Source organism: Dryas octopetala, chromosome 3 (genome assembly GCF_963921425.1).
Source record: "Dryas octopetala chromosome 3, drDryOcto1.1, whole genome shotgun sequence".
Taxonomy (NCBI): domain Eukaryota; kingdom Viridiplantae; phylum Streptophyta; class Magnoliopsida; order Rosales; family Rosaceae; genus Dryas; species Dryas octopetala.
The window spans coordinates 25,579,482-25,650,334 of NC_141368.1; the positions used below are offsets into that span (position 1 = coordinate 25,579,482).

At 39.4% G+C, this 70,853-nt stretch overlaps 7 protein-coding genes and 1 long non-coding RNA gene across 11 annotated transcripts in view; 5 read left to right on the forward strand and 3 right to left on the reverse strand.

The window, feature by feature from the left end:
- The window catches only part of LOC147292038 (uncharacterized), a 759-nt gene extending 497 nt beyond the window's left edge, over positions 1–262 (reverse strand). The window contains exon 1 of the mRNA XM_086236114.1: positions 1–262. This exon is cut by the window's left edge and continues 497 nt beyond it. Coding sequence (XP_086092240.1) covers positions 1–262 — 262 coding nt within the window.
- Positions 263–385: 123 nt separating this feature from the next.
- Positions 386–1,006, reverse strand: LOC147292039 (uncharacterized). The gene has a single exon (XM_086236115.1). The coding sequence runs from the start codon at positions 1,004–1,006 to the stop codon at positions 386–388; it is 621 nt and encodes a 206-aa protein (XP_086092241.1).
- An 11,676-nt stretch (positions 1,007–12,682) lies between these two features.
- Positions 12,683–15,573, forward strand: LOC147292040 (uncharacterized). The gene is made up of 3 exons (XM_086236116.1): positions 12,683–15,135; positions 15,237–15,342; positions 15,448–15,573. The coding sequence occupies exons 1-3, from the start codon at positions 12,683–12,685 to the stop codon at positions 15,571–15,573; spliced, it is 2,685 nt and encodes an 894-aa protein (XP_086092242.1).
- A 16,619-nt stretch (positions 15,574–32,192) lies between these two features.
- On the forward strand, positions 32,193–39,466 carry LOC147292041 (glycosyltransferase-like KOBITO 1). The gene is made up of 11 exons (XM_086237876.1): positions 32,193–32,596; positions 34,124–34,273; positions 34,434–34,486; positions 34,740–34,848; positions 34,974–35,108; positions 35,276–35,320; positions 36,148–36,335; positions 36,419–36,560; positions 37,005–37,051; positions 37,216–37,303; positions 38,726–39,466. The coding sequence occupies exons 1-11, from the start codon at positions 32,243–32,245 to the stop codon at positions 39,008–39,010; spliced, it is 1,596 nt and encodes a 531-aa protein (XP_086094002.1). The 5' UTR covers positions 32,193–32,242; the 3' UTR covers positions 39,011–39,466.
- Positions 39,467–40,436: 970 nt separating this feature from the next.
- On the reverse strand, positions 40,437–50,732 carry LOC147292042 (uncharacterized). The gene is made up of 3 exons (XR_015121362.1): positions 50,690–50,732; positions 46,113–46,639; positions 40,437–40,900 (listed from the first exon to the last, which is right to left on the reverse strand). It is a non-coding gene; the product is annotated as an uncharacterized LOC147292042 (long non-coding RNA).
- A 3,149-nt stretch (positions 50,733–53,881) lies between these two features.
- On the forward strand, positions 53,882–54,340 carry LOC147292043 (uncharacterized). The gene has a single exon (XM_086236117.1). It carries the CDS (start codon positions 53,882–53,884, stop codon positions 54,338–54,340), a length of 459 nt encoding a protein of 152 aa, XP_086092243.1.
- A 155-nt stretch (positions 54,341–54,495) lies between these two features.
- Positions 54,496–55,113, forward strand: LOC147292044 (uncharacterized). Its single transcript, XM_086236118.1, has one exon. It carries the CDS (start codon positions 54,496–54,498, stop codon positions 55,111–55,113), a length of 618 nt encoding a protein of 205 aa, XP_086092244.1.
- Positions 55,114–56,760: 1,647 nt separating this feature from the next.
- LOC147292045 (SWR1-complex protein 4-like) lies at positions 56,761–64,370 on the forward strand. 4 transcript variants are annotated; one of them, XM_086235700.1, is made up of 18 exons: positions 56,761–57,002; positions 57,101–57,187; positions 57,397–57,462; positions 57,565–57,624; positions 57,739–57,795; positions 57,924–58,053; positions 58,222–58,289; positions 58,565–58,657; positions 58,780–58,839; positions 59,298–59,474; positions 59,736–59,846; positions 60,418–60,513; positions 61,468–61,536; positions 61,645–61,681; positions 61,824–61,858; positions 61,950–62,042; positions 64,004–64,038; positions 64,112–64,370. In XM_086235700.1, exons 1-16 carry the CDS (start codon positions 56,889–56,891, stop codon positions 62,028–62,030), a joined length of 1,341 nt encoding a protein of 446 aa, XP_086091826.1. In that variant the 5' UTR covers positions 56,761–56,888; the 3' UTR covers positions 62,031–62,042; positions 64,004–64,038; positions 64,112–64,370. The 4 variants fall into 4 exon arrangements, with proteins under 4 accessions (XP_086091826.1, XP_086091827.1, XP_086091828.1 ...); XM_086235701.1 differs by having other exon boundaries at positions 64,004–64,030; XM_086235702.1 differs by having other exon boundaries at positions 58,780–58,827.
- The last annotated feature ends 6,483 nt before the right edge of the window (positions 64,371–70,853 follow it).

The following is a 70,853-nucleotide window of genomic DNA, read 5'->3' on the forward strand; positions in this document are numbered from 1 at the left end:
TCTTGTTGACAGCCTCGACCTGCCCGTTGGCCTGAGGATGACCAGACGAGGCAAAGAAAACCTTGATGTTGAATGCGGAGCAAAATGACTTGAACTCTTTGTTGTCAAACTGTTTGTCATTGTCAGTGATAATGGCGTAGGGGAGACCAAAGCGGCAAATGATATTCTTCCATACAAAGCTCTTGATGGTCTGGGTGGTTGCCTTTGCCAAGGATTCGGCTTTTGCCCACTTAGTAAAGTAATCCACTGCGACTACTGCCATTTTGACTTTTCATTTTCCCTCTGTCATTGGTCCGATTAAGTCGATTCCCCATTGAGCAAAGGGCCAAGGACTGTTCATGGTAGTCAGGGGCTCGGGAGGTTGGCGCAGAAAAGTTGCAAATCTTTAGCACTTCACGCATTTCTGGGTGAGCTTCTTTGCATCTGCACGGAGGGTCGGCCAATAATAGCCTTGGCGAATGGCCTTGTGGGCTAAAGATTGGGCCCCTACATGATTGCCGCAAACCCCTTCATGGATCTTCCGGAGGATATAGTCGCCTTGCTCGGGGGTAAGGCATCGTAAGTATGGCATGGAGAAACCCCGCTTGTATAACTTGTCGTTGATAATGGTATACCGGGAGGCTCTATGGCGAAGGCGCCAAGCCTCGGTCTTGTCCGCAGGTGGGTTCCCATGCTTAAGAAATGCGAGGAAAGGGTCCATCCAACTAGCTTGTTGCTCAGACTGGTAGACTTCCATAACATCAGTGCTGCGCTGAGGTAAGAACTCAACTGGGATAGACCTCCTGGCTTCATGGTCAACAGCCGAGGCAAGGCGAGCTAGGGCATCCGCCCTCTCATTGTCTGCCCGAGGGATTTGTATGAACTGGTATGCGGAGAACTGACTGAGTAGGCTTTGGACTTTGGTGAAGTAGGCGGCCATGCGCTCACCCTTGGTCTGGTATTCCTGTGTGACCTGGTTCACCACAAGTTGAGAATCGCTGTAGATTCTGAGTTGCTCAACGTCCATATGTAGTGCCAAAGATAATCCGGCAATGAGGGCCTCATATTCAGCCTCATTGTTGGATGCCTAGAATCCGAATCGAAGAGCATACTCGATGATGGTCTGGTCAGGGGCGATCAAAACAAGTCCGGCTCCACTGCCCTGCTGGTTAGAAGATCCATCAACATATAAAGACCAGATTGGGCGATCTAACCTGATTGATGGGGTTGAAGAAGTTGGTGGGTCGGTGGTTGACACAGTGGCGGATGAGGGCTCAGCCTGGGGCAGGAATGTAGACTCTGAAATGAAGTCTGCAATGGCTTGTCCCTTGATTGCGGGCCGTGGGCGGTAGGAAATGTCAAATTCGCTCAGCTCAATGGACCATTTGATAAGTCGGCCAGAGACCTCAGGTCGCTGCAAGACTTGCCTGAGCGGTTGATTGGTGAGAACCACAATAGGGTGAGCCTGGAAGTATGAGCGGAGGCGCCGGGCTGATGTGACCAAGGCAAGAGCTAATTTTTCTATCTCTGGATATCTGGTCTCAGCATCTTGCAGGGTCTTGCTAGTATAGTACACCGAGTGCTCAACCCTATCCTCAAGTCGAATTAAGACTGAGGTGGTGGCTGTCAGGGAAACGGACAAGTAGAGGAGTAGCTCTTCCCCTAGCTCGGGTTTAGAGAGTAGAGGTGATTTGCTCATATACTCTTTAAGGTCTTGGAAGGCCTTCTCACACTCCGGAGTCTAGTCGATGTATTTTGTCCGAGCCTTAAGGGTTTTGAAGAATGGGGCGCAACGGTCGGTGACCTTAGATATGAATCGTGTCAAGGCGGCGACTCGGCCTGTTAGGCTCTGGACTTCCTTCTGAGTCCTGGGAGATTGCATATCGATCAAGGCTTTGATTTTTTCAGAGTTGGCCTCGATCCCCCTTTGGCTCACCATGAAGCCAAGGAACTTTTCCGAAAATACGCCGAACGTGCACTTAGCAGGGTTCAGGCGCATTTGGTACTTCTTGAGCACTGAAAACATCTCGGAAAGCCGGTGGACGTGGTCCTCCGCCCAGACACTCTTGACAAGCATGTCGTCCACATAGACTTCCATGGATTTACCAATATACTCTGAGAAGATGGAGTTGACCAAACGCTGGTAGGTGGCTCCGGCATTTTTGAGTCCGAAAGGCATTACTTTGTAACAATATAGGCCTCTGTCAGTGATGAAGGCCGTATTGTCCTGGTCGGAGCTGTGCATTAGGATTTGGTTATAGCCGGAGTAAGCGTCCATGAAACTAAGGAGTGCATGGCCTGCTGTGGCATCAACCAGTTGGTTAATTCGTGGAAGAGGAAAACTGTCCTTGGGGCAGGCCTTGTTGAGGTTGGTGAAGTCCACCCACATCCGCCACTTGCCATTTGACTTTTTGACCATCACAACATTGGCCAACCAATCCGGGTAGGAAACCTCGCGGATGAAACCAATTTTTTGTAATTTGTCGACTTCGTCCTTCATAGCAGCATAGATTTCGGGCTTGTACTGCCTACGCTTTTGTCGGACGGGGCGGTGTTGCGGATTAAGACTCAGGCGATGAGAGATTACCTCCAGAGAGATCCCGGGCATGTCATCATAGAACCATCCAAAGACTTCGCATTGGTACGAAGAAAGTGGATGAGTTCTTCTTGGAGACCAACACTGAGCTGGGTGCCGACCCGAACCTTGCGATCCGGATAGGCAGGTGAGATGAGAACTTCTTCCACACAACTGTCATCCGGCTGGGCAATAGCTCTGAAAGACGAATCACGGGGATCTTCAGGAGGATCCGGGGTAGGGCAGGTGGGGGAAACAGAAACAGCCATAGAGGGCTTGGCCTCTTTCTTCTTCTTAACGGAAGTCGTGTAGCAGGACCTGGCTGATACTTGGTTGCCTTTAACTACCCCCGTGCCACATGGGGTCGAGAACTTGATCAAAAGCAAGTGAGTGGAGATCATAACCTTCAGCTGGTTAAGGGCAGGTCGTCCCAGAATGACATTGTAAGCTGTGGGGCAGTCGACCACCAAAAACTGAGTAGTTGTGGTAGCGGTCGAAGGATATCTCCCGAGAGTGAGTGGAAGGTAGATCCCACTAAGAGGGGTGACCATATCGCCCGAAAAGCTAAGTAAAGGAGCGACCGACCGGTCAAGCCTCTCATGCTCAATTCCAAGAGCAGTGAAGGCTGAGGCGAAGAGGATGTTGATGGAGCTACCATAATCGACAATGATTCGAGCCACGTCGAAGTTAGCTATAGTGGCCTTAATGACCAAAGGGTCATCGTGTGGAAAGATTAAATCACGTTCCTCCTCCTCAGCAAAAGAAATGGGTGACCACCCGAGCTTAGGAGTCTTTCTGCTACGGTGGAAGTCTACAGCCATAACGTCGGAGCATTGCTGGGCACTGCGGGCGTATTCCTTCCTAGCCATGTTGGAGTTGCCAGCGAGGGTCGGGCCCCCACAGATGGTATTGACTCGCCCCCGTCGTTGTCCTTCGGTCTTGGCCTTTTCAGTGGCTTTCTTGTCTACAAAACCATCCAACTTTCCTGCCTGTACTAAAGTTTTTATGGCCTCCTTAAAAGCTCTACATACTTCAGTATCATGACCATGGTCGTCATGGTAAAGGCAAAAAAAGTTCTTATTAGCTCGGTACCATGTTTGTGGTGGGCGGGGTGGGAGCTTGGGAAGTATGTATTTGATCTGGGGATACAATTCTGTATAGGTAACAGTGAGAATTGTATAGGCTTTGAACCTGAAGGCATAGGATGTCTGACAAGTTTCCTCCCTTCGTTGTCCTCCACCTCTACCATCACCAAATTGTTTCTTGGTGAATTTAGTGAACTTTTTCCCGGACCCCCCATACTGGTTACCCGAATAGGGCTTGGGCTGGGGTGGCACTATGATGGCCTGGTCGGTACTTGGACGATCTATGGTAGGTGGCTTCTTCCCATATGTTTTGAATTCAGCCGTAGCATAGCCAATGGCCTCTTGCATGAGTTCCTTGTAGGTGCGCGGATTGCGGCGGTTGATTTCAAACAAGAAATCTCCCTCTAGGAGACCACCCTTGAAAGCAGCGAAGGCTACCTTCTCATCACAGTCGCGACACCGAGATCGCTCTAGCTGAAATCGGGTAATATATTCCCGAAGAGATTCCCTGCTGCCTTGGCGGACCCGCGTCAGGTCATCCTTGGTGTAAATCCTATCGGTCTGGATGATATACTGGCCTAGGAAGAGCTCTCGGAGCTCGTTGAAACAATCAACCGAGCCGGGAGGAAGTTGATATAACCAATTCCTTGCACTGCCAGAGAGGGTAGAAGGGAAGATCCGACACTTTGTAATTTCATCGGCACCTTTAGACTCCAAAGCGGACCGGAAACTCATGAGGTGGTCATATGGGTCTTCCTTCCCTGTGTACGGAGTGATTTTGGGAGGTCGGACGTTGCCAACCGGGGGAATGGACAGGATGCGAGCTGTGAAAGGGCCAGGTAGCTCCCTTGTTTCCAAAGATGGGTGTCCACCACGACTGCCCCCCTCCACTCTCCTCAGGCGCTCACTGATGTCCATGAGGAATTGTTGGAGCTGGTCTGGTGGAAGAGATCTGCTGTTACCGGAGTCAGCGACTTGCTCACCTGTGAAAACATCATCTCCTGCGCGGCGCCCAGCCGAGAAAACCTGCTCTTCTCCCCGTCGTCGCTTGGGACGAGTAGTTTCATCCTCCTCAAAGTCTTGGGGACATGGGTTGGATTCACCCCAGTTCGCCCGCTGCTCTTCTCGTCGAGAACGGTTGTCGTCGAGCAGATGGTGGCAGTCCCCATAAATATGGAATTCTTCAGAGCGGGTAGGATGCTCGCCAGATCGGGCCCGGCTGACCGGGTGGACAAGTCTCTTTTGGAAACCTGGGGGTGGGCGACTACCTTGCCCTGTGTCTAGTTGACGCGAAAAATCTCGGTCCCTTCGGGGGGGGTTCTTCCTCTCACCACTCCGGAGAGTGGTGCGTTCGTCCCTGTCGTAGGGGTTCCCCCTCTCACCACTCCGGAGAGTGGTATGTTCTTCCATGTAGTGGAGAAGTCGCTCATATAGCTGTGATGTATCCTTTTGAAGGTCAAGCTGTTCCTGGGTTCGTTGGAGTTGAGCCTCCAATCGTTGGATGTATGCCTCCTGATCAGATTCGGCAGTCTTCTTGCCTCGCTTGTCACCCAACGGGGTGTTGTCGACTTGGTCGAGAATAGGACCTCCGTCAGACATTACAGGGGTCGGAAGGTTTTTGCACCTCAACTGAGGGTAGAGAATCAAATGGGAAAAGTTGTCGAATTCCCACAGACGGCGCCAAACTGTTGATGCTGAAAAATGGTAAAGCAGTCAACGTCGAGTCAAACCGCGTGGACCCGTTGACCCACCACTGAGTGGATGACACGTCGAAGTGGGGTAGAAACAGGTAGCTGGGTTCGACCAGTGAATAATGGAGAGAAAATGATATCCAATGCACCATGCGCAAGTACACAAAAGTGAGCATGAAGGGCACCGGTGTGGTACCGGCCGAAGCTCCTCCGACGCTCAAGTCAGTGTTCAGAGAATCTGTGAGCAGAGTGAGTGGGTAGTATGATAATGATTGAGTTGTCCATTTCTGACAAGAAAGTACCTCTTTTATAGTACTTTTGAAAGAGTGTCAACCAATCCGGTGATGACACGTGTCCCTTGTAAAGATTCGCACTGTAGGAGCGCCACGTGTCACCTGTCTCGTGGGTCTAAATGAGTCGACACGGGTCGGGGCCTAGGAGGCTGGAGCTTAGGAGGCCGGAGCCTATGGGGCCGGAGCCTAGGAGGCCGGAGCCTAGGGGGCCGAAGCCCAGGAGCCCAGGAACTTAGGAGGGGCTTATCTTTTGGGCCCAGGCTCAAACGACATGATGTTAAGCCGTATGTGACTTATCGTTATGCCCAGATGATTAGTCATACGAACAATAGTAGATCCTAAAAAGCATAATTCTTTTGTAGTAGATCTGAATCCTCCTTTTGAACCCTCTAATATGCTCACATTATCTCTCAAGAATTTATTTTGCTAATAAAACATAATTTTATAAACTTACCTATCAAAAACTAAAAAATATAAATATAAATGGGCCTGACCAATATCCATGGTTGCAGATCAAGGTACTCGATCATGATCCTCTGCATCCATATATGGCGCGTACTGAAAGAGAGACCAATTTCCTCAGCTTTACTATTCAAGGATTTTTATGATGGATAATCAAAGTCACCAAGTGTAGTGTACGTAGGTTATCTTGAATGTAAATGCCTATGTTAGATAAAGCAAATTTTGCAATCACCACGCTGAAATTGAAAACTTTCCACACCAAATGACGAACACCATCCACCTCGAGACTTGAGCATGATCTATTTATGAAAAAATTATAGGATATAACCGATATACCGCCACGTGGTATAACCAATCCAATATGTAAAGGTATTATTGGACGATGTGTTTATATTAGTAATGTATAGTATTAATAACATTCACTCATATTTTAACACATAGACTGGTTATACCACATGTTAATATATCAGTTATACAGAATAATTTATCCTATTTATGCTTCTAATTGCATCTTCCGTACCCATTTCAAAGAAAAAAAATAAAGGACTATGATTTGCCTACATGGCTACATGTACATGTACTGATTTACCCACTTCTTAAAATGTGAAGTTTTAGGTACACCAAAAAGAGTGTTGAATACTAGCCTCACATATTGGATGAGATAATATTTAAGCTTTCTAATAATTAAAGTAATAAACACTTGTTGGATCTCTTTACCTAAGTAATTTAAACTTTTAGAATGTATATTAAAAAATATTATTGCACTTAAGCTTTTTTAAGCTTTGAACTATTTTCTTAAAAAATAAAACTTAGTTTATATAATTTTGAAAAAAAAAATTAACAAAAATTTGATACATCTTAGTAAACTGAAATAGATACCACAAATCAACCTGCAATACGGATGTCAGGGACGGATCATAGTAGGGGGCTGGACGTGCTCCAGCACCCGCTAAAATTTTTTTTTTAAAAAAAAAACCTATGTATCTATTACAGCCCAGCCCACCCCAATTAAAAAAATACAAAACATCACCCACTCACCCATCACTCCCAGAGTCCCAGCAACAAGCACGTTTTTCATCTCAGCAAGAGCAAACACATTTTCTTTTCTCTTGCATTTGCATTGGCATTGTTTCTTTTATTGTTTTGTTGTTGGTTTTTAGTCTATATTTTTGTATAGATATGATGTTATTCGCACATTGCTTATCAATGTACATTAGAGACTCGTTATATACAATGGGTGTGTAAGTTTGTTTTTCGTTGATATCACATAACACAACCTCTTGATCTAATTGATACGTGTCACCCCACAACACACGTGTAAAGTTGTAAGTAAGCCATATTTGACTTGAAGCTGGCTCTTTATGTGCAAAAGACCAAAACTAGCTCCTTTTTTTTTTTTTTTTTTTTTATTGGGTTAGATGATTTTGATATCTCTGACTAACATTATTGTATTTCTGGAGATAAGAAGGGGTCCAGTTACTTGTGTTGACTGTTGAAGTAGATCTGATGGCATTTGTGGTAGTTCCATAGCAAGGTTATGGGCAGTGTTGTAACCCTACCTTCTATAAAAGGAAACCACGTACACCATTCAACCACAATTCAGAGCAAAGAAGAAGAAGAAGAAGATGATGAAGAATATAGCTGTTGTAGTGTTGGTTCTGTTTGTGATGTCGTCGAGTATCAGTACGGACAGCGTTGTCCACGCCGCTGGTGTTGACTGCTATGATGCTTGCAACACTGGTTGTGTTAACAGGAACAGTAAGTCCCCCCCCCCCCCCCCCCTTCCCCACTAATTCTAATTAATTAGTTTATATTTCTTGGTCAGGTAATTAATTACTTTATTGATTAATCATCATCGTATTAATTTATTCGTAGCTAGCAATAGCATGCTCGATCATAATTAAATCTCTATATATGATCGATAAAATAAATAATTTCATTGATGTATGCCCGTCATTTCTGTTCCTTTTTTTATCAAAACAAGTAAACAACTTGGATAATGGATTCTACAGAAATTTCTAGAGGATGCAAATTTAGTCAAAACTAGGGATGATAGATCTTGGCATCTTGCATTCACTCTTTTAAATCCAATATAATATTTCCAAATTACACCTTTTTGGGTGGGTGGAGGTGCATTATCGATCTTACCAAACTATTTTTGAAAACTCGGTTTATTGTTTAATTGTGGAAAAATTCAGCTGATGTTTAATTTGATGAATTAGTATAATATATTGTTAAAATATTTCGGAACCTTCGACAGAAAAATGAGTATCTTGGATTTTCAATTTAAATTAATTCGGATCGAATTATAGAATATAAAAATCCACTCCAATGGAGTTGAATTATATATGTAAATTTTATTTATTTATTTATTTTAGTCTGAGAAATGAAATTGAACTTGAACATTTTTTCCCCACTGGTTTGTATGCAGCGAGGCTTTATCAACGCTGTGATCGCAAGTGCCAGATTAAGTGCGGTCCAGGTAATTAATCATTCAATCTCTCACTTCCTTTTTTTTAGGCCTTATCACCTTGGAAGTTTAGCACTTACAGTTTGAGTGTGTTTTAAACAAAACGAATAAACGCACTGAAACTTAAGTGCCAAGTGTCAATAGATGATAGATCTACTTATATTCCTCGCTCTTCTTATTATTTTATTCTGAAATTCTAAATTAAATAATTATTTGGCTATTGGGAGTACATTTAAGTTTGGTGGTTTAAGCCCATTAGGTTGGTTCTTGCAGTTAACAAATTTCTATAGGCTGGTTCTTGACTCCAATTTAACCAAAGCCTGCCTAATTATGTTCTACATATATGTATATTGCAGATTCTCAAACTCAGGAGAATTTTCATTGAAAGACGAAGGACATTGGCCATCACATCATAAATCAATAAAAAAAAGTATATGTAATAGATAACTTTTGGCCTGTGGAAGAGGTGGAGAAAACAGATTACATGCATGTCCTTTGCACACTAAAGAAGTATGTAACTTTTTGTTCAAACCTTTGTGCTAATGGAGAAGTAAATGAAAGTAGTAGTATGAAACTATATGATCAGTAATGAGTTATTTTGTATTATACAAAGTTATTTAGATAAGGGCAAATTTTGAGCAGCCGTACGTGATAATGTATGATTCTTGTTGGTATGAGATTATAACGGCTAAAATTAATAATAAGATTAGTTTCAGTTCAGTGTTTTAAGTTTGTTTTAATTTTTGAATTAATACTTGTCTTTAAAATCTTATAACGTCATATTCAACATTTTCTTTTTTGGAATTGTGTAACGTCATAGAAACCGGTATGTCATAGTGGTACCTATTTGAGGATCTCGAGTCGAGTATTATAGTCTTGAAACTCTTATAATATGTTAAGTAATTTTGTTTTGAAATAGCGACGGATCAGAGATAAAAGATAAAATTAGTAGTGAATAAATAAAATGTTATTTAGTTTAAGATGTTTGCAACAAAGCCAACTCCTAAAGGCCATCAGTAATTGGTGTAAAATCTTAAAAAAAAAGAAATTAATATTTTAAATAATAAATATTAAATTCACAAAGAGGATTTATAATTCAAACAGAAAACAAAATGTCTTACTCATCGCCCATTGCCATTTCGTTCTTCTCCACATGTTTACCTGCACTAAAATTTGTGTAAGGATGAGCATCACCTTGTTCAACCGACCCAAAACGTTTTTCACAGGATAAGCTAGAAAAAGCCAAAATTACATCACCAAAATAGATTAACCATCACTCCAATTATACCTATCATGTTAGTTCTCAAACAACATAAATATAACATGAGAAATTGTAGGAAAATCATGCAAAATTAAACTATGCCGCAAAACAAAAACAAAATTTTCATAATATGCACATATATCAATTACCAAAGTTGGTTCTTATACCAATATTAAAAATTGATCATATAAATACAATGAAGAATAAAAGTTTACATGATCGTCTTCGGATTGATATATGATACAGAACAAAATAACCATAAGAGGATTCATACCTTACTCGCGTGCTTGAAATCCAATCATAGAATGAATCCAAGTGTCATCTGCTAGCTCCTTTGTTCTTTCAGCCACTCAAATGAATGACCTTTAATTAATTCACGCTAGAAGAGTGTAGAGAGATGGACTTACTGGAGGATGGGATGCTAGCTCTCTTCTCTTTAGTTTTGGCTCAAAAAAATAAACAACGTAGAATCAACTTACTGGGAAGTGTACTCTTTTGTCAAATATTAGTATATTCTATATAGGCCGTTATATAAATGTGTCCAGCCATTCCTAGTCAAATTGATAAGTCTATTTTTATCAATTTTATTTGGTAATTAACATTTAATTATTAATTAATTAACCAATGACCCATTATTGTGCTTATTTTTATTTATTCTCTCGGTCCAATTAATTAATTCATTAATTAATTATGTCCCTACTCATGTCTAATATCATCCCATACATGTTTGTGTGTGAACTCTTAGGTTGTAATATATTAAATCCGGCAGTGAACCTCATTTGGGAAAAATTACCATTTTTTCCTCAAGTCTCCCAAGCCAAGCTTGACGCCTAGTAATATGTCATGCTTACCCAGATTAACTAGAAGTTGAAAGCATCTTTCAGCCTTAATTATAATACAATACAGTCTCTTCGTAATCTTATATTCCGAATCACAGTCGAGTATAAAATTTGTCAACCTTTAATATGATTCTTGAGGCCTATTCCTTAATTATGTATAGATTATAATAGATCACAAGAGCCTACTCCTTGATCATGTACTCTAGTAAGAGATTTCTGAATCTAAGAATCTAAACATTGGTAGTCTTATGAAACATCTCCTCTATTTCCAAGAGTGACAAATCCTTTGGTAAACATGCACCTGTCCCTAAAAGCAAGTGATCGACTATATATACCCAATCTGTACCTATAGCTAGACTCTGGGAGCCTAGGCTAATAATACAATCAAAGTATAGTGATTGAACGCACAAGATAACTATGGTGTCTTAAATCTAGGGACTAGTTGTATTACCAATACTTAATGAATTCATGTTGATGGGTGTGTAATACTCCATTACAAGTATTCATTTTACGGTCATGTTCAGTGAACCATGTGATGGCACCCATGAATTTCTCCTAGTGTCTCTAAAATGATAATCTTCCAAGGTCATAGAAGATTCTTACCACATCATCATCTATATTGCAGCCATTACAAATGGATGCCTTTATTAATAAGCAGAAATTTGATGTGGCTCTTTTACCTCTAAGGGGAAAGGATGTGTTAACACAAGTTGTAAGTATCAATTGTAACTTTGAGAAGAAAGAGACAAAGCGCAGCTTAATTAGTCAAACTCCTACTTCATCACTACTACAAAAAAGCTCATACATATCACTAGATTAATATCAGTTTTAAGGGTATTCGATATAATATGGTTTTTAATATCGTTTAAAAGTTTTTTTTTTCAAAAAATGATATTTAAACTAGTTTATATATCATCAGGATTTTGAATGTGATATATTATGTTGGACAAATTTATTAACCCTGATTTAAAAGTGATATCTATACAAATAAATGATGCTTAAATTTTAGAATGGGAAAATAGGGGTACTGTTCGTGACTGAAAAAAATTTTTGCAGCCCGCGTTTATACACTTAGACTCACACACCCACACTCAGTCACTCACATCCAAACTGAACCAGACTCAAACCCACACCCTAACTCATCATCTTCTTCATCAATCTCTAACGAAGATATATGTATTGAGCTCGAAGGTTAAGCTAGCTAGCTGGTTTTCCAATCCACCCAGCCTTAAGACGTTGAGAGCGAACGCTTGCAGATCGAGATCGATGGGTTGAGCGCGCGCGAAGGCTTGCAGAGAGCGAAGGCGACAGAGAGACAGAGAGACTGAGAGAAGTCTGAGAAGTCGGGAAGTGAGAAAGAGAGAGGAGAGAAGATTCTGGACAACGTCACGAGATCGAGATCGACCCAGAGAACCCTTCCCGATACCCCCACCCAGCCTTCGCGATTTCAGGTATTTGATGAGATTGTTTTGTTATTTTTTCTTTTTAATTTGAATTTTAGATTCCGGATTAAGGGTTCTAATATCTGCAAGTTGTTTGAACATGTATGCATTGCTATTTGGGTGTTTTGTTATTTGGGTGTTTTTGGAATTTTTATTTGTTTGTATTTGGGTGTTTTGTAGATTGTTTGAACTTGGGTCTGTTTGAATTTGGGTGCTGGAATTGTTTGTATTTAATTGAAATATGGAACTTGGGTCGACTGTGTTATGAATTTGGGTATGTGGTTAATTCGTTTGATTTTGGGTTTGAGGTCTAATATATTATGTGGGTTTTGCAATTAAGGATAGAGTTCTAGGTAAAGATATATAGGTTTAAACCCAATACATTGCCAGGCTTCAACTAGGTCATATGGTGTCAATATAATTGAATATTTGATGAGTTCTAGGTAAAGGTATATGTGTTCTTTAGATGAGTTTCTGCTAATTAAAATTGACATTAATATTAGTTATATATTATCAGTTAATATGCTTCCTTTTGCATATGTTTAATTGGGTTCGTATTGAAATGGTGTTATTTTGTATAAGAGTATGGATAAAACATGGATGCATGCTGATAGAAGGTCTGTGGAGTATGAGGAGGGAGTTGAGAGTTTTTTGAGAATTGGATTACAGAATGCTACCAATCCGAAGTACATCCATTGTCCTTGCTTGAAATGTGTAAACTTGAAAAGACAAACCGTTAGAGTGATTAGGGAGCATCTATACTTTAATGGTTTTGACACAAGATATGCAAAGTGGATATGGCATGGTGAAGTTGCTGGTTGTACAAGTAGAAATACAGAAAACGAAAGAGAACCTAGTGTCTGTGGGTCCGAAACAGTAAACATGTGCGAAAGTGCCTTTGATAATTTCCATGATAATCCATACGAGTTTATTCATTATGTTGATGAAGGATTGAGACCCTTATATGATAATTGTGTGAAGTACAACAAGCTATCTGCATTGGTTAGACTATTCAATCTGAAGGCAAAACATGGGTGGTCTGATATTAGCTTTTCTGAACTGCTGGTTGCTATTGGTGATATGCTGCCAAAAGGTCATGTGCTACCCTTGTCTATGTATGAGGCAAAGAAGACATTGTCTGCTTTAGGAATGGAGTATGATAAGATTCATGCATGCCTAAACGATTGTATTTTGTATAGAAATGAGTACGAAGATGAAAGTAAGTGCCCCAAGTGTGACCTATCTAGGTGGAAATTAAACAAGCAAGGGGTTGAGCAAGAAGGGGTTCCGGCAAAAGTCTTGTGGTACTTTCCACCTATTCCAAAGTTTAAACAAATGTTTAAATGTAGTGAGACATCAAAGGATCTTACTTGGCATGCCGATCATAGAGTCAACGATGGCATGCTACGTCATCCAGCTGATTCTCCAGCTTGGAAGTTGGTTGACCATAAGTGGCCAGATTTTGGAAGTGAGCCTAGAAATCTAAGGTTGGCTCTTTCGGCAGATGGGATCAACCCACACAGTTCCTTAAGTAGCCGATATAGTTGCTGGCCTGTCATCTTAGTGACGTATAACCTTCCTCCATGGCTTTGCATGAAGAGGAAGTTTATGATGTTAACTCTTTTGATTTCCGGTCCTAAGCAGCCAGGAAATGATATAGATGTCTATTTGCAACCATTGATTGATGATCTAAAAGCATTATGGAATGGAATTGATGGGGTGTACGATGGGTTTAGAAAAAACACATTTACCTTGAAGGGTATACTCTTGTGGACAATCAATGACTTTCCCGCTTATGGTAATTTGTCGGGGTGCACCGTTAAAGGGTATAAAGCGTGTCCCATCTGCGGTGAAAACACGGATAGTGTTAGGCTGAAACATGGTAGGAAAATCAGTTTTCAAGGCCACAGAAGGTTCTTGCCACGCCACCATCCATATCGGAATCAAATGACAGCATTTAATAACAAGCAGGAATTTGGTTCTGCTCTTAAACCTCTAAGTGGAGAGGAGGTCTTAGCTAAAGTGTCGGGTATCAATTGTATCTTCGGAAAGCAACATGTAAAGAGCAGCCTAGGTGGTGAAACTCATGTTCCATGTTGGAAGAAAAGGTCCATATTCTTTGACCTTGAATATTGGAAGTCTCTTCACATTCGACATTCTCTAGATGTTATGCACATCGAAAAGAACGTGTGCGAGAGTGTTATTGGAACCTTACTAAACATTCCAGGGAAGACAAAAGATGGGATTGCTGCCCGTCTAGATCTTATGGAAATAGGGGTACGACTTGACTTGGCACCCGAAGTTGGGCCGAAAAGAACCTTTCTACCTGCTGCTCCATATACACTGTCTAGGGGTGAGAAACAGGCATTGTGCAGATCTTTAATGGGTATAAAGGTCCCAGAAGGTTACAGCTCGAATATAAGAAATCTAGTATCCATGCAAGAGTTGAAACTATTTGGTCTTAAGTCCCATGATTGCCACGCCTTGATGCAACAATTGTTACCAGTAGCCATACGTTCGGTGCTGCCCAAGCATGTGAGATACGCGATTACTAGGTTATGTTTCTTCTTTAATTCCCTATGTAATAAAGTGATTGATGTGTCAAAGTTAGATAAAATCCAATCAGAACTTGTAACCACATTGTGTTTGTTGGAGAAGATCTTTCCACCTTCATTCTTCGATATAATGGTTCACTTAACTGTGCACCTTATTAGAGAGGTTCGATTGTGTGGACCGGTCTATTATAGATGGATGTATCCATTTGAAAGAGGCATGAAAGTGTTAAAGGGTTTTGTAAGGAACCGTAACCGTCAGGAGGGCAGCATCGCTGAGAATTATATAGGTGAGGAAGCTGTGGAGTTTTGCTCCGAATATTTGTCTGATGCAAAATCAGTTAGAATCCCGCCTTCGCGAATGGGTCAACCAACCCTTAGCAGACCTATCTCAGGTGCTAAGGTACAATCAGTCCATCGTGAAGACTGGGAGCAGGCACACCGTTGTGTATTGGAGAATGCTGATGAGGTCGACCCTTATGTTGAGTAAGTTACATTTTATCCACCACTAACACTTATAGAATAACTAAGTTACTAACACTTATAGTAAGTTACAATTTGTTAAATTTTATGAAATCTATTTGCAGATTACATAAGGCTTACTTGAGTGACTTTTATAAGAGTAAAAAGAAGAGTGAAAAGTGGATGCTAGATGAGCATAACCGCACGTTTATCTATTGGTCACGTGACAAGGTATTATACTTTTAATTACCCTTTCAATGCACTTACCCTTTGTAAACGTTTGGTAATAATTAATATATTTTAAAAGTGTTAATTAACCATTAATAATTAATATAGGTGGCAGATGAGATAAACAGTGGATCAAATGACATAACACCCTCAGTGAGGCGACTAGCTCAAGGGCCACCTATGAGTGTGCTTAAATACGAGGGTTATGAGATAGGGGGTGCCATTATCACATAAAGGCACGTGACATGGTACGTTCTGTCCAAAACAGTGGGGTGAGCTTGGTGGCAAATACAATGCAGGTGGCGAGCGCGAAGGATAAAAATCCAGTTTACGCTGATATGGCTTTCTATGGGGTTATCCAAGAGATTTGGGAGCTTGATTATAACGGTTTTCAAGTGCCTTTGTTTAAGTGTGAATGGGTAGAGAACAACAAGGGAATAAAAACAGATGAATTAGGGTTCCTTTTGGTAAACTTGAATATGATAGGTCACAAGAGAGACGTATTTGCTTTGGCTGCCCAAGTGAAGCAAGTCTTTTATGTAGAGGACCCACTCGACTCTAGCTGGTCAGTAGTGCTTGCAGCCCCGACTAGAGATTATCAAGATGGTGCACATGAGGATGACTTAGGGGACACTGGTGTTCACGCTCAATCCTTTACTGAAGGAATACCATCTGTCGAGGAATTTGATGATATACTTGGTGATGGTGATAACACTTACAAGAGAGATAATTGCGAGGGCATATGGATTGATCACTCAAGAAAACAAAAACCATAATCCATGCATTTTTTTGTCATGTAATTTGATGCTAATTTGTAATTTAATTTGCATACTTTCTACTTTAATTTCTTTCATTTCAAGAACGATTTGTATTTTTTTTTAGGCTGTTTTCCTTGTATTATTTACTAAGTTTACTAAGTGTTAGTATTGATTAATTAATAGAGGTGAGGAGCTTGTGTTTTCCTTGTGTATATCCATGCTTTCTTATAGATGTGTATACCTTGTGTTTTCCTTGTAGAGGCATACTTACTTAGGCTGTTAAAACATTGCTTACAGATGTGTATATATTGATTAATAGAGGTGAGAGACTTGTGTTTTCCTTGTGTATATCCATGCTTTCTTATAGATGTGTATACCTTGTGTTAATTTTCCTTGTAGAGGCTTACTTACTTAGGCTGTTTTCCATGGCTTACTTATGTATGTACTGTAATTTTTTTTTTTAATTACACAATTTTGCTACAGTTTTGATCTTCGAGTAATGACAACACCGAAAGGCAAGAAGGGAAAAAGAAAAGGTAGGGGAACGCCAAAAGGAAAGAAAGGTGCAGTGTCCACACCAAAGGCAACCGAAGTCCCACCTGCAGATGAGGAGAATGTGGATGCCAAAGCAAGCTCAAGTTCGAAGCAAGCGACGATTACTACTGCTGATAGTAGTTCCACTCGGGGAATTACACAGATGCACCATGTAATTGTGAAGAAAGCTTTAGGCCGAAAAGTTCAAGTGCAGTATAATACACATGGTGTACCGGTAGGACAAGCTCGTCAGACTTTAGCTTCATACATAGGGGTTAAGGCGAGGACCACAGTCCCTATTATTGAAGAAAGCTGGCCGAAGGTGGATAAGGACTTAAAAAAAAAATCTGGGAGGATGTTGAGGTATTTCAGCTTTATTTTACCTATTGTAACCGTTAATTTGCTGCATGTTTATCCTGAGGTATTTGCTGCATTTTTTATGATTGTTTGTCCTCATTAACCCTAAATATAGGCTGCCTTTGATCTTCCCTCTACAAGCCAGAAGATGGTGCTGTCTTCAGCTGGCATTAAGTGGAGAACATTCAAGACTAATCTTACAAACAGATTCGTGCTTCCATTCAAGGACGATCCAGAGGCTTTGAAACTCCCACCCAAGCAATATGAGGACTTCATTGAGAAACGACATTGGGAGGCATTTGTTGCACGCCGACTATCAGACTCATTTATGGTAAGCTTGTTCATTTGTGCCAGCTGCTGCCAAAAGTTGTTGCTCCAGCTACATTTGATATTTGCAAAGTATTAAATTTTGGTTATTTCAAGAACCCATTTTCCTCATGATATGTGTTATATTTTGGTTCCTTGTACTTAATTGTAGGAACTACATGAGGCACAAAGCAAGAGAACTACAAAGAGGAAGTATCACCATAGATTGTCGCGAAAAGGATATATAGGCTTGGAGGAGGATTTGGTAAGCTTGTGAATGGATATCTGCATGTCTAGTTTAACTAGCATTTTGCACTTGCATTTTTAATGTTAAATTTGGTTCTATAGATAGAGGAAACAAAATGTGGCAGCGGAGGATCTTGACCGTTCCGTTCTATGGAAGAAGGCACGTGAAGATTCTAATGGGAACTTAACTGAGGAAGTACAATCGGTGGCTAATGTCATTGTAAGCATTCTGACTTGTTATTGTAGTGGATTTCATAATTGATGAGGTTATTTTTGTGTAATGTAATTTTTCATGGACATGTGGCAGGACGAATTGCTGGAGAAAAAGAAGCAAGGAGAATTGAAAGTCGAGGGTGCAGTGGACGTTCTAACTATGGCTTTGGAGACTCCGGACACCCATGGTAGGGTAAGGGCAGTAGGGGGGAATGTCAACCCTACCACATACTTCAACATTCCCAGAAAACCTAGGGAACTAGTCTCAAAAAATGAGTTGGCGGCCATGTTAGAAAAGGAGCGTGAAATGTGTAAAATGTTGTTGGAGAGAATTGAAAAGTTGGAGGCGCGGGAGAATGAGAAGGGTGTTCTTACACCTAAGACACTTCCAGGCCATGGGAGTGTCTCCGATAAAGCAAGCTGCCAGGATGAGGGAAAGTGTAAGGCTGCAGTGGTTGAGCTAGAAAGGAAGGAGGCAGTACACAAAGACGTCATCGCTGACTGCACAGTAAAGGTATTGGTCTGAGATGGTGTTGTTTTAGCGTTTTGAATAGCACTTTATTTATGTATTGGTATGTACTATGTTTGCTTAGGAAAAGTCTTGCAAACTGACTTTGGGAACTACTAGAAAGATTGTTGCATATGGTTCAATTATTGATCTTGCATCTAAGGAAGTGCATGGGGTTCCGTTGGGTGACGCCAACCTGCGGGTTGCAATTGACATTGCCATTGATGGACAAGCTTTGCTTCCCATTCCAGTCCGAGAGGAGTTAAAAACTGTTGATGATGCTGTTGGCAGCCATGTCGCTTGGCCTAAAGACCTTGTAATTGAATACAATGATAAGGTAAATATAGTACGTACTTTCATTACTTATGTCTCTTTATTTTTCTTTCATTACTCACTTAACCTTGGGTCTTTGTGCTTAACCATGGCAGATGCAGAAGAAACAAGTGCCTGGCATGGTGAAGGAATTATTCAAGAAGGATGCACCAGCTGAGAAGCTTGTGCCGACAAATTGCAAGCTACTGTATCGTTATGCCAGGAAGCAATGTCTGAAAGTGGAAAAGCAATCACATCTGAGATAGAGGAAGAAGTCTTTGGAGAAGTCCGAAAACTATTTATCGTGAGAGAGGATATAACTTCCCTCATGGAGATGCAGGAACTCTCCGCGACATGCATAGTGGTGTATATGAGGTAGTTAAGTTTAATTGAAAAGCTAGTCATGTTTTGTCCTACTAATCTGCTCTGATATGTATTTTTTTAATTAAATACTATTAGGCACCTATATGATAAGCTGGTCAGGTCAAAGATGATTGATATGGTTGGTTTGGTGGATCCGGCCCGTGTTTCTGTTGGAGTAGCAAGCTCAGAGAAACGATCAACCTACATGGCAGCTCGTTTTCAGCAAGGAAAAAGCGATCGTGTTTTCTTGGTGCCTTACAATTCTGGGTAAGGGTGTTTAGATGATTAACTGACTTTCTTGAACCTTTTTTATGCCTGTCATTTATTCATGCATGCTAATTATAGTGCTACCCTTTTGAAAGGTCGCATTGGATGTTGACCATAATTACTGAAGATAAAGACATGGTTTATATAATGGACCCTCTTGCAAAACCGACCTTTGACCAGGGATGGATGGACATTGTCAACACGTGAGTTGATGCTCCCTTATATATTTATTGGTTTATGCACTAGGGATAATTTGTTGGGGTGTAACTTATTGTGTTGTTTTGTTGATTCAGTGCGATTAGACAATTCAATGTAGTTACGGGTAGGCGAACTCGCAAAACAATACAGTGGAAGCATCTTTCAGTATGTATTCCAAATAATTCATTAATGTTTTCCTAATTACTATTTCTGCCATTCCTATTTAAAACCCGTATGAATACACACTAACTCTATATGCATGCCACTGTTTTCTTCTTGTGGTCAGTGTCCTAAACAACCTGGAGGGGTTGAATGTGGTTACTACGTTATGAGGTACATGAAGGACATCATTGAAGATACGAATCTTGAGTTTGAGAGCACGGTAAAATCGAATCCAAATGACCTTCACGTACAATATATATTTGCTTACATCCTTGCTTGAAGTTTCTGAAATTTTGGTTAACTACATTGCTTATATTGAATACAGCTGGAACCTACTCAAATGGATTTTCTTCATCAATTATATTCATGTAAAAATTAAAAAATTAAAAAATCAAATTATAAGATTAAGCACTATACTTTCTGTTTGCCATCTCTTGTTTTTCCTTGCAGTAAAGAAGGGTTCCATCTGAACCTGCCTTAAAAAACTGGTCAATACCAAAACCACACTTGGCCATTATCATGGTTGTCAAAATTCTGTTTTCTACATGCTATATATTGTTCCTTTCTTATGTAAGCATTCAACTTGTACTAAGTTCTCTTTTGTTTGTCACTAATAATACATCAAACTTAACCATTCTACTGCATGTCTAATTTCTCTTAACCTTTGAAAAGTTGTCTAGCATCTATTTCCCATGGTGTTAGTTATGTGAATTTGCAAAAGCTAGCTGCAAGCATTATTTTAGTATGAGCAAGCTTTAAGCTACCTTACTATTGAGCTAATGCAATTTTCCTTTGTGTTTTCAGTGGAGCAAATCAAAGATCAAGCGATGCAGTTACACCAAAGACCAAATTGATGATGTTCGAGAAGAATGGGGTGACTTTGTTAACTTGAATTATGTGTAGGCTTAGGTATATATGGTGATGGCTGGATGTGCCATTTTGTGGATATTATAGAACTTAGATCAATTAATTTAAATGCTGCCATGCCTATATTTTGTAAAGGGGAATAGGGAATTGCATGCCTACTGCCTAGTTTTTTGGAAAAATGCATGCCTAGCCTACTGCCTAATAGTTTTTGTAAATGGTAGTTTTAAGTGATGCCTAGCCTAGCTAGCTTAGACATATTTGAAGGAAAGGGTAGTTAGAGATGATGAGATCTCCCCCTAATTTTTGTGATATGACAACTTTTGGGTCCTTTGAAATATATGACATTTGATGAATGGAATGGATTGTTGAATGAAATGAATCAGTTTAGCTTATCTATGCAGGTAAAATTGGCCACTAAATAAATATGCTCTAGATGGTTCAATGGTGTTAACCAATTATATCAGTTTTTTGAAAATAAACCCGATATCAAAACAGGTCACATAATCCTAATTTCGAAATATATTAGATCAATTCTAATATAAAAACTGAAATGCTATAGAGAATAGATATCTATTTTGGGAAAATAAACTGATACCAATCATGGCTTCGTAATCAATTATACAATAAAAACACATATAATAGATGTCTACGATATCATTTTTTATCACCAATACCGATATCTATAAAAATATTTATACCAGTTCCATACTTTTTAAACATATAATTCAAATATACGATATCATTTTTAATCACCAATACCGATATCTATAAAAATATTTATACCAGTTCCATACTCTTAAAACATATAATTCACATATACGATATCAGTTATTAGAAAAAGAATGATATCTATGAGAATATAAATATCATTTTTATATCTTAAACACATATAATTCACATATCAGATATTATTTATGAGAACTAATACCGATGTCTATGATACAGTCTATACCAGTTCCGTAATTTAGGAACATATAAGTCTGATCTAAAATATCTGTTCTTATACACAATACAGATGTCTATGAAAATAATTATACCAGTTATACGACTAAAATCCATATTATTAATATATATGATATCAGTTATAAATATAATACTGATATAATATATTATAAATATATCATTTATTGCATTTTTAACCATCCAGGAAGGGAAAATATATCGTATTTAAAAAAGGAACTGATTTAAAAACCTCTATAGAGATCAGTTCAAAACTGATATGTAAACCAATGAGAATAGATATCACGCTTTCCTATATCAAATTTTAGGGGCCTTAGATATCAGTAAATTACTGATATGTATGAGCTTTTTTGTAGTAGTGCATGTTGGAAGAAAAGACCAATATTATTAGACCTTAGTATTAGAAGTACGTCTCTTTATATTCGGCATGCTCTAGATTTAATGCACATTGAGAAGATTGTGTGCGAGAGTTGTAAGAACCTAATTGGACATATTATATAATAATAAAGATCACCAATAATAATATATGATGTCTTGCAAACAAATCAAAGGATAATATCTATGATAAATCCGGTAACTATAATTTGGTGATTAATATTGTGGGCCTAATTATATGGATGCTTTTGATATCCTAATTAGATATGGAATAAGGTTAATTAACTAATAAGGAGATGTATTTGGTAAGTGATAGAATTCCTATGATGGGTGAGATTCTACCACATAACATCTATATAAGTCAAGGTCCATATTCTCACAATACACTTGTTCAATAAGCAATCTTGCCCCATTGAGAGATAGAATAAAAGGAATTGTTGGAGAGAGCATAAGACTTTGCCTTGCCCAAATCTTTGTTACAAGAAAATGGTAGCTTCAGGTATTTAATCTATACATGGATGTTCTTGATTATGTGTTTGGATTTGTATCCCCATCACTATGCAGATTAAGGATGTTTATAAATTTATGAACTAAAACTTGGTATCAAAGCAAGACTGCATATATAGAGATCAATTAAGGTTCTTATTTTTTTTAATATAGCAAACAAAATTTTTTCCCCATTTTTCTCTCTCCAAAATTTTATTTATTTATTTTTCTGGAATTAAACTGATAAGATGAATAAATAAAAAGTGAAGAGAAAAAAGAAACAAACAAGCTTGCACCAAAAATGGTGCGGCTTGCATTAATTAAAAGCACCAAAAAGTGCGTTGAAGATTAAATGAATAGATAATTGGACCGGGGAAAAAATATTTTCTAGATAAAGACCAGAGGAGTTTTGAATTCATAGTAAAATTTTTTTAATTTATAATAAAGTCATTTTACTTGTGTCACGTCAAAATATTAATTACACTTAAGCATTTCTAATATTTTTTTCCAAAAATTTGATTATGTCAGTGTCTAATTAACTTGCCCTTTCCTAATTTTTTAAGTTAATTTATTTATTTAAGGTAACTAATATTAAAGATAATCAAGAGTGTATTTGATAGGATTGATTACGAATAAATTTAGGGATAAATTTGAATTTTAAAACGTATGAAGTTGAATTTTAATTAAACACAAAGTAAGTGAGAGAGAGAGAGAGAGAGAGAGAGAGAGAGAGAGATTAAGAGAAAGAGATCAACTACTTTGTCCTGATTCTTCAATCAACGATCTAATGCTCCCTCTTAGTTGCAGATAGAAGCCCATTCATAACATAGGTAATTGAGAACTTAGATAGAAATTTGGGAAATATTCACCCAGTATATTGTCGAAATTCTATGAATATTTGGGAATCAATAAGGAAGATAGACCATAATTCTTGATCTTTCAATTCTAGACGAGAAGTTGGGTCGGTTCCACCTACATTTATGAGAAAGCGAAAGTGGGTCAATTACATATTTTTTAAGGAGATATCAGTTTCCATAAAATTTTTGTGATTTTCTACTTATCTTTCTTATTCTTCTTCTTTGTATTTCTTTTTAGTTTTCGAGTTTTTTTGGCTTACACAGTTGTTTTGTGTTTACCAACTTGTTTATCTATTGCCACGTATTGGTACACCTTAAATGTACCAATTAATTTACATATTGGTACAATTAAAATGTACCAATTTATGTATTAGTACAATTAAAATGTACCAATTTATGTATTGGTACATTTTGGTGAGGTGAATAAAGTCTCATCCCAAATAACGAGAGATATGTAAAAAGCATGTCCGATTATGCCTATTCCTAATCCTAAATGAAATATAACGAGTAGGGATCCATATATAAACATAGTACCTATTTAGATACGCTTGAATGACCCCTTCTCATAATTAGAATGTATATAACGTACCCTATTCTGGTCTGGTCCGGTATGGAATGAACTTATAATCATTGAATCGACTCGATTAGAGGCTCGCATGACGGGCTATTAGCTTTCTGGTAGAACGCGCCGTTGATAATTGTGTCATTGTGCCTGGGCTGTGGGGGCTCTCAACCACATGGATAGTTCAATGTTAATTTTCTCATGAGCGCCTAGCCCTAAGATGTGCTTATCATCCTTCAAAGACTACGAGTGTAATAGGAGCATTCGTCGACAAAAGGATCACCCTAAGATGATCATCTCATGGCTATATATTGAGAACGAATCAAATCAGATGGTTCTATTTCTCAATCTTTTTGACTTGCTCCTATGGAACCAAGGTCGAAAAAATTGAGAAAAATCAGTCATTCACAACCACTGATGAATGATTCCTCGTATTGGTATATTTTGCTTGAATCCTTGTTGTTGGTACTAATATTTTACAATCTTTATTAAGCATGATTACAATGATTATTGGCTTCAATTCTCACTTTCTTGATGAAATTAATTTTTTTTTTTTGGGTTCATGAATTTCTTTTCCGATTTTGATTTTCTGGGCTTGTTGTCATCCTTAATTTAATTTTTATATATTGATCTTAAAATTGCAGGAATAAAATGCTAAAGGTATTGGTATGTAATTTTAATTATTGCATATCAAATTATTTGGATATTTCTATTATAGCCTAAAAGCTAACATTGTAGGTTGAGATTAAGACAAACAATATTTGCTTGACAGTACAATTTTTCTCAACTTCTTTTTGTAGAATTATTTTATTTTGAGCACTCTGTTGGGCTAGATGGCACTTGGGTCATCTAGCATATATATGTTTTTCTTGCAATACATGTTTTATTATAGTTATAATTATTATGTATATTTCTACATGTTTGAAATTTTCATTTAAGGAATATATCTCTAATAAAACTTTTGTTATAGTTTTAAGATGCTTGGTAATAATTTCTTCTTGCCCATTGGTGTTGAAATTGTTAAGGTTTTTCTTAACTCATGGTTATATTGTTAGGCCGACATTGTAATTTTAAATTATGATACATGGACATTTTCTTGCCCACATGTTTGAATTAAGTATGTTGTAGTTTAAAGTTAGCACATTAAAAAATCTAGAATGAATAAATTAATTATCATCTTGCCCACATGCGTTGAGAAAAATTCTATAAAGTTTAGTGTTCTATAAAGCTTGTGATGTGATAAAGAACCAAAGGCATTAATAAATCTCTTGCTCACAGGTGTGATTTAGCAGTGCAACTAAAGATATATAGGGTTTAATTCAACAATTATTTTTGTGCTCTCTAGTTTGTTCAATTTTTGTTCTTGTTGATGCTGAAAAATGGTAAAGCAGTCAACGTCGAGTCGAACCACGTAGGCCCATTGACGCGCCACTGAGGATATATGACACGTCGAAGTGGGGCAGGAACGGGTAGCTGGGTCCGACTGGTGAGTAATGAGAGAGAATGATATCCAAAACACCCTGCGCAAGTATACAAAAGTGAGCGGGAAGGGCACCGGTGTGGTGCCGGCCAAAGCTCCTCCGACGCTCAAGTCAGTGTTCAGAGAGATCTGAGAGCAAAGTGGGTGAATAGTATAATAATGATTTCAGTTGTCCTTTTGTGACAAGAAAGTACCTCTTTTATAGTACCTTTGGAAGAATGTCAACCAATCCGGTGATGACACGTGTCCCTTGTGATGACTTGCACTGTAGGAGCGCCACGTGTCACCAGTCTCGAGGATCCGAGTGAGTTGACACGGGTCGGGGCCTAAGAGGCTGGAGCTTAGGAGGCCGGAGCCTATGGGGCCGGAGCCTAGGAGGCCGGAGCCTAGGGGGCCAGAGCCTAGGAGGCCGGAGCCTAGCAGGTCAGGGGCTAGGAGCCCAGGAAGGGCTTAGGCCCAAACAGCATGATGTTAAGCCTTGTGTGACTTGTCGTTATGCCCAGACGATTAATCATACGAACAGAAGTCCCCCAAGTTTCCGAGCAGAAGATACTTCTTGGTTGGGAACTTTGTACACACAGAAGTCCGAGCAGAACGACAAGTAACCACATGCTTGTTCCTGCTTAAGATACTGTTCAGAAGTCCCCCAAGTTCCTTAGCAAGAAAAGCTGGACTGTAGGAAAGCTTGGAGGGTTACATATGAAAGATCGCTCTTTCTTTTTTTTTTTTTTTTTGAATTTCTGATCACCCTGTATTCCGAGCAGTAGACGCTTCGTGTAATCCCAGTGAATCTCGTCCGATTTTAATGGTGGGATGTCGCCCTTTGTAAATGAGGATCTTGAATTAAATGGTAGAGCCCAAATATAAGGATTCCGCACCCATATCTCCCTTTTTTTTTTTGTGACCATTGGAGGAGAGAGAGAGTTGCCCCTCCCTTTTTTTTTTTTTTTTTTCTTAGGATAACCAAATACAGCTGCCTCCCTTTTTTGTTTAGATAACCAAATATAGGCTCGGCTGTTGTGGAAGAGCAGTGCAGAAAAGGGGTCGGCTCGGGTGGGTGGGGGTAGTGCTCGGGTCAGACCGAGGGGCTGAGCGCGCGGAGGCGGTGGTGGGGCTGGGAGTTGCTCGGGTCGGCGATGCCTCGCAGTGGCCTCGGAGCGGATTGGGCTCGGGTCGGTTTTCTGCGCGGGGCAGAGGTTGGGCTCTGGTTTTGGTGGCAGCTTGGAGGGCGAGCACAGGTCGGCTCGGGTTGAAGGTTGGAGGTGCGGCGGGGGGCTCGATCGCGTCTCAGAGGTGCTGCGCAGGGGGGGCTCGGGCCGGATCGCAGGTGTGCGCGGACGACGTGTGCACGCGGAGGCGGTGGGCGCGGGTTGTATGTGTTGCTGCTCGGGTTGGCGCAGTGGGCTGGTCGTCAGGGAGCGCAGGGGGCTGGCCGGGCTGAAGGGGTGGCTGCTCGGGTCGGGCTGCAGCTTTGGTGTGCGCGGACGACGGGGCTCGGGCCGGACTTGGGACAGGGGCGGCGCGGACTGGCTGGGCTCGGCCCGGGTTGTGGCGCGCAGTGGTCGAGTCAGATCTGTGGGCTGCTCGGCTCGGAGCAGCTAGTGGTGTGCCGGACCAGTGGTGTGCGCGGAGGGGTTGTGGGGCTGTTCGGGTGAGTGGACTTTGTGGGGTCGGTGGCACGGAAAACCAAGCTCAGATTTGAGCTGTTCGAAGCACTAAAGGTAAGAAATTTCGAAATCCTGCCAAGCTCTTTGTTGGTGAAATTTTGTGACTTGGAAAAATTGAGAACTGTGAGAAATTGTGGTCGTCCAGCCTGAGGCGGACCTTGGAATTCTGATTGTGAATTTGTGGATAATGTGAGTAGGGGCAGGTGGAGGTGCTGGTGGGTATGAACCTTGCCGAGCACTGGGTAGGCCACACGCCCGCATTTTGGACTTTGTAATTTATTGGGTGTTGTTGTGTTTTTGGCCAGGTACATAGGAAACAAGATTAGTGGGTCGGAACCCGTCTGAGCTGTTGAAGCCGCGGAATACTGGTAAGGATTGGGTTGTCATTGCTCTTCCCTTTGAATTGATATTGTGAATATTGGCTTTGATAAATGGTTGGTGGCTGAGCATGTGAAAGGGTGATAGGGTGAATGTTGTCAAATTGGGGGTATCCGAGCACATACGGGGGGTGGGAAACCGGTATTGATCTGAAATGTCCATGGTGTTGTCTTGGTGTGCCGAGCACTTCCCATCTTGATTTGTGGTTTGTCTTGGATGGGCAGGTGTACTGAAGTCGGACATTCCATGGCTTCCTCAGATGATAACAGTTCTATGGAGTCTGATTGGGCGTCCACAAGTGATGGGACGCCAATGAGGCCAAATATGCCCCGATCCCGGATGGGGTTGGAAACATGGGGGTGGGCAAGTGGTCGGGCAGAACAATGCATTGCATGCCAAGCTACTGCAGGCCAGGAGGCGGACCAGGCTAGGCAAGAGTTGGAGCAGTGCGGGGAGGAGCTGAGCCAAGCCAAGCAGGTGGTCTGCTAAGGGCTGGCAGTAATGATGGGCATGCCAACGTCCCAGAGGGAGATACCCAGGGGGTAGAGCCCGAGGATGGAGCATCCACAGGTGGGGAGCATGACATGGGAGAGGATCCCAAATAAATGTTTGAAGCAAACATGGCTCGGGGGCAGGGGTGGGCGGACCATCGCCCTATCTTTGTTTGAGTTATATGGCGGGTCGGATGTAGCCCGTACCAAATTACAAACTCTTTTGTTATTAAGTTTGTACTTTAGTATGTGGATGATGTTGAGGGTGTCCGACCCGTTATTGGGTAGGATGCCCTTCCTTTTAATACATGGTATTGTGGAATTTTTCTTGAATGCATGGTACTTAGTTTCCCTTGAATGCATGTATGATACTGATTTTCCCTTGAATGCATGGTACTGGATTTCCCTTGAATGCACGGTACTGATATGAGTAGGGTCGGATGTTCGATGGCCCGGGTGCCCATACACACAATGAACGCTTTGAATGAAAAGATGTCCGTGGTAGGACTTTCATTGATTAAAGCGATAAGATAGATGAAATTGAAAAAAGTCCCCGGGGGGTACAACATGTGTCTACTTGTAAAAGTAGCGGAGGTGCTCGGCGTGCCAAGGGTGGCCGAGTTCCTTGCTGGTTGTAGCGCGGAGCCTGTATGTGCCCGGACGGACGACCTCAAAGATGTTGTAGGGCGTCTGGGGGAGGGCAGGTGTTGGAGACAGAAAAAGCCATAGAGGGCTTGGCCTCTTTCTTCTTCTTGACGGGAGTCATATAGCACGACCTGGCTGATACCTGATTGCCTTTGACTACCCCGTTCCACATGGAGTCGGGAACTTGACCAAAAGCAAGTGGGTGGAGACCATAACCCTCAGTTGGTTAAGGGCTGGTCGTCCCAGGATGACGTTGTAAGCTGTGGGGCAGTCGACCACCAAAAACTGAGTGGTTGTGGTAGCGGACGAAGGATACCTCCCGAGGGTGAGTGGAAGGTAGAGCCCACCAAGAGGGGTGACCATGTCGCCCGAAAAGCTGAGTAAAGGAGCAACCGACCGGTCAAGCCTCTCCTGGTCAATTCCAAGTCTTGGGGACGTGGGTTGGATTCTTCCCGGTTCGTCCGCTGCTCTTCTCGCCGAGAGCGGTTGTCGTCGAGCAGATGATGACAGTCCCGATAAATGTGGAACCCTTCAGAGCGGGTAGGATGCTCGCCAGATCGAGCCCGGCTGACCGGGTGGACAAGTCTCTTTTGGAAACCTGGGGTTGGGCGGCTACCTTCCCCTGCGTCCAGCTGACGCGAAACATTTTGGTCCCTTCGGGGGGGGGGTGTTCTTCCTCTCACCACTCCGGAGAGTAGTGTGTTCGTCCCTGTCGTAGGGGTTCCTCCTCTCATCACTCCGGGGAGTGGTATGCTCTTCTCTGTCGCGGAGGAGTCGCTCATACAGCTGTGTTGTGTCCTTTTGGAGGTCGAGCTGTTCTTGGGCTCGTTGGAGTTGGGCTTCCAACCGTTGGATGTATGCCTCCTGATCAGACTCGGCAATCTTCTTGCCTCGCTTGTCACCCAGTGGGGTGTTGTCGACTTGGTCGAGGATAGTGCCTCCGTCAGACATTGTGGGGGTCGGAAGCTCGGAAGCTCGGAAGCTAGGAAGCTCGGAAGCTAGGAAGCTCGGAGGCTCGGAAGCTCGAAAGCTAGGAAGCTCGGAAGCTCGGAAGCTCGGAAGCTAGGAAGCTCGGAAGCTAGGAAGCTCGGAGGCTCGGAAGCTCGGAGGCTCGGAAGCTCGGAAGCTCGGAAGCTAGGAAGCTCGGAAGCTTTGAAGCTAGGAAGCTCCGAAGCTCCGAAGCTCGGAAGCTCGGAAGCTAGGAAGCTCGGAATCTCGGAAGCTCGGAAGCTCGGAAGCTCGGAAGCTCGGAAGCTCGGAAGCTAGGAAGCTCGGAAGCTAGGAAGCTCGGAGGCTCGGAAGCTCGAAAGCTCGGAAGCTAGGAAGCTCGGAAGCTCGGAAGCTCGGAAGCTCGGAAGCTAGGAAGCTCGGAAGCTTGGAAGCTCGGAGGCTCGGAAGCTCGGAAGCTCGGAAGCTCGGAAGCTCGGAAGCTAGGAAGCTCGGAAGCTTGGAAGCTCGGAGGCTCGGAAGGTTTTTTTTGCACCTCAACTGAGGGTAGAGAATTCAATGGGGAAAAGTTGTAACGTTTCCCACAGACGGCGCCAAACTGTTGATGCTGAAAAATGGTAAAGCAGTCAACGTCGAGTCGAACCACGTAGACCCATTGATCCGCCACTGAGAGGATGACACGTCGAAGTGGGGCAGGAACGGGTAGCTGGGTCCGACTGGTGAGTAATGAGAGAAAATGATATCCAAAGCACCCTGCGCAAGTGCACAAAAGTGAGCGGGAAGGGCACCGGTGTGGTGCCGGCCAAAGCTCCTCCGACGCTCAAGTCAGTGTTCAGAGAGATCTGAGAGCAGAGTGGGTGAATAGTATAATAATGATTTCAGTTGTCCTTTTGTGACAAGAAGGTACCTCTTTTATAGTACCTTTGGAAGAGTGTCAACCAATCCGGTGATTACACGTGTCCCTTGTGATGACTTGCACTGTAGGAGCGCCACGTGTCACCGGTCTCGAGGATCCGAGTGAGTTGACATGGGTCGGGGCCTAAGAGGCTGGAGCTTAGGAGGTCGGAGCCTATGGGGCCGGAGCCTAGGAGGCCGGAGCCTAGGGGGCCGGAGCCTAGGAGGCCGGAGCCTAGCAGGTCAGGGGCTAGGAGCCCAGGAAGGGCTTAGTCTTTTGGGCTTAGGCCCAAACAGCATGATGTTAAGCCTTGTGTGACTTGTCGTTATGCCCAGACGATTAATCATACGAACAGTTCTTAATTGTGTAACATGTTCAGGATAATATGTGTTACTTTTAGTTGCTTCTTCGCTCAATTCACCCATAGAAATTTTGAATGAAACCAGCTTTAAGAGATGGAAGCAGCACATAAAGATAAACCTAGGGCTCATGAATCTTGATTTAGCCATTAGGAAAGACCAACCAGCTGCTCTTACTGAAGCAAGCATTATGGCACAGAAGTTGCAAGCTGACAAATGAGAGAGATCCAATAGAGTGGCGCTGCTGTTCATGAAGAAGCACATGAATGACACTGTTCGTAGAAGCATTGCTGATAACGATAGTGCTTGGGCTTATCTTGCTGCCATAGGAGAAAAGTTCAAGGAGTCTTCTAAGGCAGAAACTGGAAATCTAATGACTACACTCACTACAACTCATTATGATGGAACAGGAAGTGTTCGGGAACACATCAAGAAGTTAATTGACCTCAGCTGAAAACTCACTTCCCTAGAGGTTAACATATCCAATCATTTCCTTGTTCATTTTGCTCTCAATTCTATTCCACCTGCATATGACCAACTCAAGGCCAGCTACAATACTCAAAAAGAAAAATGGAGTTTGGATGAGTTGATAGCTATCTGTGTGCAAGAAGAAGAAAGACTGAAAATAATGAAGGGCAAATTTGTCCATTTGGTCACTCATAATCAGCCAAAAAAAGGGGAACTCGACAAACAATAAAAACTGGAAGTTAGCTGGGTCCTATAACTGGAATTCTTGAAAATTTCGATAAACCCAAAAAATTCCAAAAATGAATTTGATAATTATCAGATTCCCATAGTGACAAACCAAAATTACATAAATCTTTTCATTCATATCTACACCAGTTACTCATTCAAACTCTTTTCGTCTAGGTGTGTGGAAGAAGATGGAGGAGTTCTTGGCAGGAACCGAAGTTAAGATATGAGAGTCCAAATGCAATGTGCAAAATAGAGTTAAGAAGATTATCACATGAAAATTAATATTAAGGCCTTAAATCAAATCAAATTTGAGAAAGAAATTGAGGGTCTATTTTTTACGTCTCCATTCAAAGATCATTCTTACAAAAAAAAATCAGAAAAAAAGAAAACTTTTAACCATTTAACCATTTGATTAAACAATTATCATTTATTCCATCAAAACTAAGGGGGGTGTTCCCAACTTAAATTTCAAAGGATGTTAAAATTTATAAAATCTATAAAAATGAGAATTGACTAGAATTTTCATAGAATTTGTTATGTGTAAAAAATGTATTAAAATCCATTAAAATCTTTCATTTAATGAAATTTATGACTTTTTGAGGATACTTAGATTTCATTAGAATTCATTAAAATCTGAGTTGGGAACATCTATATTTTATTGGACATTTAAAATCTAATAAAATCTAAGTTTAGGACACCTTTTAAATATTTTAGAATTATTTAATTTCTTTTTTCAGAAGTAATCCTTGATAAACACTTAAAAAATAAACGACTTCATCGACAATTTAAATGAAATTGTAAAAAAGTGGCGAAAAAAAAAAATTTGAAATCGTAAAAAAAGAATTTTTAAATAAGAAAAATTATAACGGATGTACGCTCACACTCTGGTAAGATTTCCTCACGGACCTCACATATGAATATATGATATGGTCACATTTATTTAAAACACCCTCTCCAAGACTCCCAGTTAAGCTGCGAAGAGTATCTGACTCTCCCCATTTCGCATAACCACAATGACCAACCACCACCTCCACCTCCACGCGCCACTCCGCTCAACTCCACAATCCTCCTCCTCATCTCAAACGTCCTTTACATCGAAGCTCCTCCTCCTCCTCACTCTCCTCCCTCTCTCTCTCGCCGCCATAGCTTTCGTCCTCCAATGGCGTGGCGGTATCTCCGACCCCACCACTCGCTGGTCCCCACCTGGGTCCCACCACCTCTTCCCCGGCATGGACGCGTCTCCTCTCTCCTCCGCCGCCGTCCACTCTTCGTCGTCCGATTGCGTCAATCTTGGCCGTAGCGCCTCGCCTTCGTTTCCCTACTATCAGAACTGGAAGTTTGATTCTGTGTCCAATTTGAGACCAAAGGTTGGGTGTTTCAGTGGCTTTTGTTTTTTCTTTTGGATTTTGAGATTGATCTGGTTCTGGGTTTTGCTTGTTATAGCTTTGGGTTTAGTGGGTTTTTACTACTGTGTTTGAAAAGCTTTGTTTTTCTGTAAAATTGGTGACCGTCGGATCTGTATCTAGATTTTGCTTTGTATGGATTGAAGTTTACGGGCCTTAGATTTGTTTTGAGGCTGTTTATGTGTGGTGACTTTTCTTTTTTGGATGAAGGAGTTGTGTAAACCTTGCATTTTATAATTATTGGTGCAATGCTGGTTGACTAATAGATCGTTTATGTTGGTATGCTCTTGTTTGGAACATGGATCATGTGGTTTGGCTTTATTATTTTTTTTATGTGTTTTTATTTTTATTTTTATTGATTGGTTGAACAGTTTTCGGTGGGTATTAGGTTTGATTTGTTGGCACATTGATTAAGCAATAGTTTTGTTGCTGAGAAACTAGGAGCCAGCAAGTTTTATTATAGGTCTTGAATTTTCTCTTAGAGCGGAGCTTCTGATTTTTCACTTGAATCATGGATTCTTGGATTGTTAATTTTCTTTTTTAAGATAGATAATACAGCAAGTTGCTTCAATAAATTGAGGCAAATATGTAGGGATCAGCGAAAGTTAGAACAGAAGTAACCCAAAAATACAAAACAAAAGGCTATAACAGAAGTGGATTTTGTTGCACCATAGTAGCTGCTTCTGCGTGTAATATGGGTACATATATAGGCTTTGATCTTCACTGGAGATCACATATGACGGCTGAGTTTCCATATTATCATTACTCGAAGCACTTACGATTCAAATGCTTTGAACTATGAACCAATTTTATCCATTTTCTGGCAACACCAACTCAGCCTTGCTTTCCAATTAGACTTGTGAAGAAGGGATCTTTTCTGAATTAAACCCACCATGCGGGTCCTGCTCTGGAGATCAAACATGTCAAATGGCAAGTCAAGTGATTCTGCACAATCCAAGAATACAGGAAAGACCATAAGTTCTTCAAGTCATGGAAAGTAATGGAGACTTAGCCACAGCTATTTAATGAGTGTTATATGTTGTTATAACTTACAAGGTGATGTAGAAGCACGGGCAACTTGGGTATTGAAATAGATGAACACAATACAATTGCTACACTGGCAACTTTGCAGCCTGTTCTGCAGACGCCCAGTGAGAACATGATAACACAGTCATTTTCGTGTTAGACTTTATGGTACCAGTATATAGAGTGAATCCTTGGCTAGTAGAACTTGACTATATGAGTCAGTTATCATTTGACTTTTTCTATTCTAATTCTTTTAACAGTGTGATGATCTGGATTCAATGTGATCTCCTGTTTCATTTTGTATAACACTTTTGATAACATTTCATGTACCACAGTTGTTTGGATGATGGATGATGGTTGTTAAGTAATGAGTACTTCATTTTAATATCAACACAATAGACACTTTAGTGGAATGAATTCTTCCTTCTATTAATGAGTTACTGTTGTTTGATTCACTGTGTGCAGATATGTATTACTACAAGTACGTCAGCTGGCTTAGATCAGATTTTACCATGGATGTTCTATCATAAGGTTATTGGAGTTACTACCTTTTTTCTTTTTGTGGAAAGTAAGGCTGCATCTCCTGAAGTATCTATAGTTCTGGAGTCAATTCCTGTGAGTTACAATCTACTTTGCTCTTATGTTCTGCTTAGTTGCCTCCTTCTCTCCTTTTTCCCAGTCTATTTTTTTTCTTTTTCAAATGCATTTACTTTTATTTCTACCATGTTTAATGTTGTGAACTTTTTTTACGACAAATTTTGTGGTACTTTCTCAGGGAGTAAAAGTGATATACAGAACAAAAGAGCTTGAGGAGCAACAAGCTAATAGGTGAGTTGATTTTGCCACTTTTTCTGCTTTTAACCACTCTCATGCTTACTGCTAATGGAGTCTTCTTCTATTTATTGTTTATACTCCTGGAAGTTTAGCCTCTTTCCTTCATTGTGATTAACATAATCAACATTGCTAAATGCTTCAACATTTTTCTTATGTTTACCTCTTTAGTTGTTTGTCATATATATATATATATGTATATATTCATTCATTTCCTTGTATTTGCGCTTCTTGTTTTTGGTACCACCAGCCGGATTTGGAATGAGACGTGGCTGTCAAGTTTCTTTTACAAACCTTGCAATTATGAGCTATTTGTGAAGCAATCACTCAATATGGAGATGGCTATTGTCATGGCAAGGGTATGAAATGTTTTATTTCTGATGTTACTGATTCGTCTGTTGTTATTTTTACCTTTTGATACAAGGTTTTTTGATTTCCTTCTTTTTCTTTTTGCTTGGAACTTTCTCTTGCACATACACATCAGGATGCTGGAGTGGACTGGATAATTCATCTTGACACTGATGAGTTACTACACCCAGCTGGTGCCAGTGAGTATTCTTTGAGGAAGCTGCTGCTTGATGTGCCTGGGAATGTGGATATGGTTATTTTCCCAAACTATGTAAGTGAAATTGTTTAAGTGCTTTTAAATTGTGTGGTAGGTGGTTAAAATAAATTGGGACTTGTAAAGATGATTATGCATGTTAATGTTATTATTTTTCTGTATTGTCTGCTGTTTATGCTAGTTATTCGGCAATATAAACTAACTGTGGTATTTGTATTGAGTAGGAGAGCAGTGTTGAACGAGATGATATTAAGGAACCTTTTACTGAGGTGAATTTCCCCTAATGTCCACCATTATTTCTTTTCACTTGGTTCAATAGATTTCATTAGCTTTCTGAAGGGCAACAATTATGATGTTGATATTTCATTTGGGTCTTATAGACAATAAAATATTGTACATGTCATATGATACTGCCTGTCCACCTCGAAAAGTCTTATCATGCATAACGTAGTTATTAATTTTTAATTAGTCTGTAATCTTATCCTTAGTCTTAGAGTTTACATGCTGGAATATGGCATTATATTGTTTGCCCAGTTGAACTATGCAAGGACAAAGTTGTCCTTGCACATTTGATGTCATGTTTTATATGTCCTTGCACATTTGATGTCGTGTTTTATATCTGACTGAATGGATCACACACACAAACCCTTGATGTCGTTTGTTTATATCCGACTTAATGGATCAGACTGACCTTTTTATACTAATGTTTACCCAAGAACATCAAAAGATTCCAACTTGTAAGTAAACCGTCTATTACCTTGATATGCCCCCATTTTCAAGTAGACATAAAGCGTGGAAGTCAATGTGTTGTTAGTTAAACTAAGGGTGTATTGTTTGGAGAGAAGTGGATAGGGGTGGAATTCGAAGGACTATATGAAATGGGGTTTGCTGCATAAGGATTTGGTAGTTATGAGCTGTAGGAATATCTTTCTTAGTGGTTGGTACATCCAGAATGGGAAATGTGCTTTAGAAATCTTTCCTTGTGGATTTTAGAAATGCTGCATTTCATCTTTATTATATTGCTTATTTATATTTCATTTCAATTAGCATAATATGGTCTTTGATCTATGTTTTGTTCTTGTATCTACAAAAACAGGTATCCATGTTTAAGAAGAATTACGACCATGTACCAAAAGATACATACTTTGGCATGTACAAAGAATCAACTCGTGGTAACCCAAACTACTTTTTGACTTATGGAAATGGGAAAGCAGCCGCTCGAATCCAAGATCATCTCCGTCCTAATGGTGCACACAGATGGCACAATTATATGAAAACTCCAAAGTACAGTATTTTATATTTGAAGGAGCTGTGTTTTTCATTTAACATATTGGTCGCAGTAATCTTATTTCTTGTATTTCTCTTAGTGAGGTCAAACTGGAAGAGGCTGCTGTTCTACACTACACATATGCCAGATTTTCAGACTTAACGTCTAGACGAGATCGGTGTGGCTGCAAGCCTACAAGGGAAGATGTCAAAAGATGCTTTATGTTGGAATTTGACAGATCTGTGAGTTCAATGCTTTATTTAGTTCTTGTTAATCCCTTAACTTCCTTTACAGGATTATCAAGCACATGAAGTTCTATAAATGAAACTAACTAGTTGGCCCATGTGGAACAAAGTTATTAGTGTGACCATTGGAAGGTGTTAAGGTATTCTTTAAAGGGCCCAATATAGAGAGGGAAAGTTGACTAGGGATATTGATCAACTGATGCTGAGGATATACCTGAAGCCTAGGAGAGTGTAATATGGCAATAAGAATAGATATTGTTGCAATATGTATGATAGTGGACTTTCGTCTTTTACTTTTTATTGCCCCGTTCTTTTTTCTTAAACTTTTTATTTCCCCTTTCATTTGTTCCTGGTTTTCCCTTTTCTTTTGGTAACAATGGTCATAACCCGTTTCTATTGAGCTAACTCTTTCATATACTAACTAAGCAATTAGCATTACAGGCATTCATAATTGCTTCAACTGCAACCAAGGACGAAATGCTGAAATGGTAAATTTTTTATTGCAGAACTTTGTTGTTTACGTTTATCTTCATCCAAACTGTATTAATTCAAATTCTGTAAATTTGTGAGTGAACCATTGGCATTAGCTTGCTCTTTCATTTTTTGATCCTTTATTGTGGATTAATGTTTGGTCCCTCTGCTTCTGTTCTAGGTACCACGAACACATTGTATGGGATGACAAAGACATAAAAATGAAACTTTTGAGAAAAGGCATTATGACTCGAATATATGCTCCCATGGTAAGCGTGTTTATAAATATTGTTCTTCCCACCAAAAGTTAAATGAAAAACAGGTGCAAAAAGAATCAAAATAACAGTTACCCACCAAAATAGCGGATCACAAATATTATCGCATAATGTAGAGGAAACATTTGAATTTGACTAGTATTTAGTGTAATTGCAGTTTGCATAATGTGATATATTGTGAATGTATTTTTATATAATGTGAAAAATAAAACCAAAGAATCTGAGAATCATATAAATGCACAAATAATAACATTTTTATCTCACAGTCTCACCCATTGTCTTTCCACATTTCTTTGCAGTTCTCTTATTTCTCTCCTGTTTTCAACTTCTCGTTGGTCTCATCGTCGTTTTCTTCTTTTCAACCGTCTTTTGTTCTTTTGCTTTCAGTTCGCCGTTGTTTCCCACCTCATTAAGTTCTCATTGTTCTTACACCATCTGTTTTTTCCTTTGAATCTCACCAATGCTCACTGTATTTTCTTCCTTTGCTCTCTCCAGTGGTCTGTCCTCTATTTCTCATCAGCATCAGAAGACAGACCATTTATAGTGGACCTTAAGTAATGCATATTTTTGTTTTCCTGAAATTTCAGTCTGTACTTGTTGCTGATTAAATAATTGAATTTTTTTTAAGGGTTTAAGGTTTGAAATTTTGTTACAAATTTTGCAAAAGTTTCGAAAGTGCGTACATAAAACTTTTTATTGTGTTAATATATAGAGATGTTCTGTTGTTGATTATATGAAATAATTGAAATTTCAGTACTTAAAACTTAATGGTTTTAGTTTTAAATACTGAAATTTCAATTATTTCAAACAATCAACAATAGAAACAAGTCTAAAATTTAAGACAATGTAAGAAGTACTGAAATTTCAAACAATTTGACAAGTTTAAAGCTTAAATAAAATTTTAATTATTTAATTATAGACAAATACAGACTGAAATTTTAGAAAAGAATAAAGTTTTAAATATTATGTGAGATTCACTAGCTTCGAGTGCCAAGAAAAAAAAGACTGATAGACCACTAGGAGGAAGTTAATTTGATAGTTGAAAGTGGGTTGTCTTTATCTATAAGTTTCAAAGAATTTAAAGTTAATAATTATCAAATTCTTTTCTAGATGTTTGTTTATATTTGAGAATAATTCAACTCATGTAATAAACAAACGAAAGTTCAATTTTTATGTAGTAAAAAAAAATGACAATGTCCAAAACCTAACGTCACACAAAACACAAATGAGTTGGTTTTATATACTAGAATATATATATATTTATATATGTACATATATACATGCCCCTTCTATAGAGCGATCCCTCCCTTAAATAAGGGATCTCTTGTGGAGCCCACTCCGCATTGTATTTTGATGGTCAAAACCATCTAGGTTTTATCTATTTTGTTTCATCATTTCTCTTATTTTACATCTCAGGCCATAATACAAGGACTAAGGGAGTCAGGAGTCTTCAGCTCTGTTATAGCATCTGCCCCAGCAACTCTATCAAAGGAAAAGTTTTTGTTGGCAATTGACAGTAGTAACTCCTCTAGAGCTGTTGCCTCTGAATCCCACCCCTCGAGGAAGATTGGTAGAAGCAGAGAGAGTAAGGCTACTGCCAGGAAGACCTTGGATATTGAAGCTGCTGAATTTCAAGAAGTAGCTGTTCCACCATTGTCACCCCCTGTAGTGGATAATAACCATCTCAATGTGGAAGTGTAATAGATCTCATAGCATGATTGCTTCTTCTTCTTCTTCTTCTTCTTCTTTTTCTTAGTGTGAACAAGTTGGATGATGCGAAGAATCAGGAGAGAAAGGAAAAAGAGCAAGCAGACTTGTTGTGGGGGGTTCAATTTGGGTTAATTGGTTCTTCCCGATCATTATCCAAGCGTGGTGAAAAATTTATAGAGAGGCTTGGTCAGGCCACTTTAAACTTAGCGAGTTGGGTGCAAGAAGGAAATCTCGGTGCCTAATCGCTGTGTATAGATAGAAACCTGTTTCGTGACTCAAAAGTAAGAGATTATTTGAACAATTGGGCTGTTCTATATCATGTAGATAGAGAGTTATCTCTACGTATACTATGTAAAATTGGACTTAGTACTTTTATTATTTGTGATGCTGAAAAAACAGACTTGACCATGTAAAATTTTGTGATGAAGGAAAATAGCCATTTGAATCTTGCAATCATTATGTTTTTTGCTTAACTCTATATTATACCTGCAGTCTCATTATATAGAGTGTTATGAATGTGTTGTTTTATAACAAGCAAGTGTGCTATTGTCGATGCAATTACTGCTTAAGTCTCACTTTCGTCTCGTGTATCTATCAATTTGTTACAGTAGTTTCAAAATCCGACAATTAGGTACACAATGATTAATGTTCCGTTTGACTATTACATTCCTCCATTAACGTTTCATCAAGTTTGCCATTATTTGCTTACATGACACCAATGGACCTATGAATTTGATGAAAAATATGCCACGTGGCTAAAAAGTATTGCCATAAAGACTGAAAAAAAAAATTATAAATTTTACTGAAAAAAAAAAAAACAATTATAAATTTGAAAATTCAAGTAGAAATTGTTAAGCAGCTACTTATCTTCCAATTTCGATTCAATACTCAAAATGCTCACAAACTCAAACTTAAACTCTCACTCACTCTCATCCATCATTCTTTTGTAATCTCTCCGACCCTCTTCCTCGACAAAGAATGGTGGAAGCGTAATCTCTCCCACCTTCTTTCAATTTAAATGCCCATGCTTTTTATTAACTTTTAAATTTATTTTATAAATTAATAAGTAATTAAATTTTAGTTGTGCTGAATTATGTAAACTTTAGGGCAACACAATGACTGGCAGTCACCCCCAAAATCTGAGTGTAGCATAGTCGCATAGATCACCCAACACAACCTGACCATACATCCAGTCAAGCATCTTTCTCCTCTAAGGGCCTGTTTGGTTCGCGAGATGAATTATTTGGGAATGTTATACCCTTCCTCATTCCAGGGGAATGAGAATGAATAATTCCCATTATAGTATTTGGAAATGTCGGTAATGGTAACAAATAAATAACTTTAACGAGGGTAGCTTGGTCATAAAAAAATGCAATAAATGCTTTCTCATAAAGGGGAGATTGCATACCCAAGGGGGCTTAAGGGTATCAGATGCCCCCTACATTGGTATCTGAAACTCATGTGGAGGGCAACAGATTCCCACCAATGCACATACCAAACATTGGAATAAGATCTTATACTCATAACCAAGCTCCAAAACAGTGAACCAAGCGGGCCCTAAGTGCTAAACCACAACAAACGTAAACATTCTTGTTTGAATAATTTATAGGGTTGACCTGATTAGGAATCCAAGAATCGTCTCTCTCTAGTCAGAGATTCTCTCTCTAGAGAATGAGATTTTCTTTGCGCCCTTGTGGTGTTTCTTCGTGAGCTTAGTCTCATCTTGTTTTTTCCTTTTGATTTTTGTCATATTCCTTTGTTTCTCCACTCACTCTTCTCTATTCTCTCGCTGCTCTTTAGTTTCGTTTCTTCATCTTCTTGCACTGTGATTTCTTGAATTGTTTTCTTCCATATGTGATTTCATTTCTGGGTTTTGTGGTCCTCCTGATAAGATCACTATGACTTTCTCAATCACAATTAGTTACAATTTACTGTTATTTACAATTTACTGCTTTACAATTTTAATGGGTGTATTGGGGACACGTGGCTGGGGACTGAGAGCAAAGTAGAGAGATGCTTTTATACACAACGGTTTTCTTGGGACATCAGTCATGTAATTGGTGTGAATGAATTAATAGAGAATTCTCTGGAGCTTGCTCCTTATCTCCATCTTCATCTTCGTCATTTCATCCATCATCTTCCTCTTGCATATAGGTTTAAGGTTGAAAGGGTCCTATTATTTGGTATCAGCCAGTCTAGGTCCTCTGTTCCCTTCCTTGCATGCCCCGTTATCTGACCCGTTCTCGCAAAATGGACAACCGTCTTACCACCATTGAAGCTTCCATCGAATCCCTTACCTCTGGCCTCAATGATCTTCGCGATTCCCTTCCAGCGACGATCGCCACTCAGCTTGGCCCGTACTTCGCTCGACTACATCGCGATCTCGTTCCGGATGGTGGCGATGTGGTGGATGATGAGACAGACCCAGCGGTCCGTTTTCGTCGGCATTTCGATGTCGATCGGGGTGCGCCGCCGCGTCCCCCATGGCAACAACGGATTGATTTTCCCCGATTCCTAGATGGGGATGACCCATTAGCCTGGGTTTATAGGGCAGAACAATTCTTCACTTTCTATAACATCCCGGAACATCAGAAGGTAGTCACTGTCTCATTGAACATGGAGGGTGAGGCGTTGCAATGGTTTAGGTGGATGGATTGCCTCGTTACCACACCTCGTTGGGAGGATTTCACAAGAGTTTTTTGTCGGGAATTTGGGCCATCAGAGTTCGACGATAGTGCGGAGGCTCTCTTCAAGCTCAAACAAACCGGTAATCTTAAGGATTATATCTCTGACTTTCGACGATTAGCAAATCGTACAAGAGAGATTGGTCCAGTTTTACTTAAGAGCTGTTTTTTGGGTGGGTTACAGAAAGAATTGAGATATGATGTTAAGCTACTTAAGCCGGCTACTGTTCATGATGCCATAGCTATAGCTGTTCAACTTGATACCAAGCTCTCTGAGTTAAAATTGGGTATTCCAAAAGCTATCACCAACCCCAAACCCCAACCCTTAGCTTCGTTACCAATTCCAAAGCCCATTTATAATCAAAGTGGTCCAGCTCAAAACACAGGGCACTTACCTTTTAAGAAACTCACTCCAGAAGAAGTACAAAATAAGAAGTCCAAGGGTTTGTGTTTCTACTGTGATGAAAGGTATATGTGAGGGCACAAGTGCAATCGGAAACAACTATTGCTGCTGGATGTGACTTTTGAAGAGGAGGAATTTGAGTTACCTGATATTGAAGATAATAGTGAAGGAAGTAGTGAACCAACAGCAGAATTACAACATATGGAACTTAGTGAATGTGCATTCTATGGTACATCTGCTAAGAGTTCCATAAGGACCATGAAGGTCTGGGGATTACTTAAGAATCAACCAGTGAGGATTCTCTTAGACTCGGGTAGCACTCACAACTTTGTTGACTCCAGATTGCTTAAGAGATGGGGTTGGCATGCTCATAGTACATCTGAGTTTGAAGTAATGATTGCTGATGGGGGGACAGTGAGAAGTAAAGGGTGTTTGCAGGCTCCATTGTCAATGGGTGGTTACAAGTGTCAAGTGGATATGTATTCATTGCCATTGGGAGGTTGTGATGTTGTTTTGGGAGTTCAGTGGCTATCAACAGTGAGTCCTGTTTTGTGGGATTTTCAACTTCTCACCATGGAATTTAATGTTGGCAAGGTGAGGCACAGAATTGAGAGTAAGGATACCAATGACCCTCAAGCTCCACTAGTACAGGTGGCAACACTGCATCAGATTGAGAAAATTTTGCAAACTTCAAGTTTGGGTATCCTATTGTATTCACTGGAATCCAAGTCTATGGAGTATAGTGACTTAACTTCTCAGCAATTGGAAGAGTTGCAAGAAGTGTTAGCTGCATATGATCAGGTCTTCCAAACTCCAACTACTCTACCGCCCTCAAGACCACATAATCACAGGATTCCACTCATTCCAGGATCCAAAACACCTAGCATTAGACCATATCATTATGGTCCCTTGCAAAAAACAGAAATTGAAAAAGCTGTTCAAGAACTTCTTAATTTTGGCTTCATCAGGGCTAGTCATAGTCCTTTCTCGTCACCAGTGTTATTAGTCAAAAAGAAGGAGGGCACATGGAGGATGTGCATGGATTATAGGGAGCTAAACCAAGCCACAATCAAAGATAAGTACCCCATACCTTTGATTGATGATCTATTGGTTGAATTGCATGGAGCTAGATATTTCACTAAATTGGACTTGAGATCCGGGTATCACCAAATTAGGATGAATCCTTCAGATATTGAAAAAACTGCATTCAGGACACATGAAGGCCACTATGAGTTTTTGGTCATGCCTTTTGGGTTGACCAATGCCCCTGCCACTTTTCAAAACCTTATAAATGATGTGTTTAGACCCTACCTCAGGAAGTTCATTTTGGTCTTTTTTGATGATATATTGATCTATAGTAGGAATTGGGAGGAGCATTTAACCCACTTACAACAAACTTTCCATATACTACATGAGAATCAGCTCTTTGTTAAAAAACAAAAATGTGCTTTTGGCCAAAGCAAAGTGGAATACCTTGGCCATATTATATCCAGAGATGGGGTAGCAGCTGATCCATCCAAACTGCAGGCAATTGTTGATTGGCCAATTCCTACCACAGTCAAGGAGCTCAGGGGATTTTTAGGATTGACAGGTTATTATAGGAAATTTGTTCCTGGCTATGGAAAAATTTGTCAACCACTATACCAATTAACAAAGAAGAAGGGTTTTAACTGGACTGAAACAGCAACTGCAGCATTTCAACGACTCAAGGAGATAATGACTTCACCACAGGTCCTAGCTCTTCCTAATTTTGACTTACCTTTTGAGATTGAGTGTGATGCCTCGGGTAATGGTATAGGAGCAGTGCTGCAGCAGCAAGGCAGACCAATAGCATTTGCTAGTCAAGCTTTGGGGCCAAGGAATCAAGCCTTATCAACATATGAGAGGGAATTAATAGCAATTGTATATGCTGTGAAGAAATGGCAAAGTTACTTGCAAGGGAGGCACTTTGTAATTAAAACCGATCACAATAGCCTTAAGTTCTTCCTAAACCAAAGAGCCAATACTCCATTTCAGCAAAAGTGGGTTGCAAAATTATTGGGGTTTGATTATGAGATTCAGTATAAGCACGGTGTTGAAAATGTGGTTGCTGATGCCCTCTCTAGAGTCCAAGGTTCCGAGCAGCTACATGAAGATCCCATTGAGTCCAAGTTTGAATGTAAGGCCATATCTTATCCTTATTTTGGATGGGTTGATGAGTTGAGACGACATGTGGAACAAGACAATTGGATAATTAACAAGCTGCAAGAATTGAGTAACTTGGATCCTACAATGGCTAGTACTGATTCAAAGCTCAGGAAGTTTCATGTTGACAATGGTTTTCTCAAATACCAGTCAAGGATTGTGTTAAGCCCCACTTCACCTTGGAGAATTAGAATCTTTGAGGAGCACCATTCTACTCCTACTGCAGGACACCCTGGAATACTGAAGACTTATCACAGAATGAAAAGGGGATTTTATTGGCATGGTATGAAGAAAGATGTGAGGAAATGGGTGGCTGAGTGCGGAGTTTGTCAACAAAACAAATATGAAACCATAGCCCCACCTGGATTAATCCAACCTCTACCAATTCCAACACAAATTTGGACTGACATCAGCATGGACTTCATAGTAGGGTTGCCTAATTGCAAGGGAAAAACTGTGATTTATGTGGTAGTTGATAGGCTTACAAAATATGCTCATTTTGTGGCCTTATCTCATCCTTACACAGCAGTGACAGTGGCTCAAGTATTCATTGATCACATTTTCAAACTACATGGAATGCCTTCCACCATAGTAAGTGACAGAGACCCCATTTTTGTAAGTTCTTTCTGGAAGGAGATATTCAAGTTGCAGGGATCAAAACTGAATATGAGTTCAGGATACCACCCGCAGAGTGATGGACAAACTGAGGTTTTGAACAGATGTCTTAAGACTTATCTAAGGTGTTTCGCTGGATTTAAACCTAAGAGTTGGGTGAATTGGTTGTCTTGGGCAGAGTGGAGCTATAACACGGCATATCACACTGCTACCAAGAGCACACCATTTGAATTGGTTTATGGTTACAAACCTCCTCAGATCTCATCTTATGAGATTGGCTCAGCTAGGTTGGACTTGGTGGAACAAACCTTGGTTGAGAGAGACAAGGTACTGTCAATGCTGAGGACCAATTTGGAGAATGCACAGAATAGAATGAGAACTCAGGCCAACAAACATAGGACCGAGAGGGAATTTGAAGTTGGAGATTTTGTGTATCTCAGGTTAGTCCCATTCCAACTGCAGTCTTTGGCTTCACATTCATTTCACAAGCTCCATCCCAAGTTTTATGGACCATATGAGGTGACTGAAAAGATTGGCAAAGTGGCCTATAAACTCAAGCTTCCTGCAGGGACTAGGATCCATCCTGTGTTCCATGTTAGCTGCCTCAAAAAACATTTAGGAACTCATATCACACCCTCCTTGGTGCTGCCAATCATTACTAATGATGGATTGATGCAAACAGAGCCTCAAGCAGTGTTGCAAAGAAGGTTGTACAAGAAGGGAGATGCTGCAGGTGTTCAGATACTCGTCCATTGGAAGGGTAATGCAACAGAAGATGCCACTTGGGAAGATTTTGATGACTTTGTCACTAAATTTCCAAATTTTCAGTTTTGAGAGATTGCTTTATACAGATTATAGTTACATAATACAGAAGAACCTTGAGGACAAGGTCCAAGCGAAGGAGGGAATAGTTGATAAGATCACTATGACTTTCTCAATCACAATTAGTTACAATTTACTGTTATTTACAATTTACTGCTTTACAATTTTAATGGGTGTATTGGGGACACGTGGCTGGGGACTGAGAGCAAAGTAGAGAGATGCTTTTATACACAACGGTTTTCTTGGGACATCAGTCATGTAATTGGTGTGAATGAATTAATAGAGAATTCTCTGGAGCTTGCTCCTTATCTCCATCTTCATCTTCGTCATTTCATCCATCATCTTCCTCTTGCATATAGGTTTAAGGTTGAAAGGGTCCTATTACCTCCCATGGCTAATCACCCTGGATCTGTGGGAGCTGAGCTTCCTAATGAGCAAGTTACTTTGTTGGCATCTATAATTGCAGAGAAGTTGCCGAATCGGGGTTCGATTATTGGAATTCTTAGATCGGCATGGAAGGATTTTGGGGATTGCACGATTGTGCCTTTGAAGGATCATATCTTTTCTATTACATGTGAGAATGAGAGGGTTTCTACTCGGAACTTGCAGGGAGGGCCTTGGTCTGTCAAAGGCTTTTGTATGAGCATTATGCCTTGGCATGCGCATCAATCCATCAATGAAATTTGTTTTACTTTGGTTCCATACTGGGTGCAGATTGCAGATCTTCAAAGGGCTTAATGATTGTGCAGATTGCAAGGAAATTTAGGGCCAGATTGGGCACCGTTTTGGAAGTTGAGGATCCTGTGACTTTTCCCAGGGGCTTACGGCGTTTTTGTGTCAACGTTGATATTACTAAGCCATTTGTGGATGGTCTTCACATTCTTCTTGAGGATGAGGAGAATTCTTGGATCCCTGTAAGATATGAGCGTTTGTCATATTTTTGCTATAATTGTGGCAAATTGGGCCACTGTACCCAAATTGTGATGCAGAATTATGGTTAGATGATATTGGTAACATGAGGTATAATGAAAAACTACGTACGAACACTGCTATGAATCTCAGTTTTTTGGCAAAAAAGAAAGTGGTTAAGGAGAAGGATGACCTATGGAGTTCTTTGGGGGGCAAGAATGCTTCCAGTACTTCTATTGCTTCTGATAGTTTTTTGGACCTGAGTATTGAAATTCAGAAGTTGTGGTCTATCTGTTTAGCTAAGTCTACTAAGCCCATTTCTGAACAAGCTTCAACTTTCACTAATTTACCTAATGTTGCTCCTAAGCCTAATACTCCTGTGGAGCAAGCACTTACTACTTCAACACACTCGATGAGCAATGTGTTTGCTCAGTATACTGTTGAATTTCCTAAAGACTGTTCGATAAGTTTCAAAGGTTTTGAACCATCTCTCAAATTTGATGATACCATGTTTGAGTCTATTGGCACTGTTGTTAGCCTTGCTCAAGTTTTTTAATACTCTAAATCTAAAGAGGTTGGGGACTGAGAACTTAGACTCCACTCTAACTAAGAAAATGAGAGTTGATGATAGTCTACTTTGTTTATCTGGTCCTGTTGCCCCAATTAAAGCTTCAAAACTAACTACTTCTGGCAAGAAGAAAGGGAGGCCTAGGAAGGTGGCTCCATTTAAAGATATCACCAACACTGGTCTGCAAAGTGATTTTGAATCTTCTCTACTTGATATCCCTGTGTTTGGGGATGGTGTTTTCTCAACTATTGTTGATAAGGGTTGTGGTGGCTGGCCAAAATCAGCCACACGTTCCCAATGAGGCTTATTAGTTGGAACTGTCAGGGCATTGGGGCTGACCTAACAAAGAAGTCCCTCAAACAAATGAGGAAAAAATACAGTCCCTCCTTAGTTTTCCTCATGGAAACTAGGGGTAAGTCAGAAAAATTGGAAAAAACTAAAGAACAACATGGGTTTTTTGAGTAGCTACTATGTGGATCCTATTGGGCTTTATGGTGGTTTGGCACTGTGGTGGACACATGAGGTTGAGATGACTGTCTTGGATTCTTCTAAGAATCACATCAAATGCAAGGTGGTGGTTAAAGGCTCTAGAGACTCCTGGAGGCTTTTATGTATCTATGGCCCCCCCAATGATGGTGAGAAGCATGCCTTTTGGGATCACATGAACTTGCTTGCTCAGTCTATCAGAAAGGAATGGATTTGCCTTGGTGATTTGAATATGATGGCTTGGTCTTTTGAAAAAGAAGGGGTAATTTGTTTTTACCTAGGGAGCTCAATTTTCTTCAAAGTTTTATTAAGGATTCTAATCTTCTTGATCTAGGTTGCAGTGGACTTAAATTTACTTGGGTAAATAACCGAGATGGTGCTTGGGTCAAGGAAAGGTTGGGCAGAGCCTTAGTTTCTCCTAGCTGGATTTTTTTTAAGCCTAACACTCAGGTTATCAATTTACCTTATTTAGGGTCTGATCACTCACCTTTCCTGGTGGATACTGATTTTGATGAAAAGCTGTCTCCTAAATTGTTTAAATTTGAAGCTTTGTGGCTTTCAAATGATGAATGCATGGAGATGGTTGCTAATTCTTGGAAATCTTGTCCTAATGTTCCTTGGTCCGTTCAATGGGAGAAAAATCTTAGAATTTGTGCTGGAAACCTTACCAAATGGAGTAAGTAAGTGTTTGGAAACAACAAGAGGCAGCTAAATAGTCTTATTAAGGATCTTTCTTTGGAACAAAATATGCTAGCTAGTGTTTTGAATAAGACCAAAATTATCTCACTCACTGCCCAAATAAAACAATTTTGGGACAATGAGGAAATGTATTGGAAGCAACGTTCTATGGCTAACTGGCTATTTCATGGTGATAAAAATACGAAATTTTTCCATCTCTCTACACTTCAAAGGCGACAATTTAATAAAATTCTGAGCATTAAGGATGGAAATGGTGTTTGGCTTGAATCTGAGGAAGCTATTCAGAAAGGGTTTCTTGGTTATTTTAAGCAACTTTTTACCACTGATGGTCCTAGAGACTGGACCACTGCTCACTCTAGTGTAAAAAAGGTAGTTAGTGATGAGATGAATGCAATCTTAATTGCTCCAGTCACCATTGATGAAGTCAAAGCTGCAATTTTGATTTAGGTGCTTTGAAAGCACCTGGCCCTGATGGCTTTTCTGGGGTTTTCTATCATAAGTTTTGGGCTACTGTGCACAATGTAATTTGCAATGCCTTTAAGTCTTTTTTTGTAGATGGGATGATACTTCAATCTATGAATCAAACTAGGGTGGTGGTGATCCCTAAAGTTTCTTCTCCTGAGGACTTCTCTCAGTTCAGACCTATTGGCTGTTGTAATTTTTCTTACAAAATTATTTCTAAAGTCTTGGATAATAGACTAAAGATCATCCTCCCAAATTTGATTTCCCCTTTCCAAGGGGCTTTTGTGTCTCATAGACAAATTCAAGACAACATCTTCATTGCTCATGAAGTGTTTCACCACTTAAAGCTTAAGATATCAGGTTTAGTTGGGCAATTGGGCTTGAAAGTAGACATGAACAAAGCCTACGATCGTGTGGAATGGGATTTTCTTGAAGCTGTGATGCTTAAAATGGGGTTTGAAGTTCTTTGGATGAATTTGGTGATGCAATGTGTCCGAACTGTGACTCTTTCTATTCAAATAAATGGGAAGCTTGGCCCTAAGTTCTTTCCTTCAAGAGGTTTGTGACAGGGAGATCCCTTATCTCCCTATCTTTTTCTATTTGTGGGTGATGTGTTATCCCATATGATCTAGGATGCTAATTTGGAGGGCTCGTTAAAAGGAATTAAGCTTGGAAGAGGTGGTCCAGTCCTTACTCACCTCTTCTTTGCTGATGACTCTTTTTTTTTCTTAAAAGCTACAAGGGATAATTGTGTAGTTCTTGATGTCTTAAAGACATCTTTGAGGCATATTGCCTTGCTTCTGGACAAAGAATTAACTATTCTAAGTCATCACTTTTCTTCAGTCCCAACACCCCTGAGGAGAATATTCAGTGTATTTGCTCTACTTTGGGTATGGAAGCTACTACAAATCCTGGTAAATATCTTGGGTTGCCTACTGTTTGGGGTAGATCTAAAAAAGAGGCCTTAGCTTTTGTTAGAGATGTAGTTCTAAAGAAGCTTAAAAGTTGGAAACAGTCTTTTCTTTCTGCGGCTGGTAAAGAAATACTAATAAAGTCAGTTGCTACTACTATCTCAGCTTATCCTATGGCAGTTTTCAAATTCCCAAAATCTATTTGTGATGACATAAACTCTGCTATGGCTCAGTTTTGGTGGGGTCAAAAAGAAGAAGAAAAAAAGGTACACTGGCAAAATTGGAATAAATTGGGAAGATCCAAATCTGAGGGTGGGCTAGGCTTCATGAACTTAGAGGATTTCAATCTTGCCCTTCTTGCTAAACAGGCTTGGAGGTTAGTTTCGGAGCCGAACTCCCTTTGGGCTAGAACTTTGAAAAGTCTATATTTTCCTAGGACTGATTTTTGGAACGCTTCTAAGAGGGGCAGGTCCTCTTGGGCTTGGGCTAGCATTTTGGAAGGTAGAGATTTTCTAAAATCGGGGGCTCGGTGGCAAGTTATGGATGAAGTTTCTATTAATATTTGGAATGACATTTGGGTGCCTGGGACAACTTCTCCCATTCTTCCTTCACCTATTGTTGATGCTTCTGATCTTCTTAGGAAGGTTTGTGATATTATTCACTGGGGATCTAAGACTTGAAATTTTGATGATACATCTTTCTATATTTCTCCATCTTTGGAGCAAAGCATATCAAATATTCCAATTGGTTATGGCTCTCATGTGGATAGGCTGATTTGGCCTCATGTGAAATCTGGTTCTTATTCTGTGAGGTCAGGGTATTATTGGAGATATTCACAACGACCAATTCCAAATGCTTTTCATAACAACAACTCCAATCAGATTAATCCTCAGCTATGGAAATTAATTTGGAAAATGCAGTCCTTACCTAAAGTCCGTTTGTTCCTCTGGCGAGCGGTTTGTAATTCTTTCAATTAAGCATCCCTAACTATAGTGAAAACTAGAAAGTTTGATGAAAATTTAATGTAAAAGAGTAAAGGATGTGAAGAAAAACTATGAATGAATGAGGTATATATAAAGTTTTGGTTTTCCTAACAATTAGAAATTTAGGAGAATTTTTTTAATAAACTTCTAGGATCTTTTAGAATTTTCTGATATCTTTCATAATTTTATGAATTTTTTATGATTAAAACAAAACAATTTAACGGACACATGATCTGGGCCGTTAATTTGCAACGGCCCTATGCGGGTGGTAATTCTTGAAAAAAAGAAGATTGTTGGACTGCCTTCATCCACCGTTGATTTGCAACGATTGGATTATTTGGCCTGTCCATGAAACACGCGCGCACCATGTGCATGGGCACTCGTCTGCGTCAATTGGTGGGGCCTGCACGCAATTTTTTCAGCCACACTCTTCTTGTCAGCTTCATTCTTTCCCCTCTATGCTCTTGCACATGGTGGGCTAGACCTCTTTTGAGTTTAGCCCTCATTGTTGCCCATATATGGGCATAGATTTGAGTCACATAGTCACATACCATTTTGGGTCGCATTTTCTAGCCCAAACACTTGAAGAATGAGGATTGCTCTTAGGCCTACCACTATGCACCTGCTTTTGTGACCCAAAAGCCCAAAATGGGTCACATTTGCCTCACATCCACTCACTGCGGGCCGGAAAAGGTGAGCCAAAATGGGGTGTAACCCAAATTGAAACCCACTTCTGGGTCACAGCTGTGAGCCAAAATTGTTGAGAGCCAAATGCTGGCTGGCCCACCCACGTGAAGGAAATCACTCCTTCCCACTTGCCTGCAGCCATACTGACACAATACCAAAACTGTCTGGGATAGTGATATACCAGCGCATGCAAGAAAATTGAGATGCACCAACGGTCCAAATGGCTTGACCGTTAGTGATGAGCGGCCAGCAAGAAACGGCCGTTGGGCCCTTTTTTTTTTTTTTGTTAAACCCAAACCAAATTGCAGGGCCTAGATTAAAGGACCGTTGATTATCAACGGTCCAAATGGTAGCTAATTAGTTTTTTTAAAACAAATGATTTAAAAATAATAAAAAAACACTCGAAATTTTTTAAAAAAATTTCAAAAAAATGTTTAAAATTGTCCAAACCCTCCAACAGCTATATTCTCAAATGGGTGTATATATATCATACAAAACTCATAGTTTTTCATCACAAACTACAACTTTTTTTACCAAATTTGCACAAATTTTTTTTTTCTTCGTCATGGCTCCTAGAGGAAATGCTTGGGGGGTAGCTGAAGATGAAGCCCTAGTGATGGCATACATAGAGAGGTCTCCTGACGGTTGTCTTGGTGCCCAAAATAGAGCCGACGTGCTTTGGGAACAAATTTATCAAATTTTCAAGCGTAACATGGGGGGTGAAACCATTCGTAAGGTTGGCGGCGTTAAAGCACGATTCAAAGATATTGCGCGTGATTGCAACAAATTTTATGCTTGCTTATTGGAGGCCGAGCGAATGCGCGCAAGCGGTGCAAATGATGCCAATGTGGTAAGTTTTTATGCACTTATATATTTGTATGATTATTTTTTGTTTTATCAAATTATCAAGCATGTATATATATTTGTATGATTATTATATGTTTTATTTATAAATGAAGCATATTTATAGAATGGTATTATTATTTTTTGTTTTGTTTATGTATCAAACATATTTATATATTTTTATGATTATTTTTTGTTTTGTTTGTAAATGTAGCATATTTATATAATGATATTATTGTTTTTTGTTTTGTTTATCTATCAAGCATATTTATATATTTGTATGATTTTTTTTTTGTTCTGTTTATAAATGTAGCATATTTATATAATGGTTTTATTATTTTTTGTTTTGTTTATTTATCAAGCATATTTATATATTTTTATTTTTATTTTATTATTGTAGTTTACGCAAGCACTTGAAGGTTTTCGAAACAAGACTGGATTCAAGTTTCCATGGGTGCACATTTGGGAACAAATAAAGGAAAGTGCAAAGTACGCTGCGGTTCATGCTTCTGTCCGATTTAGTGATCCAGAGACCTCCGCCACCGACGATGCCGACACTCCCGCCGATGATGATCCTGAGGAGGCCGATCCAGTCATACCACTTGGCAAGGACGAAAACCCACCACCATTCCAACCAATAGGTTCATCGCGGCCAAGGCCACCAGGGAGTAACCATGCAAAACGGGCCAAGGCAGCCGAGCCCGTCCAAACTCATATGGTTGAGGTAGTAGATCATTATAATGAAAATTCAAGGGTTTTCATACAAACGAGACTTGACAGGGAGCGTGCAAGGAGTGAAAGAGACGCCGCAAAAGAAGCTAGAGAAAAGGTGAGGATTGAGAGGCAGCTAGAATGAGAAGAACAAAATATTATGGGCCAAGACCTCTCCAAAATGAATGAAGGGCAACAGATGTATTGGGAGCAAAAGATGGCTGAAGTCATTGCAAAGAGGAAAATGCGTGCTAACCACAGTTCGGAGTACACTCCATCTGGATACTACCCGGATCTTTCCAACCTCAATTAGTCAAACCAGGGGTACCCGCCTAATAATTAGAATGAGACATTGTATTATGTTTGCTCTTTAATTGTGTTTTTTATTTTGAATGTTAATCTTGTTTTAAATTATGTTTGCTATTTAATTGTATCTTTTAATTTGAATGTCAATCTTATTTTAAGTCATGTTTGCTATTTATTTAAGTCATGTTTGCATTTCCACCCAACATTGGATTCTAACTTATTATGGTACAACTCCAATAGATGCATGCATGCTCTACAGTAGATAAGACTAATGCATGCTATCATTACTGCATAACAGGCATACTGTTGAAAATGACTACTCAATCAAAGTACATCAAATGACTACACCATCATAAAGCAAATGAATGTGGACCATTCAATCCTGATCTCACATGCATGTGGTTTTAATATAAATACCACATAATCAACATGTTACACTCAATCTTATTTCAGGATCATTTTTTATTCCATAAACACTAAGATGAATCCTTTGTACGTGTATTCATCCTCCTCCTCGTCTTCGGACTCTGATGCTGAATGGGATAGGGAAGAGGATGGAAGGGAGATGGTGGGTTAGTTGATCATGTCAATGGGTCATACTGTCATCGCCGGACGTCCAAGGCATGGCGGTACTTCTTCAAGTCGCCGGTACACACACCGGAATCGAGAAGCCTCCCACGAACGTCTCATGGACAATTACTTCATCCCCTCGCCAATCGAGAACACCGTGACTTTCCGCAAGCGATACCGCATGCACCAACCGCTATTCAATAGGATTCTCGAAGCGATTTGCCTCCAGGATGAGTATTTCCGTCTAAAAGTTGACGCTTTCGGTAGAGCGGGTTGCACATCTCACCAAAAGGTGACTGTGGCACTGCGAGTGATGGCATATGGCATTCCGTATGATTTGGTCTCAGAGTCAATGACCATTAGCCAAACCACTATACGACAGTCATTCTTGAAGTTCGTGAGAGCCATCACTGACGTCTTCGGACCGGAGTATCTCCGGAGGCCTACCCCGACCGATTTGAGAAACCTTTTGCGATAGGGGAGCCGTAGAGGATTTCCAGGTATGATTGGTAGCTTGGATTGCATGCATTGGGTATGGCAAAATTGCCCAATGGCCGAGCAAGCTGTTTACCGTGGGCATTATCGTGTCCTAACAGTTATCCTTGAAGCCGTTGCAGGGTACGACACGTGGATATGGCATGCAAATTTTGGTATAATGATATCAATGTGCTGGACTGTTCGCATCTCTTTGATGATATGATTTCCGGCCGAAACCATAGGGTGAAATTCACTGTGAATGGGATAGACTACACCATTTCATACTATCTTGCAGATGGGATCTACCCTCAATGGTCTACTCTTATTACTCCATTGCACAGGCCCGTTCTTCCCCACCACAAGTTGTTTGCCGCTCGACAGGAGGGATACAGGAAGGATGTGGAGAGGGCATTTGGAATTTTAAAAGCCAGGTGGCAGATTATAAAACGACCTGCTCATTATTGGCGTCCGATTGAGCTTGGGTATATCATAAAGGCGTGCATAATATTGCACAATATGATCGTGGAGAATGAGAGCCCTGAAGATGATTGTAGGGATGACCCAATAGACCTAGAAGCAAGCACTAGAAGGGCAGAAGCTGAATATGAAGGTGTAGAACCATGTTCGACCGGTGCCGCTCCATCATCATTACCTGAGATGAATATTCGTCGGAATTTGCTTAGGGACCGAAATGTCAACAAATCCCTAAAAACCAATTTGATTGAGCACATCTGGATCCGAGAGGGGAACCCACCACTTGCCCCAACCCATTGAAATTGGAATCATGGTTCATCAATGTTGTTATCATTATTGTATGTTAGGTTAATCTTCGTTGTTGATCCTGAAGTTTGTTATTTGTCTTTGTATTTGCCGTTTAAGTGTGTTTGTGTTTGTCAGTTGCAGTTTGTGAAATGAAATAAAGGCATTGATTTCTCTTAGCTGACATGACATGACACAACCATCACATGCTTGCAAAATAATTCACTGAACCAATGACAAGACTATACACTGACTCCACACTTCATCCCATGCACAACACTGTTGCTTCACATGTGAGATTCGAGTATTTGTGAATCCATCAGGGAATCCAATGGGCAAGTTATCATGCTTTTTTCCCTATAAATACCAAGGTTTAACTATAAGGCCAACACATCCACATAACTATCGTTTAGAAATGGCTTCCTCTTCCAAGCAAAGTGTCGGTGAGAGCTCCAAGCAAGGCGTCGGTGAGAGCTCCAAGCAAGGCACCGGTGAGAGCTCCAAACAACAATGCGATCAAAGCTTGTGTAAGTGCCTCCTTAACTGTACTGCACTATTGTGCGATTATTGTTTAATGATGGAGCGTGCAAAAAAACCATACTGGAGGTTCTGCAAGTGTTCGGATGATATTTTGGTCCCTTTGTGTGAATTTTGCATGAGATTGGAGCTCAAGGATCTAGCCAACCACCCAAATCTTCGCCACCAATGGTTGAACCACCTGCCAGAGCCCAAACCACCCGTGCCATGCACCTGCGGGAAGAACCCTCTGGTTCAACCATGTGATGAGTGTGAAACCGAACAGAAGATCTCAGATTGGTATAATTACGGGGGTGTCAATTCTTCATCATCGGACTCCAAATAAGAAGTTCGCTTTATTTTCTGTCATGTCGAATGCAGTTGTTGTTGTTGTTTTTTCTTTAAATCATCGTATTGTTCTTGTTTTTTCTTTTAGTGATCGTGTTGTTCTTGTGTTTCCTTTAAATCATCGTGTTGTTTTTATTGTTTGTGGTTGTTGAAGTCCCGATGTTGTAAGGCTTATGTTGTCTAATTTATGAAATTTTCTTATTTTAAATATATTCAATATTGACCTTATTTTAAAGGTCTCATTAAAGTAAGACCAATAGATTAGTTTTTATTATAATTTAAATTTTAAATTATAAATTAAACATAAAATAATTAATATTAACCATATTTTAAATATGTATAAAACACTGTGACCCAAAATGGGTTTTGGGTCACAAAAAATGAGTCTTACCATAGTGGAAGGCCTTACATACATCAAGCACATCGTCAGTGATCTAAAGCTCGCCGTTAGTCACTTGGGAATAAATAAAATAAGCAATACATATCTCTTTATTAATGAAGTTGAATTATATTTCAATTGGGCAATATAATCTTTATCAATAATGATATTATTTTAATGTGTTAAATAAATAATGATGCGTGTAAAATTATATTAAATTAGGGTATATACATCTTGTGTCATAATAGGGTATTAAATTTTTTCTTTTTTTAAAAATTATGAGTTTCATAAAATATATTTAATTTTGTATAAAGGTATTTTAGTAATTAAATTAATTTTGATTCCGATTTATGCAAATAAGTAAATAGTGTATAAACAGGTTAACGAGAATGTCCGATTTTAGCTTATTCTGATTACTCCTCGTTCCGATTCTAATTTACGCTGTTCCGATTACGGTAAGTAAACGTGCCCTCACTGTCTTCTCTCTCACGCCACCGTTGCGTCCTGTGGCGACCCTCTTGCCACCCTAGTTGTTGGGGAAATCACTATGGATGCGAAGGACATCTTGGGCTTGCCCAAGACCACGCATCCCATATCCCAGGAGAAGAAGTCTCGGCCCCAGAAGGAGTCTCAGCGAAAACCAGATGGCATTTCGCGCGAGGTATTTTCGTGTGTGCTTAGGGTTTGTCGAATTTCTCTTTAATTTACCTAATTATAACGCATTACTGGGTTTCTCAGGTTTCGAATTGTAATTTGTAGGTGTATGCACTTATTGGTGGTGTGCCACCTCTTATGCCTGCACTCGAGCCGTCGCAGCTGAAAAAACGCCCTCCCACAAATGAGAAGGTTATTTTTCTAGTTTTCAGTGGTTTATTTTATTTACTCACATTTGTAGGATCACCAAAAGTGTTAAATATAGTAGGATTTAGATGGGTCACTATGGAATATCACTGTGTTAGATTTGAATTGCTTGTAGTTGTAGGCGGTTTTGAATTTTCTGCAGTGTTATTCACTTTCCACAATCAATTATGAGAAGTCTGTCATTCTGCTTTCAGATCACTTGGCAGTGGCTTCCTTTTACAAATTCTGCTCGGAAAGATAATTTACAGCTTTACCACTGGGTAAGTTTTTTGTACCTTATGAAACATTCCTTACGAGTTACGCCACTTGCATATGTTGCCAGTTGGACTTTGAAGATGTCTTTGGTCACTTCTAATTTGCAGGTTAGAGTTGTAAATGGTGTCCCACCCACAGGTGACTACTCCTTTGCCAAGTATAACAAGGTAACTATCCTTAACCGTGCATGGAAATGATTGCCCCTCCTCTTATTGACTTAGAATTTTACCTTGTTTCATCATGTTAGTTGATATCTATTTTTCTTTTTAAATTCTTCGCAGTCTGTGGATGTTGTCAAATACACATATGAGGAGTATGAGAAGTACTTGACTGATCCTGTAGGTACCAAATCAAAATTTTATCTTTATGATCTCATTTTCTTAATTGTGAGAATGCTTCTCATTGTGCATCATTGCATCATGGATTCATTGCCTCATTCTCTGTTATTATATTTCATCTTCAATAGATGTGGACAAAGGAGGAGACAGATCAATTGTTTGACTTGTGTCAACGGTTTGATCTCCGCTTCGTTGTGATAGCAGACAGGTTCCCATCATTTCGTAGTGTGGAGGAATTGAAGGATCGATATTACAGTGGTATTTGTTTGTCTTTTTGCTTGAATAGCATGTGTCGCTCACTGTTTGGTTCACTTTCATGATGTTCAGATTATGGTCTTATTTCTCTTTGAGCCTTTAATTGATGGTCTGAGAATGATTATTGAACTTGGCTCTTTCTGATGATGATTACCCCACTATTTGTTGCAGTATCTCGAGCTATATTAATTGCTAGAGTGCCATCTTCTGCAGATGTTTCAGGGAACCCTCTTGTTAAGGTGTGGTGGCTTTATCAATTTATTTTTAAGTTGAATATTAATTTCTTTGGCTTGCAGAAACCATCTCTCTAGAAACACGGATATAGCTGCATTTGTCTTTCCCTCTCTAGACCTTGCCCTGGTGGCAGCCTCGTCCAGTGAACCTTTCCTTTATGAATGTTTCAGTTACAGTTCTTTTTGTCGACCTCAAGTGTTTTTACTAGCATGACTATGTTAAGTCTGATGTACTACATTATTGCTCTGTTTTGGCTGCTCTTATTTTCTCCTTGATTTAGGAACCCTACAAAGTTACACAAGAGAGAGAGCGCAAGCGAGCATTGTCCATGGTCCTCTCCCAAACAAAGCAACAAGAGCGAAAAGATGCTGAGGTCTAAATTTAGTCTTCAAATCTACTAGTGATCGTACATGTGGCCCTTCTGACATTAATCTGAAGTTTGATTTTTCAAATGAATATATTCAGTAACTTGTTTAATCCATTTTAAATTTTCAGGTTCTTGCTGAAGCCAAACGAATAGCTGAGGCGCGCATGGCTGCAAGGGTAAGTTTACAGGTAGATATGCTACTATGCTCTCTTTATATTTACTGCTGAGTTCACAATCATTTAGGACATTGTAGTTGCTAGGAGCTTGAAGCACCATGCTTTTCCAAAATACTATGCCTCGTATTACACTATTATGTCCCGTTTCTTTTGATTATTTTATTTTATTTTATTTTATTTTTCTTTTTAAGTTTGTGCCTAGAAAAATTTTCAATTTCCTCTTAGTTCTAGGTTCTAGCAGAATTAGTACAAAGATTGTAAAAGTTATCTTTGCTTCTATAACTAATCACAATAATTTTTTAACAATAATTAAATAATCATTGGAAGGATGGAAATGTGGCTGTGATTTGTTAGCTAAATTTATTAATTATTTAGAGATCTTTGATGCTATCATTAATTCATTATAGATATTTTTATGCATGCGTCTGAGTGTGTACATATTCCTATACCTTTTTTTTTGGCCGTTTTAGAGTGCTAAAGAGTTGGAGTTGCCTGTCACATTGAATGCTGTTCCTGAAAATAATGAGAGGGCTATTGTTCCTGGTGAGACTGTATTACCTTCATCCAACGCTCAGCCTCCCTCTGCAACAGTTGCACCTTCAACTTTGGTGGCAGAGAATGCATCTACTCTAGCATCTCTTCGCATGGTATGTTTAGTTGGTTGTAAATATCGTTCTATCCCTTCCCTGCTCCAATAAAAGCTACTCTATGAGTTTGTTTTAGGTCTTCTGCTTGTAAACATTTTTTTTTCTTTAAATTGAAGGAAAATTGTGAATTGCTTCTTGGTTCGCACCAAAATGACTTCTCCTATGAATATCTAGAAAAATTTCTTTGACTTTCTTTGAAATATGTAAGAAAATATATCCTTTTCTTGAGACTATTGTCTGACTGGCTTTAAAAAATTTCAGCTTCGGGTGTATCTTAGGACATATGCACTTGAACAAATGATCCAAGCTGCAAGCTCATCTGCAGGACTTCGGACTATCAAGCGGGTTGAGCAAAGTCTACAAGAACTTGGGGTTTGTCCATTCTTCTTAAACTATTGACTTAGTATATATGCTAATTTCCATGTCACACTTGGAAGTATATGTTTGTCTTGCGCAGCTGTTTTTCAGATCCCCTAGCCGCTGCTATGTTTGTTTCCTAATTTTCCATTAATTTCACCTTTGCTTAAATTTTTCTTACCTTATCATGATACATGCTAAGATCACTTGGAAATTTAGTTTGAGTGGAATATCTGTCTTATCACAGATCTGTATAAATTGCTGGACCATTGCTTCTGGTTTTAATAACTTTTAAAATTTCCATCGAACAGACAAACTATATAGTTTTTGGTGTATTATTTTATATCTTATTTGAAAGTCAGAATCATTTCTGCTCATTTCTGGTTGTCCTTTCCTTTAATTTTTCTTTATTAAAAAAATAAAAATTAATCTCTACTGGATCTTTTGGTCTTTGATTATCATGAATATTTCTATGTTAAATTGCTAAGTACTTGTTTATATGAGCAACAAGTCCTATGATTATCTTCCTTTCTCTCACTCGGATTACCTTTTAAAAAGAACTTAAAATTGTGCATTCATCTTACAGGTTAATTTAAAACCAAGAGTTCCAACCAAAGCCGTTTGTTCAGAGCATCTTGAATTAAGAAAAGAAATACTGACTCTATTGAATCTTCAGAAACAGGTAATCCTTAGCTAATATTTTTTTTTTCTTTTGTAAGGACTGTTCATATTCATATGTCATTTATAGTGTCAAATATTCCATTCACATGTATGATGTATCAATGATAATATTTGGATGTTCCTATTTGAATCTCCGAAACTGCTCACTCGACCCCCTTTTATTTTTTTTGTAAAAATTTAAATCCACTTTTACCCTCAAGGAAAAAGTGAAAGGGAAAAATAAAAAAGCCCTTTCATCAACCTCCCCTCCCAACCCCCAACCCCACCCCCACCCCCACCCCCTTTTGCAGAGTTGGCGACAGGAAGTTTTCAGGCTCGTCTGACAACTGCCGTCTTGGTGTAGCTTCTGATCTCCAAAAACTGGTGCAGCTTTCCTGGTATTGGATTCTTAGCTGCTCTCCTTCCTCCCCGATCATTGCTTGTCCGAGGGACCCTCTCCCTATCTTTTTTCTTGACCGTCTACCCACCCCAACCCCAACCCAACCGCACCTCCTCTTCAGAGACAACCCAGGGCTTCAACCGGCACGCCCTAAACCAAGGGAGGTGTCACCCCAAAGTGGCTGGAATCTGGCCCTGCCATGGCCATGCCGTGGGTTTTCCTTTTCTATTTATGGAATAAAAACAATAACCAAGGGTAAAATTGTTCCTTTATCAACAAAAACAACTGAGAGGGGTCAAATGAGCATTTTTTTAGGGTATAAATAGAATCAGCATATATATTTGTATCTCCAAATGTTTATGTAAGGTGGGTTCTATAAATCTAATTTCCATTATTAAACTGCTTATATGGCTACTTATGTGCTGTTTTTTGAACAAATTTGAGCAACTGTGCCATTGTTTCATCCGTTGCAATTCATTTCTGTTCACTTGTCACTTGGTTGTTAAAATTCAGTTTGAAAAATGAAGAGTATCTTGCTTAAGTAATGTATTATAACTAATGTTTTATGGTTATCAGTTGCAATATAAGGAGGCAGAAGGCTCATCATATCGTGATAGTCCATATGAAGCACCAGGCACACCCAAGGTCAGTTTTCCTCCTTGTGGTAGGCTTTTCAGTTGGTAAGCCTGTTTGTGTTTCAAAGTAATGAGATTTTTCTGACACTACTAATGGTCTTCATGCTGTGGTGATCAGGATCGCACGTTTATTCCCGACTCAATGAGTTTTGGAGGTAATGTATTAGGTTACTATGGGCAATTTTATCTAGTCCTGCATCGTGTGTCCAGTTGTTTGCCTGTCTTATTTTTCTTTTTTGTTCCGAGATGAGTCAATTTCTAGTACTATTGATCTCAAGTATATCCATTCGTTGTTAGGGGAAAGAGTAGGTAAACGAGACCAGAAGCGCAAGGTACATACTAATTCCTGTAATTATTATTTTTTCTTTCTTTTGCATTATCTGTGGAATGTGATATAGGTTCTTTACTATTGTGTTTCTCAAGGCACCTGGTAGGGTATCAGAAGCTCCTTCATCACCTGCACAGTCTAAAAGGCCTAGAAAGTTAAAGGCATCAGATCTGTAGTTCCAGAACAGAGTAAGCAAATCAACTCTGAGTTGAGTGGGAATGCATATTGCATAAATTAAATTGCGAACAGCTGGTCTGAGATCTAACACGAAGCCATGATGTTAGGAGCAGTCAAAATAGGAGTTGTATTTTCTATCTTTCAGAAGAAATTATGATATTGCAATTTTGGATTTGCGCTAGTGGTGTTGGGAGTCTTGTCACAATTGAAAGCCTAATGCTCAACATTAACAGTGGAAAACTTAGGTGGTGTTTGCTTTTTGTAATCTTAAATCTAATAGACCCTAATTGAACTGAACAGTAATAGAATTAATACTTAGTAATATGTTTCTACCTTGTCTGAAGTCAAAATATAAGTTTTTTTTTTTTTGGTTACAAAAAATAATACTGCTAGACTAACAACTACTCAACACATTTACACACATTTACCCTTATAATTGTTAAATGTTATGCTTAGATACCATCATCTTAAAACTAACAATTTGACAAAGCCTAAAACAAATTGTGTAAATGATCAGTAAAAGAGTAGTCATGCACCAGGAGGGGTTGTGGGTAATAGAGTAGCCATTGTACCAGGAGCGTTCTGCTCTAGGGAGCTTTAAGGTTTTGGAGATGTAAACAGCATTTTCATTGGCAAGCATTTTGTTAGTTGAAGGGTAAGGAGACTGTCAGAAACAATTTCTGGTATTGGAATGGTTTTATATGTATGAAGGTTTGGTGTATCTGACATGGGTCTGTTGGTTTGATGTCAACATTCAAGTACGATATGCCTTATTTTTTGGCAAGGCATTTGGGCTCAATTTCCATAATTTTTAGTTCCTCTTTTAAATAAATTTTATGCCCTAGTCATAGCAAAAGTAAAAGCTAGTGTTAAAATGCCCTATACCTAATTGGGACTTATTATGCACCTCATGCACTGAACAAGTGAACATCGTTGGATCTGAATTCGGCACCAAGCATAGCTTAATGGATGTGTACATGGTTTGTGAAACCCAAGTTATTAGGTCCTTTGTTTTTTTGTCTTGAAGGTAGGTGAAAAGTTGGGAGGGAGGGAGGGAGAGGGAGAGGGAGAGATGCAAGAGCTAAGTTCAAATTAATAAATAAAGCCATCCAAGTACCGAGCACTATATGATTAAGGGTCTTTCTACTTTTTTTATGTAATAAATGCAATTCACACATGTATTTTGGGTTCTGTGCTTTGAGTCTCTCTATGTCACAGATCAATGTATTAGGTGTCATGAATTGTGTGTTTTAGCATTTCTAAATGTATTAATTTGTGTCTTTTCAATGATTCATGTATCCATGACCCTATAAAAGGGGCTACTTTGGAAGCTTTAAAAGAAAGTTAATAGTTCTTGTGATTTCTTGCTCTTGTTTGAAGTATGAGTTGACTTCCAAGACACCATCTCGGTAATGCAATGTTTTCTAATTTCTTTTAAGAGTGATTCCTAGAACCCTACTGGTGTGACGCTAGTAGTTTCTATCCTTTTCTCGCGTCCTTGACATTCCATTTGTGCTTTATCTACCAACAATGTACAGAAATCAAAGCCCACAATAGCAATTCTGCATTTTATTTCTTTTTGTCCTACATCAGGGAGAGGGAGAGAGGGCAAAAAGTTAAGATTGCTGCTCCTCTCCCCAATATTTTTCAATTTTAACTTTGTATTTTGATAGGTTTAAACATTTCCAATGATTTCTCTGATTGAGCTTAGGAATCGGACTCTTCTGGTCTGCCTAGGAGAAGTTTAAATAAGTGTTTTTAAAAAGGACTTTGAGGCTCCCCTCAAAGCATAACTTCAGAGGATTTCAGTGCATAATGCTTACTATAGGATCATTGGATTTCTTACCTTTTGGCATGAATTTAGTACTTCACGTGCTCTTTCCAGATTTAGCTCACTATGCATGTAGTTGAACTGTTATCTTAAGTAGTCTTTAACTGGTACCTAGATTGACGCTCTTTCCCTTGTTTTCAGGAATCTCACTAACAATATATGGATCAGGTAATCAGGTATACATCTTGATATTTATACATTTCCATAGCTGTTGCGAGCATTACTTATGTATAATTTTTCCTTGTGCAGTGGAATGTTTTCAGGAATCATGACCTCTTAGCAAAAACCTTTTGTTCTAACTAGAAAATATTTAGCCTACAGGGTTACTTTGTTCTGGCTGTCAGAAACTCAAATCAGGTGCTCATGTTTTGTATCTACCAAGAAGTGACCCTCAAACTAGATTTAGGTTACTGACATTAATATTAGAATTTTGGAATTGAACCTTGCATATATCCGTGTATGTAATTATTTTACTTGATCAACTATCTTATGGAATAGGTTATCTCAACTAGCCCTCTCATCTGTGTATACTGCTGCCTTCTAAAGGCGATTGTTCGTTTCGCCTTGATCTTCTAAGAGATCCGAAGATCCAACCACAGTCTTTGTAAACACTGCAAAGACAAACATTTCACATTTCATTACCAAGATGTTGACCCGTCAGAACGATATAAGAAAACTTTTTCTCCTAGTAGCTCTCATGGGCAGACCTTTGGTTATTTAGGGTTGAGAAGAGAATTCTATTTCACTCCGTAATTGTATTCATCCACTCTTGTTGGAGTGGTGCAAATAACACTGTTATATTGTCCGTGTTATTTGCACTGATCTAAAGAGTGCGAGAAGCTTTTATAGTTAGATGAGAAGCTTTTAGGCAAGTGCATATGGAGCTCCTCTTTGGAAAAGATTGTATTTTTCAAGCTATGGCTCCCTTCTAAAACCATTTGGATTTTTTTAACCCAAATAAAAGTAGTCGTTAGGGCTTTGCTTTTTTGATATATGATTTTGAGCTTTTTGTCCTCCATCCGGTGGGAGAATTTTATTTTCATTTTATTTTCTAATTTATATTTTTGTTTTTGTTTTGTTGTTTGTTTAATGGTTGCTTGTTGGGTAGTGAGTCGTACGCGTAAGCATTCCAACCAATCCACTTGTTATAATATAAGATTAATACTATACCTTATAAGATTTTACGAGTATATATTTATTGTTCATTCATATTAAAACAGGTAGGTTGACTACACCACTTAATTATATATAAGTTATGCATAATAATTTTTCCATGCGAGGGCTCAACTGTAGCTTTCATCTATTACAATTAAAAAATCTAGTTGAATATAATACACAACCATTTTTGTTATTAAATTTTTTTACTGTAACTCAGCATATAATGACCAATTAGACATTGAAAACGTTTTGCACTATACCATACCACTGTAACCATTAACATTTAATAACTCGATTGTAGCAAATCATATCCCTCATATCAAAAGCATACAGTATCACTTTAACTTTGGACTAATCAAATGAGAGTATATTTAGTGAGGGCAATTTCAGAAATGGAGTTTGTAAAAGGAGATTTAAAGAAAAAATAAAGATAAAAATAGTGTTACATTACTTTTGAGTGTTAATTGCGTCAACCAACAAAATTTGTCTTCTTTTACCTCCCAACATGAAGACTCCTTAAGCACTATAGCTCACACCACCATGACAAAAATCATAGATATGAGACTAAAGGATGTCACGAACATAGGGTCTCTCAATTGGCTCAGTGTGATATGTAAAAAATCTGTGAAACCATAAATTAGAAATTACAATACCCTAGAAGAGCACGGCCAAAATTACAATTCATGTTGCACCAGGGAACATGCCATAATTATTGTAAATATGTGTGTTCGATCCCTTGGTGTATCATAAATTTCGTAGATACTTATTTGTATTACATCAAAGGTCCATTGACTTTAAGTACATCAAACCTAAATTTTCAATACTACAAAATTTACAACCAAAATTAGAAATCATGTTGCACCAAGGAACACATATACTACATTTTTCTTCTAAGACTCACCAAGTATAAGTAACAGACAAGTTTGATATTTCCAACTATCATCCATGCAACTACTGATTTGCCCTCAACTCCAACAACCACCTCCATGTTAATCAGCCACAGAGGTGTTGGGTATTTGTTTGTAGGTTTTTTCTAATCGAGACAAGGAAAACAAAAACGACAATAAAGATTTTAAACTTTATTGATATAACAAATTCATCAATCATCAAATATGTTTAATAGCACAAAGAGTAAAATAAACAAAGGGAGGCCCTATTGACACTCTCACAAAATGTCCTACGCTCTCCTTTTATTTTTTATTCTTGTAATTTTATTGTATCAGATTGCTGAATGTGCAATACATACACCTATCCTAACTGTTTTAGGATTTTTTTTTCTAGAAAGAATTAATGACTTGGCCTTAGGGAATCAGTACTACTACATAGTAAATTGCCAAAAATGTGATGTTCAATCTACTATTACCGGATGTTGGTGGTTACCTATCAAAATAACAAACCAGACTCTTGAGGTTACCTCAACTGCCACCAAGTTATTACCAAGAAAAGAATGGCAGGAACATAAGGGCTCGTTTGGCACTGCGCTTTTGCATCATAGCACTTTTAGTAGTAGCACTTTCAATGAGAAGTGCTTTTACCTATTTAAAAGTGTTTTTAGTCCTCTTAGAAGCAGTGCCAAACGAGCCGTAAATTAATAACCAATTTATTGTAAGTTAATTCTTGGATTAACAACTGCACTTTAATATTGCTTTTTAATGTTTTGCCCTCTTTCAACCTACAACACTCAGAGTTCACGTTGACACATAAAAACCAAATGAATATAGTTTATAAACGAGAGTTGCTATTTACACACCCTTTTTTTCTTTTTGCACAGTCCTCATCACTTAATTAGTAATTTTACAAATTTATCCCATTGTGAAAATACCTTAAATCCCTCCCCAACACACCCCATCTTCTCTCTTCCTTCCCTCCCAATTAACCGTGCCTTACCCAGCCTTCTCTTCTTTGCAGTCTTTGTCTGCGACCACCTCACCCTACCCCAGCCCCTTTCTGGCTCTCTCTCTCTCTCTCTCTCTCTCTCTCTCTCTCTCTCTCTCTCTCCCCCCCTTCTACTTGTAGCACCACTGCGCACAGCAGCTTCCTCCACAGCACCTTCCAGCCACCACATGAAACATCGTCGAAGCCACCCTCGCGCCCTTCTGCTCGCACCAACCCAGCCACACCACCCAGTCAAGATCAGCCACCACCCTGCCCCCCCTCTCTCTCTCTCTTTCTTTCCCTCTCTCCTCTCGCCTAAGCAAATAGCCAAAAACAAAAACAAAAATATTTGTAGTTGGTTCAGAAGTACAGTGCCGAACATTAAGAAAATCGTTCGGAAGCACAGTGTCAAACACTTTCAGTATGTTCAGCAGGTGACTGTTGAATGAAGAGAAAAATTTCAAAAGTGTAGTGTCGAACAACCTGTGACATTAACAATCCTCCACCCAAAAATTAAACCCTAAACTCTAAAAAACCCACACTCCAAATCATCTCACAGATTCCAAATCATCTTAAACATACAAAAATTTAACCAACAGACTCTTAATTTTTGGTGCTGCGAGGAGTGGAGAGAGAGAGAGAGAGAGAGGAGTTGGGTGTGTTTTTTTTTTTTTTTTTTTGTCTGAGTAGATGGGGTGTGTTGTATAAAATGGGGGTATTAGGGTAATTGAAGGGGTGTGTTAAAAGAGAAATTTTAAATTTTAAAAGAAGGTAGGGGTGTGTAGGAGAAAAAGGTGTGCAAATAGCAGCACTCGTATAGACAAGCAGTAATTGACACATAAAAAATATCATTGTTATTAGCACAAAATAGGTAGGAGTGGATAAGAACATGGTTGGTCTATGCTTACCATAACTTTGGACTCAGAACAAAACAAAAAATAGCATAACTTTGGACTTGAATTTTGGATATGGATACATGGACAACTTAGCATGACTTTCAACCCAAACTTATTTATCATGCATAAACTCCTCTTTACCTTCATATAATTATGGTCCTAAACCATAAGGAAGTTTTACCAAATGACTAATTTCAATGCCTTGTAATCTTTTTTTGACCTCTTCACTAAAAAGTTAACAATTTAGACTTTTGGGCTCCTTTTAGACTGAATTGTCCATCCTAGTGGTCGAGCAAGCGTTTGAGAGGTGATCAAGACTCGAGCACTATCTTGACTATCATTGTCTCGACCATCATGAACAGTTGATCACCATCTCAACCATTATCAAAAGGAGTAATTCGGTCTAAAACAGTTCAAATTGTAAACTTTTTTGAGGGGAGATTAGGAAAGTGAATAAGGCATTAAAATGAGTCATTTCATAAAATTTCTAAAGAGTACTGCTAGACTTGTCAAATTCGTTAACCAAATTGTATCAACCAAATAATGTTGTAATTTTTCATTTATTCAAATTTGAGTCTACTCTAAATCTCATTCATTTATAATAGACACAAGCTTAACTAGAAATTAGGCCTTCTACAATGGGGGCTGTATCTGATCCTCAATCCTATTTTTTGGGTATATTTTGGGTATAGCCCATTTACAATGGGCCAGAATCTTAACCCCAAAATTTTTAATCCCCAAAACCTATCCCCAGTTTTGGGTAAAACCAAAACTCATGGCTGGCCCACAAAAAATAAAAAATTGATTCTCTCTCATTCACATTAAAGCTGCCTGCGAGGCCCATGGCTGGCATGAAGGACTAGGGAGCTGCCACATCAGCCGATAGCCCCCTGCAGCTCCACAATCCAAGACAAGCCCCCTGCAGCTCCACAGTGTAACGGCTCCTTGCCATTCAATTTGGACGGTGGGGATCTGTGTGCCGTTGAAGATCAACGGCCCAGAATGACTAAATGTCATTTTTGAACAAATAATAATAATAATAATAAATATAGAAAATTGAAAAAAATGTCAAAAAAATTTGAAAAATTTCAGGAATTTTTTTAAAAAATTCCCTTTAATTTTATAACGGCTAGTACACCAAAAATTCTATATAAACCTCATTCTTGTTATTTTTTTCTTCACATCTTTCTCTCTTTTACACCACGTTTTCATCAAATTTAGTGAATTCAATATGGTTAGAGGTCTTGGTTAGACCAAAGATGAAGATATTGCTCTAGTTCAAGCTTGGCTAGAGAAGTCTCCAAATTCGGAACTCGGTGCACAACAAAAAAATGATGTATTCTGGGCCGAAGTTTATATTGTTTTTCAGCATAATTTGGGCACACCAACGGGCAGAACGATGGGCGCAATTAGATCACGGTGGAAGGACATTGTCGCCTTTTGCAACAAATTGTATGTCTCGTTTTTGGATGCCGAAAGGAGACGTCAAAGCAGTGCGAATTGAGACGATGTTGTAAGTTATTTTTTATGAATATATATATATTTAATTGAATGTTGTATGTTTATTTCATTGTTAATACTTGATACTTTATTCATCTGTCATAATTTTTGTAGTTTGCGAACACACTTGAGATATATTAAGACAAGAACAATAGAAAAAAGTTTAGCATGTTCCACGTTTGGAAGGATTTAAAAGAATGCGTCAAGTACTCAGTTGCAAATTCAACTATGCAGGTCAGAGATCAGGACGCACTGACCGATTACACATCGAATGATGAAGATGAGACTTGTCTTGATACAAATGATGACCCACCATCATGGCAACCAGTAGGCCCGTCACGCCCAAGGCCAATAGGAAGAAATAAAGCAAAACGGGCCAAGGCAGCTGATCCCCACCAAATTCATATGTTGGAGGCAATTGACGAATATAATGATAGGTTATGTGTAGTTGAGGAAATGAGACATGAAAGAGAAAAGGCGAAACAAGAAAGAGAAGTGGCAAGAGACATGGCATGGGAAGCAAGAGAAATGGCGAAGGAAGCAAGAGAAAGGGTGAGGGAAGCAAGAGAACAGGTGAAGCTTGAGAGGGCGATAGAGTGGGAGGAAGGTCAGATTATGGACAAAGACTTGACAAACATGAATGACATGCAAAGAGAGTATTGGGGATCAAAGCAAGCTGAAATAATTGCAAGAAGACGTGCACGTGCTACCTCAAGTTCAGCCGCATACTACCCGAGTATGACTGACCTCAGCCAGTTATACCCAAGGTACCCTCCAAATAATTAGTGGATTTGAATTATGTTTTATTATGTCTGAGATTTGAATTATGTTTTTATTATGTCTGAGAGTTCAATTATGTTTTTATTATGCTTGAGAGTTAAATTATGTTTAAGATTTGAATCATTATGTTTAGGATTTAATGAAGTGACTATTACCGTACACTATATGAAGTGACTATTCACGCACCCTGCATGATATGACTATTCACATACACTGCATGAAGTGACTATTCATGCACCCTGCATGATATGACTATTTACGTAACCTGCATGAAGTGACTATTCACACACCCTGCATGATATGACTATTCACGCGCCCTGCATGAAGTGACTATTCACTAACCCTGCTTGATATGACTATTCACGTACCTTGCATGATATAACTATTCACGTACCCTACATGAAATGATAGGTCACGTACCTTATTATTATGAACTTTGTATAAATTGTGATAACTTCGTCCATTGAAATTCAGGCAGTTTTTATCTATTCAGGATAATTTATCATCCGATCAAAACTTCGATGAATCCTTTCAACTACGCATCGTCTTCGTCGTCATCTTCGAGTCTTCCCGAGATCGAGTATGACGATTCCGATACTAGTTACGAGAGGGTAAATGAAGGCAGAAGGCTGATGGGGTGTGTAATTATGTCCATGGGGCAATCAGTCGACACCCCACGTCCATACGTGTTCTCATCGACGTTACACACGTCAGGATAGGGAAGGCGCTCACGGGAGGCTGATGCAGAATTACTTTATCTCTGCATTGATAGAAGACACAGT

Coding starts and splice junctions, on each gene's coding strand:
- LOC147292039 (XM_086236115.1), bottom strand. CDS start 1,006: ATGGACGTTGAGCAACTCAGAATCTACAGCGATTCTCAACTTGTGGTG.
- LOC147292040 (XM_086236116.1), top strand. CDS start 12,683: ATGGATAAAACATGGATGCATGCTGATAGAAGGTCTGTGGAGTATGAG. Junction 15,136..15,236: donor GAGGTCGACCCTTATGTTGA/GTAAGTTACATT, acceptor ATCTATTTGCAG/ATTACATAAGGCTTACTTGA. Junction 15,343..15,447: donor TCTATTGGTCACGTGACAAG/GTATTATACTTT, acceptor TAATTAATATAG/GTGGCAGATGAGATAAACAG.
- LOC147292041 (XM_086237876.1), top strand. CDS start 32,243: ATGACCAACCACCACCTCCACCTCCACGCGCCACTCCGCTCAACTCCA. Junction 34,487..34,739: donor GAGGAGCAACAAGCTAATAG/GTGAGTTGATTT, acceptor TGGTACCACCAG/CCGGATTTGGAATGAGACGT. Junction 36,561..37,004: donor TGTTGGAATTTGACAGATCT/GTGAGTTCAATG, acceptor TTAGCATTACAG/GCATTCATAATTGCTTCAAC.
- LOC147292043 (XM_086236117.1), top strand. CDS start 53,882: ATGGGTCATACTGTCATCGCCGGACGTCCAAGGCATGGCGGTACTTCT.
- LOC147292044 (XM_086236118.1), top strand. CDS start 54,496: ATGGCATGCAAATTTTGGTATAATGATATCAATGTGCTGGACTGTTCG.
- LOC147292045 (XM_086235700.1), top strand. CDS start 56,889: ATGGATGCGAAGGACATCTTGGGCTTGCCCAAGACCACGCATCCCATA. Junction 57,003..57,100: donor CAGATGGCATTTCGCGCGAG/GTATTTTCGTGT, acceptor TGTAATTTGTAG/GTGTATGCACTTATTGGTGG. Junction 60,514..61,467: donor TATTGAATCTTCAGAAACAG/GTAATCCTTAGC, acceptor TATGGTTATCAG/TTGCAATATAAGGAGGCAGA.